The sequence below is a fragment of the Palaemon carinicauda genome, chromosome 43 (genome assembly GCF_036898095.1).
Source record: "Palaemon carinicauda isolate YSFRI2023 chromosome 43, ASM3689809v2, whole genome shotgun sequence".
Taxonomy (NCBI): domain Eukaryota; kingdom Metazoa; phylum Arthropoda; class Malacostraca; order Decapoda; family Palaemonidae; genus Palaemon; species Palaemon carinicauda.
The window spans coordinates 22,396,344-22,468,432 of NC_090767.1; the positions used below are offsets into that span (position 1 = coordinate 22,396,344).

Consider the following 72,089-nt stretch of genomic DNA (forward strand, 5'->3'; position numbering starts at 1 on the left):
CAAAGATATTCTTTGTACAACTACTGTCCGTTTAGCGGTTAGAAGATGGAGTTGGACATGAGACAACTCGATATCCCTCTGCAACCTAATTCAGTGTGGGCAAGGAAACTTCCTAGCAGTCATTCTGACCAAGCAGACTCAAAGAACCTTTCTCTCCCTCAGTTAGCCATCTAAATCTTGACCCTGGTGGGAATTGCAGACGAGGTGTCAGTCCGGGATGTCTTATGTCCAGAAGTTTCTGGAGTGCTGTTGCCTAGAATGGGGTAACCAGACACCTCCTTTAAAGGCCTCTCACATCCAGGGAATGCCCACGTGTTTTCCCCCCTACAGTCTAATGAGGATACTCAGTCTAGAAGGGCATTGACAGATCGGTCAATGACCCCAGTAGCTCTGCGGTGGCAGCAACCACAATAGCACCTAGACCCTCTATTCTTGCTTATAGAGATATCCAGAGAATTTTTCTCTCCCTTCCCGAGTTGCTCATACGACCTCATTCAGGGATTCACCACGATCAGTCATATCCTTATGACCTCTTACCTGGAGTATTCAATATCTCCTCTCTCAGAGAGACTTTTTGCAAGCAGTAACAAAACAAATGACTGGATACCCCTGTAGGTCATCGTTTGCCTCTCATCAGGTGAAGTGGTCTATCCGCTAAGGTTAAGGTCATGGAAGAGGCCTCGTGCCGCTCGATATCTCTCTCCCCGGGAAAGCGAAGCTTGCTATGCCTCGGGGAGGAAAGCCCCTTCATGGTCTTGACCGTAACTGAATGCTGCTTTCCTTCTCGCCTTGGCCTCAGCTATGAGTGCCAGCGAAGGACGTGGTCTCTTCTACGACATATTCCAGCCAGGGGATGGAGGTCTGGGAACACCACTTCATTCCTAAGTCTGTTGCCAAGCCTCTAACTCCGGAGGACCTAAGTTTGGCGTCCTTCCTGATTGAAAGTCTCCGTTCTTTATCCTTTGACCCAGAGCGTTTGTTAATATGTACTATAAGAGCACTGAGGCGTTATCTTGAAATCTACAGGAGAGAGCTCCATGTGAACAAGTTTTTCGTGAGCACGAGCAGGGTCAAGAGGAGGCTCAACAAGAATATGATCTCTTCTTGAATTCACCAGGTCACACATCGAGCCTTGAATCCAGATTCCCCTTCACAAAATCGTAGACCTAGAGCTCATGATGTTAGGGGTGTAAGTATGTCCCTAGCAATTAAAAAAAGAACTCTGTGGTGCTGGTACTTTAAGTGGGTGTTTGGAAGCGTCAGACGACCTTCACAGCCCACTACCTGCAAGACGTAACCCACAGTAACCTGAATTAATGCCTAGGTGTTGTGGTGGCTGCACATGTGGTTTGAGATACCTCAGCTCACTTGCAGGAAAAGTAGCAATCGGTTGAGGGCAGACGTTACCTGGGATTAGTCTGGGATGAATAGTAGAGTGACTGGTCTTTTCTTTCTTCATCTTCCCCACTCTTGGGGTAGAGCACATGTGGAACTTTGCAAGCTGGCCTCCTCTGTCTGCAGGTAAAACCATATCACTTGTGTAACCTGAAATATGTTACGTCCCCATCCTCCCAGCAAAGGGGAGTCAGGTAGTGGTTAGGTTAAGTAAGCAGAGTGTTCCACTCCAAGAATCTTTATCTGGTCAAGTCACAGCGCTTAGCCCTCACACGCTTACTGATTGGCCAGGCTGTCAGCTCTTGCTCATAGACGAGAGTTAACGAGGTGAGAGGGTGCCTCTATTAAGCTCATGCAAAGCACGGAGTCACACTTTGGGTCATGTTACCAGCCAGTTGGTTAGGACTTCCATCCACCTAGTGGTAAGTCTCATACATTATATAGGGAGTGAAAGGTTTGTAGGAGGAGTTGGAACAAATGACAAATTTGGAAATAGTTTTTATTTTTCCTAACCATACAAACCTTGTGCTATTAATTCATAATGGCTGGCCATCACCTATTCCCCTGTGAATCCTGCCTGTAATAAAAGATGACTTCATATCACCAGTGAGTGTGAGAGTCAGGTGGCTTGTCGACCCCCACCAACCGGCCCGCTAATTAGTGGCTTTGCTGAAATAATATTCTCATATAAAGAGCTCGAGGTTTGTTTGGTTAGGAAAAGTACAAATGATTTCCAAGTTTGTCATGTTAGTAAGTGCGGTTATTTTAGAATTTAGCGGATTATTGATCTATTATATTTAGTAGTGTGTTGAAGCTGACTGTTATACATATCTTCTACCCCTTTGTTATCCCTACATTAAGGGGTTGGTTGCCTGATGCGCCCTCTCCAATCCCTTAGATCAAAGGCATCCTCTTCCACCAAACCTCTTCTCTCCATATCATCCTTCACCTCATCTCGCCATCTAATTCTCTGCCTCCCTCTTGATCTTCTCCCAATAACAGGTTCCTGCCAAGCTCTCCTCACTCCCTCCCCACCATCCATCCTGAGCATGTGCCCACAACATCTGTCGTGACACTCTTATCATCTCTGTAATCTTGACTACACCTGCCATTCTTAGAATTTCATCATTTTCCAATCTTTCAAACAGTGATATTCCCATAAACAACCTCAGCATTCTCATCTCTGTTCTCTCAATCTTTGCTTCCTCTTTCGTCTTAAAGCCCAAGTTTCTGATCCATACATTAACACTGGTCTTATTACTGTGCTATAATAGATCTTGACTTTTACTTTGATGGGCATTTTCCTATCACCTACCATTCCTGCTACCTCCCTCCACTCTCCCCATGCTGCTTTTATCCTATTCTCGTCTTCAGCTTCACATCCTCCCTCCTGATTTATAGTAGATCCCAAGTATCTAAATTGCTCGACCCCTTTTATAACTGCTCCTCTACTTTCATGTATGGCTATCTTGTCTTTACCTTCCTTACTGCTAAGTATGTAGCCTATACTAAATGTGAGTGTATCTGGCATCGAAAAGTTTCTTTCGATTGATAGAGACTTCCTTTCGTTTATTTGCATTGTACAGGAGATCCGAGACATCCTAACGGATGACTATTGATAATCCTGGTGGTATTTTAGATCCTACAATGGAGACGGATGAACCACAGTCATCACTAATAAATTCTTATGCAAGTTGGGATAGGAATTTAATGATGTATTTTCATAGTGTGTTTTTTAAATTAAAGCAAAGAGAGTGCAGTTGAGAGATAGTATGAGATTACTGTATATGAAATTGCAATATGAAATCGTATTTTTTGTTAACAGGATAAATCGGCACAGACCAAAGTTCAGCCATGAACAAAAAGAGCAGTGCGTGTTCAAGTCAATATCACAAAAAAGCCCCTGCTAAGAAGTCCAAAGGTATGTGCTCTGATGAATGATAGTTATTATACGTTGTATTTTGGTTGTGGTAACAGGACAAAGATGAAAAAGATCCATTCTGGATGAACAATAAATGAGAAAGCATTCTTCATATGGTTCAAACTGATATGGTTCTAGAATTTCTGATAACTAATCCTCATTATCTGCTACATCTTCTTTGTTTACATCATCCAATTCTATTGGAAAAATCACTCAAATCTCTGCTGTGTTCCATTTTGGAACCCCTTTTCATGTGGTCAGCTGACTGTAAACAAACCGGTGGGCAGAGTCAAGATGTCTCCCTGTAATGTCACACATTGCTGTAACAACTTTTGCCAAAATTCATGAGTCTCATTGAGACCTGTGCCAGCTGGTGTAGTTAATTTCATCTACAAATAAAACTGCTGGCGTGTGATTATTAATTTATGGATCTGAGTGAATTATAATAATAGATATTGTTTATTCTTTCAGTATTGTTTTTTTGGGCTCAGGTCATGTCGTCCTGATGGAAGGTTCCTATAAGTAGCTTCTTAGGGATATTTGACTACAGTGATATATCCCAGAGAATTTACCTTTAGGTCTCCAGAATTCTAACTCCTGGCGCGAATATCCTTAAATTTTCTCCTAAGGATATCACATAAATCAGGGGACGTATATCTTGATACGACACATAGCAATCTTCCCCCCGAATAGCGTTTTTGCTTCGAGGGGGAAAAGTGGCAAAATTTGAAGGGGAGCCGATATCAAGGTTACCCTTCCTCCCTTCCTACTGCGAGTATCTAGATGGTGCTGTACGTCGCCGCCATGTTTATTCTTATAAGTGTAGCGGCATCGCACGGTGATTTTCCCTGTTATCTCTCGTTACGCTTGGAATTTTTGGATGTATGCAATCTCCAGCCTCTTCTGCCTCTGGAAAGTTGAGTATTGAATCTTTACAGTTTTAAATTTTAGCTCCTGCCTCACAGTGAAATTAGGCTTAAATTAAGCGATGGAGCTTCGCCTTCACCGGAGGCGCCATAGCCGCTGTCGTTCATAACGCATGTGTTATTTAGTTAGCCTGAACAACTTTCCCGGTTTTAATAGCACCAATATTTACGAAGCTATTCAATCTTTTTGCTAGGAAGTTATTTATATTATGCCGATTGTATGCTTAATAGTTTTGGCAATTTAGGTAACCGAACCTTGCTTACGCTAGGCTTCCTAGCCTATGCGTTCTAGTTTAGTGTCATGCATGATATAATAGACATTCCTAGTGTTATTAAAATTAAATATGAAGCTATTTAGGCAATTTGTACTTGTAAGATATTGATTGCATATATATTTTCCTCTTCCTCTGCGATCGTATACGAGAGGTTTTCGGCGATTAAGGTAGTCGAATCTCACCTGCCACTCGGCTACTAGACTAGTGGCTTTAGTATACTTTCATACATGTCCCGGTTTACCCTCGTCTTGCCAACGAGTAGACACTCCGGCTTGACTGGGCTAGTGTTTTCTGTCTCTTCCCTTGGCCGGCAGATAGCAGACTTTGGGTTTCGGTCAGAACCTCAGAGTATATAGTCTTTGTCGGCGGCCGGCCGGCAGGGTGAATAGTCATTCCCTGCCGGACTAGGCTGCCGGCATAGGAGGCTAGACCTCCCTAGTCCGCACTTGAAGTGGTTGTATGATGCCGCCACCTTCTCCCTGCGACCTAGAAGACTAGTCCTGTGCTCGCAGACCCTAGGCTGAAGAATAGACATTCTTCTGCCGCTTAGGATGGCGCCGGCACTGAAATTCAGTTTCTCCTATGTTGGGAGGGGGCGGCAATACTGCCGCCGTCCCCTTAACTATATTGGCAGACCTTAGGTTGAAGAATAGATATTCTTCTGCCGCCTAGGACGGCGCCGATATTGAAACAGAGTTTCTTCGGGGTGTGGTAGGACCGGCAACTCTGCCGGCTCCTCCCACACTTCATACAGGACCCTTTTCCCTATCCCCTCTGTCCTTTAGTGATGGCCTAGCCATCGCAACCCTTTGGCTGTCGTCCTACAATCTCACCGCTTGCCGGCGGGTTGTGGGGCCGGCCGAGGCTCCTACATAGCAGCTACTTAGTCGCTCAGCCTTCCCATATGGACGCAAGGTTCCGGGAAAGCTATGCCGGCTGCTGGTGGGAGACCTCTATACTGTAGAGTGTTCTTCAGTCCTCTCTTGGACTGCCATCCACATACCAGTGACCGGCAACGGTGTGTGTTTGAATGGAAGGTTGAATGATACATTCTCCCCCTTCCATTTGAACCCTCATACTGGAGGAAGGCAGTAAGATTAAGTTCTTACATCCTTAATTATTGGTGATACACAATTAATAAGGTAACCTTCACTCCATGCTTTCTCTCTCTCTATCGGCTAGTGCCGCCTGGTACTAACCTAGCAGGCAAATGCTAGCCGAGTTGGACCAGTGCAGCCGGTACTACCCCAGCCGGCGTGTCGTGCCGCCAGGTACTAGCCTAGCCGGCAAAACTACAGTATATGACTATACAGTAGCCAGGATATTTGCAGTATAAATCATACTGCAGAAAGAAAACTATAGTATATATTATACAGTAGTTATTTTCCAACATACCTTGTGGTATCCTTGCACAGTCTATTGTTGAGACCAATCATATATGAAAGGAAATAGATTTCTTTCAATATACTGATAGATGATCAGTTACTAATTACCCACATTATTAAAACCTTTGGGAAGTCAGTGTTAAGTTACACTTATCTATCCTTACAGGTTAGAGTTCTTCCATTGGGTTTCCTGAATAGGAAAACTCTAGGTTTTAATTATGGGGAAGGTTGCAGCAATTGGCTGGACAGGAAGCACAAGTATGTGTCTTTCCTAATTCCTTTCTAGCTTATCTACCCTGAGCTATATGCAGAAAATATTAATAATATTTCAGATAGTTTATCAGGTGAGATGAACTACCGCTTACTCATTTAGTTTTCCTCTCTTTACAGGAGGACCATCCCAAGTGCCGTCGAGTCTTTTGCGGCCATGAGGAGTGCAGGGCTCATTCTCTCTGCGCCATCTCCAAGGGATCTCTTAAGTACTGGGACCCCCAAGACTGCAGTGTTTGCAAGGCCTTGGTTACTGAGGCTTTTGATGACCCCAAGACAGCGGAGTCAAGGGATGAAGCAAGGAGTAAGCTGCGTAGATGGGTTTGTTGCTTTCAAAAGAATGCCACGGGACCTTACCTTTCGAGTGAACGGATGCGCGCTTTGCTGTTCCTTAAGGCGGGTGTGGAAGCTGTCATACCCCAGCCTCGACCGGAGATCCCTTGCGTCCAGATTACCGTAGATAAGGACGTCTCGGACGCGATGAAGGACATCTACCTAGATGAGAAGATGTCGGAGGTGTCTGAGGACACCGAGAAAGACCTTCTAGCGGAAGGTCTAGAAGAGGAGTCTACCTTGGCTCCTGAAGATGAGGAGGATGATGTCGAATCGGAGTCCGTTTCATCGGTGCTGGCCCCAGTACCCCTACCCTCTACGTCTTCTGCTCCTCCATCAGACGACATGAATAAGACATTGGCCAGTCTTATGGCTATGATGGAGGCTCTTCGTAAGCAGAACGAAGAAAGGGACACTGATCTGAGGAGAAGGAGGGACCATCTCGACACGTCCCGCGGGTCTCAGAGATGACTCAATGTGAAAGATCTTGCCTCTTATTCTGAGGTGAACCCTTGGAGGCATGCAGAATACATGCCCATTACCAATGGTAAGTTGTTCATGTCAGGAAAGCTGGGGGCTGTCCTCATAGAGGAAGTCAAATTTTGGCCTAGTTTTCAGTCTTACCCAGACTGCTTTGTCCGCCTGAAGGCGGAACCATCTTCCAAGGAGGAGACGGAACCGAAGGTCATAGTTCTTGACCATGGGAAGGCTCAGGCTATATTGTCAAGTAGCCTGAAAGAGAAGGGCTTCACTAATTCAAAAGTTTCAGCCCTTAGCAAGAAACACCCTACCTTTCTTGCTCCTGCCAATCTAGCCTTTCCCTTTACTGCAAAAGGATTTAAGGCAGTAGAGGCAGGCAAACCTTGCCCTACACTCGAGGAGTGTAGACCTTTATCCCTAGCCCTGCCTTCGGAGGATAAGGACTGTAAGGAAATCCACCTTACCTTCTCAGTTGGGAAGTTGGAGGCAGACATTGCTGGACGCCAGTTCAGCGAAAACCTCCCTAAACTGTCTGACTTCTCTTGCTTAGGGAGCAAGAGACAAAAGAAAGACTTGCCGCATCCCTGTCCCACCAGATTTGCTTGGAAAGAACGGCAAGCAATAGTAGAAACCTAGACATAATCATGGTCTTGGCCAAATCTCATTTGGCTACTCTGGTTAAGGACCTATATGGTTTTGTGAGAGCCAGATGAGCATGTAGGGAGTTCATGTTTGCTTCGGCTGCAGTAAAACACGAACCTAGGAAGCTGATAGCCTCCAATATCTGGGGAAAGGACCTCCTCCTGAGCGAAGTGGTAAAGGAAGTAGTAGACAAGGCCGACACGGAGAACAGAAATCTTTTCCAAAAGTGGGGCATGTCAGCGAAGAGGAAGTCTTCCCCGGATGAGGGTCCCTAACCTAAGAGGAAGACAAAAAGACCTAGGTTGCCCTCTTGGCCTGGCAGACAATAGCAGCAACAGCAGCAACAACTTCCCGCAGTTCCCATGACCGCGGTACCCCAGATGTGGCACAACCCCAACCAACTTACCAGATGGTGCCTCAGCAGCTGGTTGCCCACTCACCAGCATTTCAACCTGCGTATGAGAGGCAGACCACTACCTTTCGTCCTAAAGGTAGAGGGTCAAAAAGGGGTTCCTCTAGAAACCCCCCAAGAGGAAGAGGGGGTAAGGGAGGACGCGGTCAAGGAGGCAAGTCCTCCGGACAGTCGAAGCAATGAGATGCTTCTGGTAGGAGGAAGACTCCAACAATTTCAGGATCGTTGGACCTTCGATCCTTGGGTCCACAGCCTAATCAAGAATGGACTTGGATGGAGCTGGAGGACATCTCCACCATCATTTCCTCAATTCTTCCAACACTCCACCCCCGTCCCGGAAGAATACACCCGAGAACTTTTGAGCAAACGGGTGATAAGGAGGGCAAAGTCCATCAAATTCCAAGGAAAGCTGTTTTGTGTTCCCAAGAAGGACTCAGACAAACTCAGAGTCATTCTGGACTTGTCGCCACTCAACAAGTTCATAGAAAACAACAAGTTCAGGATGTTAACCCTTCAACACATAAGGACCCTACTGCCAAAAAGGGCGTACACAGTCTCGATAGACCTGGCAGATGCCTATTGGCACATTCCAATCAATCGCCAACTCTCCTCCTACCTAGGATTCAGGCTACAGAAGAAGAAATACGTCTTCAGAGCCATGCCCTTTGGACTAAATATAGCCCCAAGGATCTCTACAAAGCTTGCAGACGCAATTGTTCAACAACTACGCCTAGAAGGTGTCCAGGTAGTAGCCTACCTGGACGATTGGCTGGTGTGGGCAGCATCCGGGATGGAGTTCATGCAAGCATCCAAGAAAGTGATCCAATTCCTGGAACATCTTGGATTCAAGATCAACGTCAAAAAGTCTCGATTATCTCCAGCTCAAGAGTTTCAATGGCCAGGAATACATTGGAACTTAAAGTCACACAGTCTCTCCATTCCCCCAGGGAAAATAGGAGAGATAGCAGGATCTGTCAAGAGACTACTGAAATCCGACAGGATATCAAGACGTCAACAAGAGAGAGTACCGGGTTCTCTTCAGTTTGCATCAGTGACGGACCCAGTGCTAAGAGCACAGCTAAAAGATGCATCAGGAGTCTGGAGAAGATACGCATCAAACGTTCAAAGAGATCTAAGAAGACCGATACCGACTCGACTACGATCGCTTCTCAAGCCATGGTCGAAGGCCAAGAACCTGAAGAGGTCCGTACCCTTGCAACCACCTCTACCTTCAGTCATCATCCATACAGGACGCATCAGAGGAAGGATGGGGAGGTCACTCCCACCAACGGAAAGTCCAAGGGACTTGGTCTTCTCTATTCAAGACCTTCCACATCAACATTTTGGAAGCCATGGCAGTCTTTCTCACGCTGAAGAGGCTGTCCCCTCGCCATTCAGTCCACATAAGACTGATTCTGGACAGCGAGATGATAGTGAAGTGTTTGAATCGTCAAGGCTCGAGATCACCCCAAATCAACCAAGTGATGTTGGCCATCTTTCACCTGGTGGAAAAGAAGAGATGGCATTTATCAGCAGTTCACCTTCAAGGGTTCCGCAATGTGACAGCGGACGCTCTATCCAGGCTCACGCCGATAGAGTCAGAATGGTCCCTACACGCAGGATCATTCTCCTTCATCTTACATCAAGTCCCAGAACTGCAGATCGACCTCTTTGCGACGAGCGGCAACAAGAAACTACCTCGTTATGTGGCCCCTTACGAGGACCCTCTAGCGGAAGCGATGGACAACATGTCCGTTGACTTGAACAGATGGAACCGGATTTACCTGTTCCCTCCAACCAATCTCTTTATGAAGGTCCTCAACAAGCTGAGATCCTTTAGGGAAACGGCAGCTTTAGTGGCTCCAAAGTGGCCGAAGAGCAATTGGTTCCCTCTAGTACTAGAACTAAAGCTGAGGCTGGTCCCTCTGCCGGTCCCAGTACTGAGTCAACAAGTACAGAAGTCGACTGTCTTCGCTTCATCACAGAAAACCCAAAACCTTTATCTCATGATTTTCTCTCCTTAGCAGTAAAGAAAGGGTTTGGGATATCGAGAGACAGTATAGACTTCCTAGAAGAGTATAAGTCTAAGTCTACTAGAAGACAATACGAGTCATCTTGGAAGAAGTGGGTTGCTTTCGTCAAGAAAAAAGGACCAAAAGAAATCTCAACGGACTTCTGTTTATCCTTCTTCATACACCTTCATAAACAAGGTTTGGCAGCCAACACGATAACCACGTGTAAATCAGCCTTGACTAGACCTCTGCTATACGCCTTCCAAGTAGATTTGTCAAACGAAATCTTTAACAAGATCCCTAAGGCTTGTGCTAAACTTAGGCCTGCAGCCCCTCCGAAGCCTATCTCATGGTCCTTGGGTAAGGTCCTACACCTTGCTTCAACAGTGAACAATGAGAATTGCTCTCTGAAAGACTTAACCCAAAAAGTTATATTCTTGTTTGCTCTAGCCTCGGGGGCCAGAGTTAGTGAAATAGTGGCCCTTTCCAGAGATGAGGGCCATATTCAGTTCACAGAAGTGGGAGAACGGAATCTTTTTCGTGACCCAACATTTCTCGCCAAGAACGAGCTACCCACCAAAAGGTGGGGTCCCTGGAGAATCTGCCTTCTGAAGGAAGATATCTGGCTGTGCCCAGTGGAGTGTCTAAAGGTCTATCTTGGTAGAACTTCAGACTTCAAGGGAGGACAGCTCTTTAAAGGAGAAACCTCAGGGTCAAACCTATCCCTAAAACAACTAAGAGCGAAGATCACCTATTTTATTCGCAGAGCGGATCCTAACAGTACACCCGCTGGTCATGATCCAAGAAAAATGGCTTTGTCACTGAACTTTTTTCAGTACATGGACTTTGAGCGTCTCCGCTCATACACTGGATGGAAGTCATCCAGAATGTTTTTCAAACATTACGCGAAGCAAGTGCAAGAACTCAAGCGCTTTGTGGTGGCGGCATGTAGTGTACTAAAACCTGTCGTCTAGTGCTGCAATGAACAGTGAATTGATTGGGACTGTCAATGTAAGTGTGAAAGTATTGACACCTCACAGTGCAATACTTGGACATAAGTGTCACCAGGGTGACACCAAGGACTGTCTAGTTATTTAAGGTGAAGAAACATAGACATAGCACTTGTGCCGTGTGTTTTTACAGTGTGAAGAGACAATCAATATCTCAGAAATGCATATTAGAAAACTTAATAAATTTTCAGATTACAGTGGCTATAAAATATTTCCCTTTCAGGTGAAACAAACAATTTCTTGACTATGATTCTAGAACATGTTTCTTATTGCATTTATTAACATTATGTTATATATATTGATTTTGCTGGTTATTTATTATCTATAAATACTTGTTGTGTATTTGTGTCTTATTTCGCCCCAAAAATTGATTTTCAATAAAGATATGTCAGAGTATTATTTTCCTTTAATAAACTGCATATGCTTATACGAACAAAATATATAGCTAATACCTTTGTTCTTATACGAGTGCAAACTTTATCTGGTAACAATACAAGACCTGTATGTACTTGATGCTGGTAACACATACAGTGAGACCTGTATGTACTTGATGCTATGTTTGTTCATATGTTATATGCAAACCTTGAGACTCCTTTCCTATGTCTAGTATGACTCTTCCCTGCAGGGGGCAGGAAGCACTAACATGGTTTATGATTAGCAGTAATGACGTATAACGGTAACGTCTCATGTCTCTATGGTCTGGATGACCAAGGAATAACTGTCCCGAGGTTAAGGCACTTTTGGAAAATCCACAGATACAGTACTTTCTAAATAATTCTCTGGTAACCTTCCATCAGGACGACATGGCCTGAGCCCAAAAAACGGATTTTGAGCGAAGCGAAAAATCTATTTTTGGGTGAGATAGCCATGTCGTCCTGATGGACCCGCCCTCCTTTTCTATAGAAAAGGCCTTGGCAGGATCCCTCCTGAAACTGCTATATCTGTAGCACCATGCTCAACGCTACAAGGAATAAACATGGCGGCGACGTACAGCGCCATCTAGATATTCGCAGTAGGAAGGGAGGAAGGGTAACCTTGATATCGGCTCCCCTTCAAATTTTGCCACTTTTCCCCCTCGAAGCGAAAACGCTATTCGGGGTAAAGATTGCTATGTGTCGTATCAAGATATACGTCCCCTGATTTATGCGATATCCTTAAGAGAAAATTTAAGGATATTCGCGCCCGGAGTTAGAATTCTGGAGACCTAAAGGTAAATTCTCTGGGAATATCACTGTAGTCAAATATCCCTAGGAAGCTACTTATAGGAACCTTCCATCAGGACGACATGGCTATCTCATCCAAAAATAGATTTTTCGCTTCGCTCAAAATCCACTTAGGCATGATAGCCTATCTTTAAGGTTAAGCTGGAGATCATTATCAAAGGGGAAAATGGACATTCTGAGGAGTTGCCAGCACCATTGTATGGGTTTTCAGTACGAGAAGTTTTGGCAGAAGTTTTGGCTTTTAGGAGGCAAAAAAATAACATTCGTGCTTAGGAAGAGAAAGTTTTGTCTCATGATTTGGCGAGTTCAAATGCTGTTGCGCTTTTAAAAAAGTTGGTGTTTACCAAATAAAGACAAGTTACACAAAGCTTGTCTCAATTTTCTAGAAGAGCAATATGGATGAGGATCGACATTATTGGTGTTGAACTCCGAAAAGTTGCTGAGACCATAGCCAAGGAATTTGGCTTCACCAATTTCATGGTACTGGATGACTGGATGTAGAGGTTTCGCCATTGTTATGGCTTAGGTAATCATTGCAGTGGTGGGAAGTGATCCAGTGCCAGTGTAGGCATAGGTGAAGTTTCTCTTGATAAAATCTTATCCTTGTCATTTGTTACTGGTAAAAAGGTTATTATTGGTGACATATTTTTCTATACGTGGATACAAACCTTAACCTTTTTTTTTTTATAGGAATAGGATTTTAGCAAAGCTGGAAACTGGGCTGTTTAAATTTCCTAGTGGATAGGGCGAGAAGCCACTTTGACTTCAGCCACTGAATTGTGTTCTTGTAAAAAAAATTTTGCTTATCTCTTCAGATTGCTTGTGTATATACCTGTTTGTGGAAAACCTGTGAATAGACATGCAATCTTGCCCTCGAATTCCTGGATGACTGCAGGATTTTCATGAGTGGGTCCCCATTCTTCATGTCCCAGTGGCAGGAGTTCGGAAAGAAAAAAGAAATCTTAGCGAGATTCTTCCCCTTCTAGTTCTATAGCAAAGAAATCTGCTGATTCTCTTCCCTCATCTCTTGGAGCTTGGGCTCCTGGTTCTTCTCCATTGTCCTCCTTCGGGGGAGTACGGAGAAGGAAGCTCGGAGTGAGGTAGCGGTATCTGCTTCCCCTAGAGGAGCAGGTATCTCTTCTGCTCTTGGTCAACCCAATGAAACCTTTAAAGATGGCATTGCTAGTGATGACACCCTTAACACCTATGGCTATTGTTTGGCCAAGAAGGAATACTTTCCAAAGTTAGAATCCTGCGTGCCTTAGCTTTATGCAGAGCAAAGTCTCCATCACTGAAGCCTGCTTCGTCTGCTGCACCTGCAGAAGAAGCCTTTTGATCTGTCCATTCAGGATTGAATTCTTTGAGAGGAATAGCTGAAGTGCTATCCCCACTTCAGAGGCCCCTTCAGCTTCTAGGAAGCCCTTTACCAGCTTTACCTTTATCTTTGAACTATAACCGTCTTTACTAGACAGAAAGTCGAGTCTCTTGGACAAGTTCTTCCCTGTTCGCCAAAAATTTTCTCTGACAATGCACCAACCTACGAGAATGTGGTCCTCTGTGTGCCTCTCTGTGTGGACCTTTTGGACCTTAAGAAGAAGGGGTGAAGGCAGTTACATTCCTGGCCCACCAATCCATAATTCACAAACCAATGGACCAACTGGGCCCTGAAATGAAGAAATGCCATAGCCACAAAGTTCACGAGGCAAATTGGACAAAGGGAGGCATCGAGCATTAAGAAATCCCCCAATTACTTTTAATCTGGCCCCGTTCCCTCCGGAGGAAATCGAACCAAGGCTCTTCCTTTGAGCAGTCTCCGTCAGAAAAACAACAGAATCTTGCGGAACTAGATCGAGAACGAGTAATTTCCTAAGGGTATGCGATCCCATGGCAGAGCGAATTTGATATGGCTCTCAAGAAAACGGTTGTCAAGGAAAGTTCAACAATACTGTCAGCGTCTTCTTCCAGAAGGTCCACTAATTTCACCCAGCCATTTTGCGCCTGGTTCAGCCAACCTAGAAGGAGAAGAGGCAGGCAAGAGGCTAGGTTTCGTTAGGAAAGGCAGTGCCCCCTGCAACTACCATGAGGGGGGTGATGCCTCTCAAGCTGGTGGGTGAGGTGGCAGTACCACGGAGTAGAACACTGTATGATAGACATCCTCTGACATAGTTACCTCATCCTGTTCATCAGCTCTCACCCTCCCCTCATTCAGAACCCAATGACATTATCATCGTATTCTCAAGGGTGATAAAAAAGACTGCATCCAACAAGTGGAAGTCCAAAAGATGGTGAACAAAGATGCTCTTCGAGTAATCGTAGATGTTGTCTCCAGGTTATTCAGCGCCATTTTTTAGTCGAAATGTTGACAGGAGACTGGAGAACAATTAAAGACCTCTCTGCTTTAAATGAGTTTGTTCTCAAACCATTCAGAATGGAGAGAGTGAACACCATAAGAAATGCCATCAGGAAGGATGATTTTATACTCTTTCTAGATCTGAGATTCATATTTACAGATTACGGTATATCAATTGTCAAGGGAATTCCTCCAGTTCTCGCTAGGGGTTAAGGTCTTCCAGTTCCAAGTCCTGTGCTTTGGCCTGTCGACCACTCCTCAGATGTCCACTTTAGTGTACACTCTCGTCTCAGCTTGGGCACATGCCAACAGCCTCAGGCTACTGAGGTACCCTGGTGATTTGGTGATCCTATCATCCTCCAAGGGGCAAATCTTACAATACCGTGGCAGACTTCTCTTGGTTTACCAAGATCTGGGGATTATGCCTCAGCAGAAGGTGGTGTACCTAGGGATGAGAGTGGACACAATAATAGGGAAAGTCTTTCCTCCAACGGTCGAGAAGCCAGGCTCCGCCCTTTTTTACATCCCCAACAGCTTCCAGCTTGTCAGTGACAGCAACTTCTAGGCCACTTATCATTATTGGAGAAAATGTATTTCTTGTTTAATAGAGACCATTTTCATTCTGCTTCCTGATAATGTGTATAAAAGAAATAATAGGATTTGTTTTTTATTTTTAATGTATAGAAAATGGCTGTCAAGCATAAATATGTTGAATCTTGAAACGTTTGTAAATTACTTGTGTATTTAAAATGACTCCTCTTATTTCATATATCAAAGGAAGATCATTCTTTCAATGTTTTCTTGTTCTTTTAATGAAGTTGTTTCCTCTCATCTGGATATTGATTTTTGTTATAATTTTTTTATTATTTTTAGAAGATGCTGTGGACATAAATAATGAGCTAGAAGACGACAAAGCTCCGGATGCCATAGATCCAAATGCAGTACCCTAGATTGAACTCATACTTAAGCTAGAACCTGAGAGAGAGTTGTCTCCTAGAGAGGGTGATGCATATGCCGTTGGTAAAGGTTCAAATGCTAGCATGATCTGGTCTGAGGATGATGCTATTGATGTTAATGATGGAGACTCCATTCATATCAAGCAAGAGCCTGTGGAGGAGTATTACAAAATGGTTGAAGAAGAAACCTTGATGCAAAATGTTATTGGTGAGTACATATGTATTCTTTTAACCCTGGTTAGGTAATTTGGTTGCATATCTGTAACATGTTTTGCTTCAGTTGTGCGGATATTTTCAGCATTCTCGGCCTGTCAGCCAGTGATGCCGTTTTGTGTTTTTGTCGCAAAACGTTAAATGATATCTGCCATCTCTCTGTGGTAACTTTTTAACCTTGCTTTAAATTTTAGTAATTAAGCTTTGACAATGAAACCCAAATTACAGTAAATAAAATGAATATGGATTATGATTTGTTCCGACACAGATACAAACCTTCGCTATTTATAGGATATTACTTTCGGCAACGCTGAAAACCAGCCAAGACAATTTTAGTGAGGGATAATTACCCCATCCGCTAGTTAGCAGGAGGGGGTTGGGGGTAGACTAGCTACCCTGCTCACTCACACCTGTCAGTTGAGTAACCACTTTTACTTTTGGCTTGGTAGAGTGTAGACGTGCCGTCTCTCTCTCCCGTTAACAACCTGCCTTGACTTTATTGCTTTTCCTTTTTCTTTTGTGTGTGTCGATGTGTGTATGGTTTTTGTCCCGCTATGCGGACATGTCCTGGGATTGAGGGCCGGCGCTGCGGCACCTTTATGTCGTCCTTGGAGATAGACCCACATCTTTTAGGCCCGGCTTGCCGGGGAACTCAGTGTTCGCAGGACAACACCTGTTCCGAGTGTAGGGAGTGGCCTGCCTCCCAGTGGGAGAGGTTTGCGAGTAAGAAGAAGTCTAAACGCGAATCTTCACTTTCGGGGTCTTCCTCGAAATCGAAGAAATCACGGGCTTCTGCTTCCTCTACGCCCAAATCTCTGCCCGAAGCTAATCCTCGACGAGGCCCTTCCGGGGTACGGTCAAGCAGTAGCGCAGGGCTTGTGACTCCAGGTCAACCCTGGGGGATAGACGAGGATGATGGCTCCCCTAGTGAGTCGGCTCCTTCTCTTCCTCCAGGGAGCGCCTGTTCCTTGCCAGACCTTGGGTCTGGTTCCAACGCCGAGGAGTTAGCTAACCCACCAGGGGCGGTGGCAGGGCTCTCTCCAAGGCAAGCTTCCCCTTCGGGGGAACATATCTCTCGTTCGCGAGGGAAGGTGGCCTCTGTGCATCGGCAATCTCCTTACGCTTTAGGTTCTCCTCCAGGGGCGGAAAGAGAACCTTGTTATAAGCGTAGTTCTCCTTAGGACGAACTTTCCTCCCCTGCGGAGGATTTATCTGTTGACCTTAATCAGTCTCCCCCTCGGGCGGAGTCTGTTGTATGTTCCTCTCCGCTGGTTCGTAGAATGGAGGGGTGGGTAACCCCTCTCCACCCCGGGCGTTCTCCTCCTCGGGCTGTGAGGAGACGTCTTTTTAAACCTGCTGGTTCTTCTCACGTTGACCCTTCGGGGTCTCGTGACGATCACCCTTTGGGCTGGCGTGATCGTGAGTCTTCGGACTCTAGTCATGTTGATCCCGCAGGTTCTCATGACAGCAGGAGTCCTTTGGGTCTCCGTCGCGCTGAACCTTCGGGCTCTCGGGACTTGAAACCTTTGGGTTTCTGTTATGCTGAACCCTCGGGCTCTCGTAACGACGGTGACGTTGAACCTCCGGGTTCTCATACCGTCAGTCATGCTAATCCTTCGGGATCTGGTGACAGAGGAATCTCGATTCCTCATTACGCTGACCCTTCGGGGTCTCGTAACCTGAGTTACGCTGAACCCTTGGGCTCTCGTAACAATAGTCGCGTTAACACTTCGGTGTATCGTGACAGAGAAACTCCGGTTTCTCGTTGCGTTGCTCCTTCGAGTTTGCGCAACACAGTTCACGCTGAACTTTCGGGTTCTCGTGACCAGAGTCATTCTTTTTATGACAGATAGTTTTTAAACTCTCGTTGTGTTGATCGTTCGCGCTCACACAACACAAGCTATCGTGAACCTTCGGGTGAGCGTAGCAGTGAGTTCTCTCACCAACCTGAGAGCTCTTGCGCGCACGACCAAGTTGGGGCACACAATCAAGTTGGCGCGCACGGCCAAATTGGCGCGCGCAAACAAAATGGCGATCATGGCGCGCGGGTTCATCCTATGGCGCTCCATATGCACGAACTGCCTATTGCTCGCCATGCGTGCGAGCAACCTTATGCACGGCAGGTGCGCAAACAACCTCATGCGCTCCAGGAGCGCGGAAAATGTGCGCGCAATCGGGAGAGGCGCGCGCGAGCCCCCTTCCGCCTACCAATAGTTTGGCGCAAGAGCGCACGACCATCTTGGCGCTCACAATCAGTCTCTCGAGCCCCTTGCGTCGCAACAGAGACAACGGTCGCCTGTGCGACCGAGCCCAGATCCTATCCCTAAGGGTAGGCCTGTGCCGATCTTGCCTGTAGGGAAGCCTCCATCGGACAAGAGGGTTAGGGAACCTGCCTAGGTTCCTAAACCCAGGGAGCAGTCCTTTCCTAAGGACCTTCCCCATAGTTCCACAGGAGCCCGTGACCCCCTGTGGCTTAGCACCTTATTCAATGTAATGCGCCAATCATGAAGGGAGTCGTTCCCCGCTCCCAGTCCTTGGGTGATACACCTAGGATTCCCCTGTCGCCTCCTCTCTTCCCGGGGTCCTCTCCTCCCTCGGATCCTAGGAGGAGGTTGGAAGTTCCCGCACAGGCGGGTCCTTCAGGCAAGGGGAGACGATCATCCCCTCGCAAAAGACCTCTGGAGGAGATTAGGCATGAACCTCAGGGTAGCCCCCTGCAGTTCAAGATGCCACAGGCCAGGCTAAAGGGGGAAAGGAAAAAGATTCGTCCTTCGCCCCCCGAGGAGGATAGGGTTACTTCCTATGGAGACTCCTTCCGTCCTTTACCGGTCGAGACAGTGTCTAAGGAGGCACGACCTGCGACCGGGCGGGACTCACCCCGTACGGCAACGGACTTACATTCTACCCGTAAGCCGACGGAGTCCTCTAGGCCCTTGGGGACAGAGGACCTCCGGCCTCGTCGGAGGGAACCGAAGGATTGGTTCACCATCCCCAAATCCTCGGCCAGGCTTCCTTCCTCACTGCCTCCCAGGCAGCTGGAAGCGAGCACCTCCCGGTAGTCTCCCTATCCCCAGTCTATACAGTTGGTGACTTCGACCCACTCCGGGCTCCTATGGATGAGAGCTTAGACGTGGAAGGGCAGAGCGATCTCGAGGACGACGCTCTGCCAGCAGCCGCTAGCCCTAAGCATACAAAGGATGAGAGGAAGGAGTCGGAACATTCCTCCTGGCAGGTCCTAGCCTGCATCCATTCCATCAATGGACTTCAAGATCCATAGGCAGCCCCTCTAGATGGAAAAGGAACGGTCCTTGACCAGTTTTATGGCACTCAGAAACATCATAGGACCAGTGCAGCTTTGCCCTAGCCAAAGGCGTTGAAGAGTGCCAAGCAGAAGACGGTGTCCCAGGCAATTGGGTCCACCTCTTGTCTCCCCTCCAACTCGTCCTCCAAGCTCCTACCTCCTCCGTATGTGTTTCAGAGGAGGTACTACGAAATCCTCGGGGAATCTCTTCCAACGCTGCCTCTCGACCACTCTATAGCGGCACTCTCGAAGGCCACCCCCTTCGAGAAACTTATGGGACTTCCAGTCTCCTTTTCGGCCTCTGAAATCCTAAACCAGGAAAAGGTGGTGAAGTACGCCATGCAGGCTACTTCATGGCTGGATTTCTGGTTAGGATCCTTAGGACAACTGATGCGGTCTAAAGACCTGTTTCGGGAGTCCTCCAGGAAGTCTTTGGAGACTTTCCTATTGTCTGGCACTCGGGCCATCGAGTTCCTTTCCCATCAGGTAGTGAACCTTTGGGCCAACACTATCCTGAAGAGGAGAGATGCCGTCATAGGCAAGCTCTATAGACATCTCCCTCAGGCCAAAGTAACGAGTCTGAGAAATGCTCCTTTCGAGGGCAATTCTTTGTTCCATCCCGAGGACGTCGAGCGGGTGGCAGAGAGGTGGAGGAAGTCCAGTCAGGACTCCCTCATCCAAAAGGTCTTAACAGCTAGACCTTCCCCCTCTCAGCCACAGCGGAAAGCACAGCAAAACCCGCAGCCGAAAAGGGCTAAAGACCCAAAACAGCAGGGTAAAAAGGGTGCAAAGCAGGCCTTTCACAGCAAAAAGTCCTTCCGTGGAGGAAAGGGTAAGAAAGGATCTAGCCGAGGCCAGTCCCATTAAGACAGGCAATCCTCCCATTTGCCCACGTGTGGGGGGGATGGCTGCAAAGCCGCTGGCAGAGGTGGCTTTACCACGGGGCCGAACCCTGGACGGTCGAGGTGATTCGTTCAGGGTATCGTATCCCGTTCACGCTCTCTCTCCCTCCACTGACTCGAGTGCCGATTCCATTGAACTCCTGTATGAAGGGATCCACACAGGAGTTTGCCCTCAGGGCAGAAGTCCAGTCCGTGTTGGAGAAGGACGCTCTCCAGGAGGTCCTCGACGGGTCCCCAGGCTTCTACAGTCGACTCTATCTTGTGGAAAAGGCGTCTGGAGGCTGGAAACCAGTCATCGACCTCTCGGCCCTGAACAGGTTTGTCGAACAGACACCTTTCAGGATGGAGACGGCCGACACAGTCAGACAAGCGATAAGACCCCAGGACTTCATCTGCACTCTAGATCTGAAGGACGCATACTTCCAGATCCCAATTCATCCGTCTTCCAGGAAGTATCTGAGATTCATGTTCAATCGGAAGCATTACCAGTTCTGGGTGCTGTGTTTCGGTCTTTCCACAGCACCCCAGGTATTCACGAGAGTTTTCGCCCTAGTGTCATCTTGGGCTCACAGAGTCGGCATCCGTCTCCTAAGATACTTGGACGACTGGCTGATTCTGGCAGACTCGGAGGCGGCCCTTCTCCGCCACCGAGACGAACTTCTAAGGTTTTGCCAGGATCTGGGGATCGTGGTAAACTTCGAGAAGTCTCAACTGCTCCCCTCTCAAGAACTGGGATACCTAGGCATGCGATTAGACACCCTAAGGCACAAAGCGTTTCCATCAGACGAAAGGATCCAGAGACTGAGGGAGATGGCACAGGTCTTCCTCAGTCGGGAAGAGCTCCCGACGCAGTATTGGCTTCGCCTTCTCGGTCACCTCTCTTCCCTGACCCGACTGATCTCCAAAAGTCGATTCAGGATGAGATCCCTCCAGTGGCGACTGAAATCCCAGTGGAACCAACACTCCGATTCCCGGGATCACCTAGTCCGCATAGGGCTAGAGGAACAGTCGGACCTCAGGTGGTGGCTGGCGGAGCCAAACCTCTGTAAAGGGGTCGATCTTCTCATCTCTCCCCCGGAATTGATGCTTTTTTCGGATGCATCAAAAGAAGGGTGGGGCGCTCACGTGCTGCACCATTACATCTCCGGCCAATGGTCCGAATCAGAAAGGTACCAGCACATAAATCTCTTAGAGATGAGGACAGCCTTTCTGGCCCTCAAAGAGTTCCACCAGGTCCTGGCGGGGCACTCCATCGTGTTGATGAGCGACAACACCACGGTAGTAGCTTATCTAAGCAAGCAGGGCGGTACCTTTTCGCAGCAGCTGTGCCATCTTGCTGTAGAGATACTCAGATGGGCAGAGGACAACTTGGTGACTATCAGCTCGCTTCATTCCGGGCAAGCGGAATGTGCTAGCAGACAAGCTGAGCAAAGCGACTCAGATAGTTGGCACCAAGTGGTCTTTGAATCCTCTGATAGCCAACAAAGTCCTGACTTTGTGGGGTTCCCCGACGGTGGATCTGTTCGCAACGGCCCTGAATTTTAGGCTCCCGTTGTACTGCTCCCCAGTCCCGGATCCCCAAGCTCTTTGGCAAGATGCTTTCCAACAACGGTGGATAAACCTGGACGCTTACGCGTTTCCCCCTTTCTGTCTGAGAAAGGTCCTCAACCAGGTACGAGCAAGCAACAACTTGCAAATGACCCTCATAGCTCCGCTATGGCATCACGCAGAATGGTTCCCGGACCTTCTGCATCTCCTCACGGAGATCCCGAGGGAGCTTCCTCCACAACACGACATCCTCAAACAACCACATGCCAACATCTTCCACAAAACCGTAGCCTCGCTTCGACTTCACGCTAGCAGACTATCCAGCACCTCCTTACACAGAGAGGCTTTTCGCAACCGGTTGGGAAAAGAATGACTGGACACCTCAGGAGATCCACAGAGGCAGTCTACCAGGCGAAGTGGTCAGTTTTCTGCGGTTGGTGTTGTGGAAGGGGTATCTCTCCCCTCGATGCCTATGTTCCAACCATAGCGGAGTTTCTTGTATACCTTCAGGAAGAAAAGCTTCTCTCGGTCTCGGCAGTCAAAGGCTACCGCTCAGCCTTGAGTCTCGCCTTTAGACTGAAAGGAGTCGATATTTCCTCCTAGGAACTTTCTTTGCTCATACGCAGTTACGAGCCTACTTGTCCTCAGGTAGAGCTAAGACCTCCCCCTTGGAACGTGGTTCGGGTCCTCAGGTCTCTGAAGGGCTTCCCCTATGAACCACTACGCCAGGCCTCAGATCGCCACCTAACGTGGAAGACGGTGTTCCTGCTCGCTTTGGCTGCGGCCAAGAGAGTCAGCGAACTTCATGGTCTATCTGCTGATGTCTCCCACTCTAGGAGATGGGGGGAAGTAATCCTCAACTACGTCCCTGAGTTTGTAGCTAAGACTCAAAATCCGGGTGTACCGGACTCCAGGTTCGGCCCATTTCGGATAGAGAGAGTTCGTTTTGTAACCGAAGATCCAGACCAACTGTTACTATGTCCGGTAAGGAGTCTGAGGTGTTACTTAAAAAGAAGAGCAAAAGCTCGCCCCCGTGTACGAGCACTTTTTGTCAGCACGGGGAAGGTCAAGAGGAGGGTCACGAGGAATACTATTTCCTCCTGGATAAGGAAAGTAATCGAACGGCTCTATATCCAGATCCTCCTTTGTCCAACAGACCCAGAGCTCATGACGTCAGAGGCATTGCAACGTCTCTGGCGTTCAAGAAGAATTTTTCTGTGGCACAGGTATTGCAAGCGGGCATGTGGAAGCGTCAGACGACCTTCACAGTCCACTACCTGAAAGACGTAACCCACAGGAGCATGGAAACCTTCTCCATTGGTCCTGTGGTGGCCGCACAACAAGTGATCTAATGCCTCAGGCTCCTTGATGGACAAGTAGCAGAGGGTTGAGGGCTGAGGTTACCCGGGTTAGTCTAGGGTGAATGAAAAGAATGTCTGACTCACTTCTTTCTTTCTCCTTCTCCCCCTCTGGGGAAATAGCTCTGCAAGACCGAAGCATAGCTGACCTCACCCCTCTGCAGGTAAGAATCATTTCCCTTGTGCATCCTGAGTATGAATGAATACTTTGTTACGTCACCAATACCTCTTGAGGGAGGGTATTGGATATGTCTTAGAATCCTCGAGTTCCTACTTGGAGGCAAGCCACGAGTCTCTCTCACACAAGCTTCTGCAGGCCGCTATCAGTGAGTTACCTTGTAACTACTTTGATTTTAGTGAGGGTAGGGTTCCTACTAATTAGATCAAAATCAATTAGAAGGAACCCCGGGTCATGACCAAGGCCAGTTGGTAGAACTTCCTCCCTCCTAAGAGTAAGTCACCCTATAGATACCGAAGGTTTGTATCTGTGTCGGAACAAATAACAAATTTGGAAATAATTTGTATTTTTCCTAACATACAAACCTGGAGTTATTTATACAAACTGGCCTGCCACCCTGTCCCCCTGGAAGTCCTGCCAGAAAGCAAAAGTGGTTACTCAACTGACAGGTGTGAGTGAGCTGGATAGCTAGTCTACCCCAACCCCTTCCCGCTAACTAGCGGATGGGGTAATTATCCCTCACTAAAATTGTCTTGGCTGGTTTTCAGCGTTGCCGAAAGTAATATCCTATAAATAGCTCCAGCTTTGTATGTTTGGAAAAATACAAAATTATTTCCAAATTTGTTATATTTATTTATATTTAAAAGTGTGTATAAAACATTTTAGCTCAATTTCAGTGTACAACAGGAAAGGTATTGAAGCAAAACAGGTATTCCAGGATTTTCGTTTAGCAAAACGTACTCATTGTATTTCAGGTCGTAACTTTAAGATTAACCTTAGACTCTTCCAGATCCTGATATGGCAACACTCGTTCATTTTTCCTTTTCTCTTCCAGGTAGTCAACATTAGGTGTTGCAAGACGAAAGGTCAATGTAGACTTAAATACGTTGTGGTCAGTGATGGTGGCGGGGACAAGACCTGTTTCCTCATCAACACTGCGGACATGTTCCTTTTTGAATGTTGCAATGGTGAGGCATCTCTCTCTCTCTCTCTCTCTCTCTCTCTCTCTCTCTCTCTCTCTCTCTCTCTCTCTCTCTCTCTCTCTCTCTCTTTAGCCTTCTACCTGACTCCACTCTTGCTGCCTTTCTTCCACCTTAACTATCACTCTACTTACAATATTTTCTCCCAGTGGGACCTTGGCACTGAAGGGCTTTCCTGGCCCCAACACCCAACTCTTATGAATGAGGAATAAATTTTACAAGATATGTTTTTTTATATTTGTTGCCATATTATTATCATTATTATTATTATTATTATCTAAGACAAATAAAACTGTGTTTACATTTATGTAAGTAAATTATTGTAAAAATAAAATTTGTGAGTTTAAAAAGAAATTACAGAATAAGAATTTTTTTAATCGCTTGTTTCTCGAACTAATCGACCTTCGTCTCCCGCAGGTGTTTGACAACTGCGCCGTCACCATTATGATTTCGGTGGAACCGTATACGTTTGGACTTGAGATACAGCCGTCCAGGAGGATAAAGATAGACCGAGAACACTCAGTTACCCCAAGACGACGCCTTCTTGATCTATCTCTCCATGTTCTCGCCTACTTTCTTGCTTCGAAAATGTTAAGAAGGTGAGTGACGATCCTTGCTCTTCGTAGCTACTTAGTGTCATCTGTGTACTTTGTAGGGTACACTGTAAGCATTGCTAAATGGTTTTGACAGATTCTCTTTCTGTCACTTTTTAACTGTCTGCTTTATCTTCATTCCCAATTCCTACCCTTCATTGTTCTGTCCATCTTCTTCGATGTTTAAACATAGATACAAACTATATTCCTTTATAACTGGTGCCGGGGAAGACCCACTCGCATGTGGGTCCGCTCAACGCTCATTTTTGGCTTCGGCTGTTTTAATCAATTTGCTTTTTCTCATTCTAGATAAATGGGAAATACAAAAGAAGTTATTTACTGGGTAAGCCGAAAATGTGCGATATGTTTTTGTGTAAACCTGCTGTATTAATCTAGTCCTTCTTGTGACTTTTTTGTTTGTAAATCATGATTAAAAAAACACAAATGTAAAGGTAAACAGATCAACTTGAGACTATATAGATTCTTATACAGTTGATGAAGAAGTTTAAGAATTTTTTTATTTATGTCTTGAATTTATGTCTTAAATTTAATGTGTAAGACATCTATGTCTGAAAGGAAAGTTAATACACAGGGGTATATGTAACAGAAGACATCAGGTAATGGTTTGGGTGTATTATCTCAACACCTCCATAGAATACGAGCGCAGACGTCGGTCTCTAAGACAAAGCAGGGTCTATGGGTGATGTGGAAATTCAGTTTTTGAAAATGACATAATAGAGATGGCTGAACGGGTTAACTTCCAATGAATATCTAAATAATAATTATATATATTACAAGAAAAGGAATTCCAGTTTGTACAGATTTTCGTAGAAGAGACATCAACTATGTTTGAACAATTGACTGGGGAAGGAATACAAGAATGGTTTTAGAGGTATTTAGTGACACCATGACAGCCCCTTGAGGACCAGATTTTCAATTAAAGAGGAACAGAGATTTAGCATTTGAAGGGAATGACTCTCCCACAAGTCATGGACATTCTGACATTGAGATATCAGTTGACATTCCTGAGGTTTGATGAAACCTGTATTGAGAGAGAGATAGAAGAGCCATTATCTATGTGTCCCTTCCCCGATTGCCGTAATTTCATAAATTTTATTCTCGATTAGTTCACCAAACTTGTAACTGGTCTCCATAAGGCACTCGAAGAGTTAGAAGACCCAGGCCTACATGGCTTAGGAGTATGAAGTGTGAAGGAAGTGATGAATAGAGATGTAGTGATTTAAAAGCTCAAGATAGAGACGACTGGTGAAATCTAACCAAGGCCCTTTGCGTCAATAGGTGTTGGAGGAGACGATGATGTTGGATACATTTGGAACTAACAAGAATCAAGTCTGAGGACCAAGGAAACTATAGAAAAAAGGCTTGACCAGGAGTGGCAGGTCTAGATAGAATAAGGATGTGGTATTCACTGTCAAATATTGTTATTTTTACTAGCTAAGCTACAACCCTAGTTGGAAAAGCAAGATGCTATAAGCCCAGGGGCTCCAATGGGGAAAATAGCCCAATGAGGAAATCAAATAAGGAAGTAAGTAAACTAGATGTCTAAATATATATCTACTCTACTAAGACAGACTCATGTCAGTCTGTTCATTAAGAAATTTTCTGCAAGTTTGAAATTGAGTCTCAGTCTCCCTTGGCAGCTTTTTTTCCTTCCTGTAGAGATATGATTTGCAAATTGATACGTGAGGACCAAGTATTTACCAAATTCTAAAATCGATCAAGACAAAATTGATATGTTTTCCTTTATGAGATTCTACTGCTAGAGAGTTATTGGGTCCTTTGACTGACCAGACAGTACTACATTGGATCCCTCTCTTTAGTTATATCTTATTCTTTCCACATTCTCCTCTGTCCTCATGCACCTGACAACACTGAGATTACCAAACAATTCTTCACTCAAGGAGTTAACTACTGCAGTGGCTACTTTTCTCTTGGTAAGGGTAGAAGAGACTTTTTAGCTATGGTAAGCAGCTCTTCTAGAAGTTTTTATAGTTTATATATATATGTATGATTTAATCTAATGTTGCTGTTCTTGAAATATTTTATTTTTATTGTTTATTACCTCTCATGTAGTTTATTTATTTCCTTGTTTCCTTTCCTCACTGGGGTATTTTTCCTCCTTGGAGCTCTTGGGCTTATAGCATCTTGCTTTTTCAACTAGGGTTGTAGCTTAGTAACAATGATAATAATAATATAAAACAGATTTATTACCCCAAATGTTATTCTTAATATGGTCTGCATATCTTTCAAATCATTAGAATTCAATCTAAATTGTGGGCGTTGTATTCATGGTACAAAGAAATGAAGTGTACTTTGTAGTATAGTCTTCTGATTGTAGAAGTTAATGCTTATATACAGAAAGTTAATTCATTGTTTTAATATTCTTAGACTTAGAAATAGCTCACATATTAGATTTCAACTATGAAAATAAAACAAAAGGTTTTCCTGTTCGTCACAATTTGCAAACTAGACCATTGATCCGTCGACTTTACTCACTCCAAAATATGTAAAACAGAGTATAGAGGACTTTGGTTATTATGTAGGCTACAAAAACATAAATTAACACTTGGATACCTACAAGTTCATCTAAATATTAAGAGGAATACTCTGTTACACATGTATACGTATAGATTTTGTCTACACCTTGATATTAAAAGGAATACTTTTTTTAGAATGATTTATTGTTAATTTGTTCTCTTCAGTTATTTATTTCCTTATTTCCTTTCCTCACTGGGCTATTTTTCCCTATTGGAGCCCCTGGGCTTATAGCATCTTGCTTTTCCAATTAGGGTTGTAGCTTGGATAGTAATAATAATAATAATAATACACATGTATACGTATAGATTTTGTCTACACCTTGATATTAAAAGGAATACTCTGTTACACATGTATACGTATAGACTTTGTCTACACCTTGATATTAAAAGGAATACTCTGATACACATGTATACGTATAGTTTTTGTCTAAGTAATTAGTTGTGTTTGTGAGAAAATGTCACATTTAAATGATAGGATTTGCCCAGCGGTGTCCATCTCCTGATGGTGAATGAAGACGAAAATCGAAAGCAACGCAAACTTTAGAAAAGTGAATAACTATCAAGATTAATTCTTCCTAGAGTTTAGAATGATGCAGTTAGACTTTAATGAATAATGAAGATATTATTCAAAAGTTCAGTAATGTATAATTGCTTCTATTATCTCTATTGTCTCCAGATATTCTTAAAAACATGACTAAAATATTTAACTTTCTTTTTCAGATTATCGACATTAGTACGAAGTACAGGAGAAGACTTAACAACGTCACCGAAGATTTATCAGGGGTATAGACGAATCCATAAACGATTTTATCAAGAATCAAGAGAGCATCGATAATTACACCTTTTCTTAATTTCGTTTCAGTGAAGTCTTGGGTTTTTTATTTGAATAAGAATAGATGTATTTTAGGTCCAAATGAAAGAATTGAATAATGCAAAATGTAAGAAGAAAATTCTACTTTGCTAATTAACAATTGAGTTTATTCTAGAGGGCTTGTGAATATATACACATACTCGTAAGGTAGAATGTCTCGTGGAATTGTGGAAGATCTGAATGAGAGAATCTCTGAAATGTATGAAAGGTTTATGTAAAATTTATTTAATTCTTTTTTTCATATTTACATTCTATGAATATTGTTTGTTGAAATTTATTATTGATAGAAATGTACAGAGATGTCAGCGAGCTTACAGATTTTTATATATAAGGAATAATGGTTTTTTTTCTGTTAAGTACTGTAGTATATATTTGAAATTCAAAATATTTAGCATTGGTAAGATGTTGAAGTTTATTCAAAAGTAGATTTATAGTTGAATTAGTTATAACATCCAACTCAGAAGAAGGTTCAGGTCCGATTCAGCTTCTAGAGAAAAAAGCGTCTTAGGAATAGTTTCGCTTAATTCCGTCCGTTTTGTCGTTTCTAGAAAGTAAATGTTAATTTTCAATATTAAACTTACCCGATAATCATGTAGCTGTCAACTCCGTTGCCCGACAGAATTCTACGGGAGGGATACGCCAGCTATCACTATACTAGAAAGGGGTGTACTCACCAGCGCCACCTGTGGCCAGGTACTACAGTACTTGTTGTTGACGCCACCTCACTTTTTCCTCTGTCGTGCTTCCGGCAAGACATTCTGGGATACGCTTATGATCTTGGAGTATTTTCACGGCTTTTGGTGAAGTATTTCTCTCAGATTTCGGCTGTCGCTATACTGGAAAACTTCTATATTAGCTTAGATAGCTTTTATTTAGTTCTGATTTATGGTTAACGATCTTTTTGCTTGATTTGGAATCCCACTTGGCTAACTCTTTGATTCAAGATGTCTGACATTTCACAAGCCCCACCCCATAGACGATGTAGGTCTTGTAATAGGCGTATTCCGAAGGCCTCGGTAGATCCTCACACCGCCTGTTCTGACTGTAGGGAAAGACCCTGTCAGTTGGAAGATCGATGTGAGGAATGCGCCGGACTTTCGGAACTTGATTTTGTCCGTTTTCTTAAATATTCAACCAAGTTAGAGAGAGAGAGAGTTAGGAGGAGTTCTTCTCGCTCTTCACTTTTTTCCTCACCTCATGATCCCCTACCTTTTCCTCCCCCTGTAGTGGCTACCCCCGAACCTACTATTTGCCCTCAACCTGATATGTCTGTTGTTTTGCGTGCCATTCAGGCTTTAGGTGACAAAGTTGAATCGGTGGTTAGTGATCATAAGTCTCTTATGGCCGAAGTCAAGGAACTTAAGGTCAAGAGTGCAGTGGGAGGTAATAGTGCCAGTGCTGTGACAAGTGCTAGTGTCAGTGCAGTGCCAAGTGCTAGTGTCAGTGTCAGTGTGGTGCGTGAGGGTACTTCTGTGCGTGCCAGTCGTCCTCCCAGTCCGGGACCTCTTGCAAGCTCCCAAGCCCAGGGGAGAAGCAATGTCGAAGGGCAAAAGGGTTCGGCAGGCCTTGATCGGCGCACAGAAGTATCCTCGGTGGTTGCGGGCGTGTCTTCCAGAGACCGTCACTCCCACCCGCAGACGATTGAGCCCGTCTTTTACTCGTCTGCTGAAGAATTGTCAGGGAGAAAACGTTGGACTCAGGTCTCAAGACCTCTCGAACGCAAAGTCCAGACCTCAAGAACTCTACAACCTGGCTGCAGTCATTGGATCAGCTCTGACTCGCCGCAGTCATCAGTTGACTGCACTCCTCCTAAGAGGGGTAAGGTGCTGCCGCAACAGACCTCATCTTCTGTTAAGGCTTTGCCTCAGCAGACCTTAGTGTCTGCCGACCCCAAGTTGACTCTACTGCAGTCCATGCAGTCACAACTTGCGGTCTTAATGCGTGAGTGTCAGGCTGAGAAGGTTACACCTACTCCTGCGATCGCTCCGCCTAACCGCAGTCCAGTCTGCCAGGCGTACGATGTTGAGGCTCCTCAGGATACCTTACCACGTACTGAGTTGCCAGTTTCCAGCGGTGTGCAGCACCCTCCGCCTTCCTTAAGGCAACCTCAGCAATGGGAACAGGAAGCTTATGCCTTACTTCCTCTGCTTCCACTTGCGGTTCCACCAGCGAGGCTACACTCTCTTGAGGTACGACAACCTCTTCCATCCATGAGGCAGACACCTCAGCTCTCGCTGCAGCGACCTCAACCCTCCTCAAGGCGAGAGCCTCAACACCTTAGCCTTGCGCCTCAGGAACCTCAACTCGCGAGACAAGAACTGCGTTCTGCGCAGCCACTACCTCAACTCTCGCAGCTCACACCTCAGGAACCTCAACTCGTTCCTCAGGAACCTGCTACTGCGCATCCGCTACCCTTACAGCAAGCGCAACTCTTGAGTCAAGACACTCATGCCAGGAGTCAGCCTCCTCAACCCATGCGCCTACCTTCTGCTACTCCTTTTGATCAGCCTTTGCAGCCTGAACCTCAGGTTTTACCTCAGCAACAGAGACTTGAGGATGAAACCACTAGCGTTTTTGCTCCCGCTCGTGCAGATTCTGCTGTTCAGCATACCTTACCTCTCACTTCGCTACACTCTGGTGATGAGGTTTCTGATGAAGAGGCTGCGCACCTGGATCCCTCATCAGACGTGGAAGAATCCAAGTCTTCTCCTCCACCTATTGACTTTCGTAAGGTCCTGGCTCTTTTCAGAGAGGTATACCCGGACCATTTTGTCTCTGCTACCCCCCGCTCTCCGCCATCTGAGTTTTCGCTGGGCATGCAGCAAGTCAAGTCTACATATACTAAGCTCGTCTTTGCAAGGTCCTCTAAGAGAGCTTTAAGAATTTTAGGGGAGTGGTTGCAGTCTAAGCAGCAACTAGGGAAGACTTCCTTTATGTTCCCACCGACTAAGCTCACTTCTAAAGCGGGCGTATGGTATGCCACAGGAGAGGAACCAGGCTTGGGAGTACCTGCCTCTGCCCAGGCTGACTTCTCAAGTTTGGTCGACTCTCCTCGTAGAACAGCAATGAGGCGCTCTAAGGTTTGCTGGACCTTCTCCGATCTAGATCACTTCCTAAAGGGTGTGTTTCGTGCCTTTGAGATGTTCAATTTCCTAGACTGGTGCCTGGGGGCCCTTAGCAAGAAGACCTCCCCTGCGGACAAGGACTCAGCCATGCTCTTAATGTCCTGCATGGATAAAGCTATTAGGGATGGATCTGGCGAGCTTGCTTCAATGTTTGTGTCAGGAGTGCTTAAGAAAAGGGAGCAGCTTTGTACCTTCCTTTCTTCCAGCATCACACCTTGTCAAAGGTCTCAACTCCTTTTCGCTCCGCTCTCTTAGTTCTTGTTTCCCGAAGAGCTTGTCAAGGACTTTTCTGCGGCCCTGATTCAAAAGGACACCCATGATCTTGTGGCCTCTTCAGCTCGTAAGACTAAGGTTGCTCCCTCAGTCCCCAGGACTTATCGCACCCCAGTGGCTGATACTCCTGCTACGAGGTTTATTCCGCCCTTTCGTGGTAGAGCCCCCAGCCGAGGAAGCTCCCGTCCAGACTCTTCCAGGAGCAAGTCTAGGAAAGGTTCCAAGACTTCAAAAGGCAAACACTGACTCTCCTCCTCTCCAGACAGCAGTAGGAGCCAGACTCAAGTTCTTCTGGCAAGCCTGGGAAAAGAGAGGTGCAGACGCCCAGTCTGTCAGGTGGCTGAGGGAGGGTTACAGGATACCATTCTGCCGCAAACCCCCTCTGATCACTTCTCCCATCAACCTCTCTCCCAACTACAAGGAAAAGGACAAGAGGCTAGCGTTGCACCAGGAGGTGTCGCTCCTGTTACAGAAGAAGGCAGTGGTTATAGTCCGGGACCATCAATCCCCGGGCTTCTACAACCGTCTCTTTCTGGTGGCCAAGAAGACAGGAGGTTGGAGACCGGTGCTGGACGTCAGCGCGCTCAATGCTTATGTCACCAAGCAGACGTTCACTATGGAGACGACGAAGTCGGTCCTAGCAGCGGTCAGGCAGGAGGACTGGATGGTCTCGTTGGATCTGAAAGATGCTTACTTTCACGTTCCTATTCATCCAGACTCCCAACCTTTCCTGAGATTCGTTTTTGGAAAGGTTGTCTACCAATTCCAAGCCCTGTGTTTTGGCCTAAGCACAGCTCCTATGGTTTTTACGCTTCTGATGAGGAATATTGCAAAATTCCTCCACTTATCGGACATCAGAGCCTCCCTTTATTTAGACGACTGGCTGTTGAGAGCCTCCACGAGTCGTCGCTGTCTGGAGAGTCTCAACTGGACTTTGGACTTGACCAAGGAACTGGGTCTGTTAGTCAATTTAGAAAAGTCCCAGCTCATTCCCTCCCAATCCATTGTGTATCTGGGAATGGAGATTCGGAGTCAGGATTTTCGGGCTTTTCCATCGGCCCCAAGGATAAGCCAAGCCCTAGATTGCATCCTGAGCATGCTGAAGAGGAGCAGTTGCTCGGTGAGACAGTGGATGAGTCTCACAGGGACCCTTTCATCGTTGGCCCTGTTCGTCGAGCTAGGGAGACTCCACCTCCGCCCTCTCCAATTCCATCTAGCAGCTCATTGGGACAAGGGTTTGACGCTCGAAGCAGTCTCTATCCCGGTCACCAAAGAGATGAAGACCACTCTCTTGTGGTGGAAGACCAATCTCCTTCTCAGGGAGGGCCTATCGTTGGCGATTCAGACCCCCAATCTTCATCTCTTCTCAGATGCATCAGACTCGGGCTGGGGCGCGACCTTGAACGGACAGGAGTGCTCGGGAACGTGGAACGAGGAACAGGAAGCGCTCCACATCAACTGCAAGGAGCTACTGGCAGTTCATTTGGCCCTATTGAACTTCAAGTCCCTCCTGCTAGGCAAGGTGGTGGAGGTGAACTCCGACAACACCACAGCCTTGGCTTACATCTCCAAGCAGGGAGGGACCCATTCGAGGAGCCTATACGAGATAGCAAGGGACCTCCTCATTTGGTCAAGAAGTCTAAACCTCACCCTAGTTACGAGGTTCATTCAGGGCAACATGAACGTCTCAGCAGATCGCCTAAGCAGAAGGGATCAGGTCATCCCCACGGAATGGACCCTCCACAAGAGCGTGTGCAACAGACTTTGGACCTTGTGGGGTCAGCCGACAATAGATCTTTTTGCCACCTCCATGACCAAGAGGCTTCCTTTGTACTGTTCCCCAGTTCCAGACCCAGCAGCAGTTCATGTGGATGCTTTTCTGCTGAATTGGTCCCATCTCGACCTTTACGCATTCCCACCGTTCAAGATCATAAACAAAGTCCTTCAGAAGTTCATCTCGCACGAAGGGACACGGCTGACGCTGGTTGCTCCCCTTTGGCCTGCAAGAGAATGGTTCACAGAGGTACTACAATGGCTGGTCGACGTCCCCAGGACTCTCCCTCTAAGAGTGGACCTTCTACGTCAACCTCACGTAGACAGGTTGCACCCAAACCTCCACGCTCTTCGGCTGACTGCCTTCAGACTGTCGAAAGATTCGCTAGAGCTAGAGGCTTTTCGAAGGAGGCAGCCAGTGCGATTGCCAGAGCAAGGAGGGTATCCACTCGTAGAGTCTACCAATCCAAGTGGGAAGTCTTCCGGAGCTGGTGTAGAGCCAATGCAGTTTCCTATACCAATACCTCTGTAACCCAAATAGCTGACTTCCTATTACATCTAAGGAATGAAAGATCCCTTTCAGCTCCTACGATTAAAGGGTACAGGAGTATGTTGGCTTCAGTTCTCCGCCACAGAGGTTTGGACCTTTCTTCCAACAAGGACCTTCAAGACATCCTTAAGTCTTTTGAGACTTCTAAAGAACGTCGTCTACCCACTCCAGGCTGGAATCTAGACGTAGTCTTAAGGTTCCTTATGTCACCTAGGTTCGAACCTCTCCAGTCAGCTTCCTTCAAGGACCTTACCCTCAAGACTCTTTTTCTCGTCTGCCTTGCAACAGCTAAAAGAGTCAGTGAGGTTCATGCCTTCAGCAAGAACATTGGGTTCACATCCGAATCTGCAACATGTTCTTTACAGCTCTGATTCTTAGCTAAGAATGAACTTCCTTCACGTCCTTGGCCTAGATCGTTTGAAATTCCTAGCCTCTCCAACATGGTAGGTAACGAGCTAGAAAGAGTTCTTTGCCCTGTCAGAGCTCTGAAATATTATCTTAATAGGTCAAAACCTATTCGAGGACAGTCAGAAGCCTTATGGTGTGCAATCAAGAAACCTTCGAGGCCCATGTCCAAAAACGGGGTTTCGTATTATATAAGGCTTCTGATTAGAGAAGCCCATTCTCACTTGAAGGAGGAAGACCTTGCTTTGCTGAAGGTAAGGACCCACGAAGTGAGAGCCGTAGCCACTTCGATGGCCTTTAATAAAAACCGTTCTCTGCAGAGCATAATGGATGCAACTTATTGGAGGAGCAAGTCAGTGTTTGCATCATTTTATCTTAAAGATGTCCAGTCTCTTTACGAGAACTGCTACACCCTGGGACCATTCGTAGCAGCGAGTGCAGTAGTAGGTGAGGGCTCAGCCACTACATTCCCTTAATCCCATAACCTTTTTTAACCTTTCTCTTGAATGCTTTTATTGTTGTTTTTATGGTTGTTACGGTAGGCTAAGAAGCCTTCCGCATCCTTTTGATTTGGCGGGTGGTCAATTCATTCTTGAGAAGCGCCTGGGTTAGAGGTTGTGTAGAGGTCCTTTAGTAGGGGTTGCAGCCCTATATACTTTAGCACCTTAGAGTTGATTCAGCCTCCTAAGAGGAACGCTGCGCTCAGTAAGGAAGACGAACTTAATAAAGGCAGAGTAACGGTTCAAGTCGACTTCCTTACCAGGTACTTATTATTTCATTGTTATTTTGAGATAACTGATTATATGAAATACGGGATACTTAGCTATCCTTTAGTCTTGTTCACTGGTTTTTCACCCACCCCCCTGGGTGTGAATCAGCTACATGATTATCGGGTAAGTTTAATATTGAAAAATGTTATTTTCATTAGTAAAATAAATTTTTGAATATACTTACCCGATAATCATGATTTAATTGACCCGCCCTTCCTCCCCATAGAGAACCAGTGGACCGAGGAAAAAGTGAGGTGGCGTCAACAACAAGTACTGTAGTACCTGGCCACAGGTGGCGCTGGTGAGTACACCCCCTTCTAGTATAGTGATAGCTGGCGTATCCCTCCCGTAGAATTCTGTCGGGCAACGGAGTTGACAGCTACATGATTATCGGGTAAGTATATTCAAAAATTTATTTTACTAATGAAAATAACATTTTCTCATTACTCGCAAGAAGCGTTTTATCGTCACTTTTGTTTATACTCAGACTCTCCGTTTTAACTTTGAGACGTCAGTGAATTGCAAACGGTTATTCCTAAATTAGTTATGAAGAAATACATACATTCTTTCGTTTGATCTATTGAGCAGTTTTTTTCTCAAATTTTGTCTTTCAAAATAATAATAATAATGATTAAAATAATAGAAATATTCAAAATGATAATATAAATAAAGATATTTGAAATAATTAAAATGATAATAATGATAACTGAAATAATAGTAATAATTATTATTATAATTAGAATAATAATTTAAGGAATAATTTAAATGGTAATATCAATTTTTGTTTCAAATTAAAGTAATTGAAATAGTAGTTGAATAATTGGAATAATGATAATAATAATAATAATAATTAAAACAGCTAATATTATAATTGAAATAATGAAAATACATATAAAGAATTCAATATCAGATTTATTAAAGAAATAAAAGTAATATAACAACACCAGAAGCAAAACACTTGAAAATATTTTGTATGAGGAAAGAAAGTCTTAAGACGGGTCAAATATTCTTTTACAATTTTGATTAAGTTCACTTATTGTTTTACTTGCCGAGTTTAAAAGGACACCCTATTAGAGTTTATTTATTGTTTAAAACAGTGTATTCCTTTTTTAAAACAGTTTAGTTCTTGTTTAAAACAGTCTCAATTATTTTTTTTCCGTGGCAAGTATTTCAAAATCACTATTGTAGATGCTGTGTTAATTCTAGTACAACGTGAAAGGTTCAACATTCTTGGTATTACACACACGGTTATACATATCGACATCACAGTCCTGTAAAGAATACTCTGCCTGTATTGGCAGAATTCCATTGCATTTAATTATATTTATATTAATGGTGACTATTATAGTGGGTACATTAAGAGTATGTAATCCATTGTGGCTAATTTTCAAGCCAACTAGATCTCTATTGTCCTTTCTAAAAAGCTCGCTGGCATTCTCTGTACATTTGATGTATGATGCATTTTATTGTATTTCATTTTTAGATTTATTATTAGCAGACAGAACACATTTTGACAAAGCAGAGATTCTATTTTAAACTCACATTTGAATGTTTACCAATCCTGAAACCACATGACGATAGTGAGAAAATTCCAATTGAGAAAGGACTTAGACAGGGAGACCCCTTCTCGCCTAGATAATTCACATGATTTCTTAATTGAAAATAAGCAGCAAATACAGATCTGGGGGATTTCTATGTCATGAGAGAGAGAGAGAGAGAGAGAGAGAGAGTGTGTGTGTGTGTGTGTGTGTGGAGGCATAAGTAGTGGCCTGCAAGTGTTGGTACGCGTTAAAGACGTGATTTTCAATGTATAGGTCTTTCCGTACGTGCTGCTTAGCCGGGGTTAGTAAATCTGATTTCATGGGATAGACTCCCCTTGCGGTGTGTAGGTCTCTGAGTATGTGCTGCTTTGCCGGGGCTTGTAAGTGTGACGGCAGGAGGTAGACTCCCCCACAATGTAACGTAGGCTTTGTAGATCGCCAGAGGAGGTGAGAGACATGAAGAATTAGATAGGGACGACCAACCACCTCCTACCATTTCTGCCAATGAGAATTCCTTTATATATTCTTTCTCCAAGTCCATGTGACGAAGATTATTCTAGAATAAATCAAATGGAAAAGTGTAAAATACTGCACTTATTTAACAATTTCATAAAATCACAGAAGGTTAAATATTTAACCAAAATAATATAAAAGTTTTCTGAGGTTGAATGTTGACTTTCTCTTCCAGGGATTTCGCTGAGACATTTCAGAGAACAATGTAGAGTTGGGGGTATCATTATCATTATAGCAGACGATATCAAACAAAGTTATTCATTTTATGTTCTTAAGAAGATGAGTCTATGATGGAAGTCATTATTCAAGGCAGGATATAATTGTTATAAGATAGCATAACCAGAATGGCTAGTCAAATATTTAGGCTATTCAGTAGTCAGTCTTGAGTTGTGGGAATGGATAGTTGGATAGTCAAATACCATATGAGATAGGGCTAGTTGTTAGCTAGCCTTATGTTAGGGAATAGTTGAACCAGATGGATAGTCGAGTATTGTACGAGAGAGAAGTTTTGAAGTGTCAATATTAACTAATTTTATTCGAGATAACTTCAAGTGTTACAAATGTGTTCTGTCTGTTAATAATCATCGTAGGATTTTGTATTTATAAATATTCTGTATTTAATCCCATTACAGCAAATGAGCAAAATCTTTTGAATTCTGTTTAAAAGTCAAATTTTGGTCGGGATTTTCATAGCTGTGAGCACAAGTTTGACCTCGTAGATCAAGAGAGGACATTCTTCTTCTTCTTGTAGTAGGAAAAGGTGTTTGTTCACACTAAAGCCAAGACTGTTTCTGTGTCTGTTTCGTGAGATTAGGCTGAGAAAACCACAGGTCAAAGTGCTGGTGAAAAAGATAAAGCTTCAGAAATGTTATTCGATAGGTTTAAAAACTTATTTGTTTAATGAGAGACTGAAATTTAAACTTCATTAATTTTCCCAAAGCGGTACTGATATCAAATAGAGTAGTCTTTTAGTCTTGAATTTAATATATTTGCCTGATTAGTCTCTGAAATTTAATAATCATAGATCTGTTTGAATTTTTCTAAATATCAAGTGACCTTAAGTTAGTTTTGTGACATCTTAATTGTTCGAGCAATAGCCTGCGATACTTGGTCTCTTTCGCATGATATATTTAGTCACCCTTCAGGAGGTTAGGACATTGAAGTGATAGATTAAGTGGGATGATGTTTTATGTTCTATTTACTTTTGAATCAACATGTTTTTGCTGAGATCAGAAAAACATTTTTATGAACTTCAGCTTTAGACCAAAAAGGGAATCTGTAATGCAGTAGTTTTTCTATTTGATTTTATATTGTTAGATTACTACTTATCCGAATGTCGATTTTTCATTTGTTTTATTTATTTAGCAGTGTAGAGGATTTACAAAAGTATAGAATTTTAATAAGTTTATGATAAAATGTTTTTCAGGCAATTTATTTTTGACTAGGTAGCATTAGCTTATGTTGTGATCACTTGATTATTATTACAAGAATACAAACCCTTGTTTACTCCGTTTTTGCTTTTCTATGACCAGAGTTTTAAGGAATTATTGGGATTCTGGCAATATTGTTTGCTTGCCAATATCTCACCCACTTCAAGCGGAAGTAGCTATTGCCACAGTTTAATCCTGTCCTTTTTGCTTAACGCACTTGTCTGCTCAAACTGCCATTCAAATCTTTATGCTTGCATTTGTGTTTTTCTCTCTCAGATATGATGAATACAAATGCTTCAAAGTATGTATGAGAGCTGGACTTGGCCTTGAAGGTTCTCCTTGAAGCTCTTCCTTGGAGGTTGACATACATCTTTTAAGAAATGATGGTTATGATATAAAATCTTGTTATTAATGATGCCAATTTGATCTCCCTCCCGATTTCAGCGTTAAAGGAATTATCTGATGACGGGGCAATTTGTTACCCTGTCCTATACAGGCAGTTTGCCTTTTCCATCTGAGGACTTCTTCTGGAACCCTTCCAAGGACTTCTCCTGGACCCCTATTCCTCTTAAGGACTTCTCCTGGACGCCTATTCCTTTTAAGGACTTCTCCTGGACGCCTATTCCTCTTAAGGACTTCTCCTGGACGCCTATTCCTTTTAAGGACTTCTCCTGGACGCCTATTCCTCTTAAGGACTTCTCCTGGACGCCTATTCCTTTTAAGGACTTCTCCTGGACGCTGTTCCTTCCGAGGACTTCTCCTCGACGCCTGTTCCTTCCGAGTAATTCTCTTGGACACATGGTCCTTCCGAAGACTTCTTCTGGACGGCTGTTCCTTCCGGGGACTTCTCCTTGAGCCTGTTTTTACCCAACTTGTTTGTAAGAACAAGTCAAATCCTAGAGAGCACATCTAGAAACACTATCTCTTTACTACCGAGAAGTGCTCTGAGTTTTTTCATTGGGAGAAGTGTCAGCTAGAGCCCCTCCAAAGACCTTGATGTCCGTGATGTTGCTTTGACTCTAACATTCTGCAGGAATCACTAGTTATTTCGGGTGTTTAGGTAACTTACTTCACCGCACACTACCTGAAGGACTGCACCCACAGATCACTAGATACATTCTCATTGGGTCCAGTGGTGGCTGATAACAATGAATTTAGAAGCTCCTACTTCAACAGAGTGACTTCCGTATCGTCACGTCTTCAGTGGAGTGAAAGAAAAATTGATGGGATTTTCAATCTACTGACCTGTCCTCCCTTTGGAGTATAAGTATAGAAAACCACTTATGCAGGGGAGAACAAACTTAATATGTTTTTATACATATGAGAAATCTACATATAAATTGTTTATAACAGGATACTCACTCTTGTTCTCTTGCTTGAGAGTACACTCAGGCACACTGTTCTATTTGTTTCCTTATTCACTTTCTTCACTGGGCTATCTTCCTTGTTGGAGCCCTTGGGCTTATAGCATCTTGCTTTTCCAACTAGGGTTGTAGCTTAGCAAGCAAATAATAATAAGAATAACAGTGTTTGATGGTGGACTAATCTCTTAATTATATATGAGGCCTGACATCATGACCTTGGCTCTTTTTTCATGATAATCTTTTTTATCTGGGGGTAAAGGGTCGGACAGATGCCTTACATAGCACTAGGACATCCTCTCCCCTAAGGAAGATTTCCCCTATATAGGACGAGGGTCTGTATTTGCAAAGGAGCAAACGACAGAGTTCAAAAGATAATTTGTATTTTTCTTAACTGTTCCAACCTGAGTCATTTATATTTCCTGCCTCATCCACCTCGCAAGTCCCTGAAATTCTGTTCTTGGAAAAGCCACAACTGATTAAACACTTATAAATAACTCTGGTTTATATTGCTAGGAAAAATACAAATCATTTTCTAAGAATTTGTATTTTAAAACTATTTTATTATTGTGAATATTACGATGTTTATAAGGCTGTAACTGTCTAGGATTTTGCTCATTGCTGCAGTGCGAGTTTTGTATCAAAATGTTTTTGTGACTTAATTTGATTATTGTTAAAGAGAACTTTTACGTTGAAGTCAGTTTGTTTTGTTTAAAATCTGTCATTTCTTTTGGTATAAGACTGGGTTTCAACATTCTAAGACTGAGAATTATTTCTTATGGACATATCAACGAAGGGAAAGAACTAGCAACGGCAACTAAAGAAAATGGGTAGATATGAGACTAGCGGGACTAAAAAGACCCTGAAGAATATAAACTTTATTCTTTATATGTTGAACTCATTAAGATGATGCAATGATTTCTATTATGGTTCTCCTACAAGTTAGCAAAGAAAGCTATATTCCAGTTTGGCCTTAGTGAAGCAAGTTAGATACATTTAATAAATTGTTATATTGATTAGAATGTAGCTATAGCGTACAATCCTTTTCTCAGTGGGGATACCTCAACGTGGTGAAAGGGTTTGTGTATCGCCATGATCAAAGTTTTACTATTCAGGGCCACCCATACTAGGTTGGTTTGCTGGGAGCGATCAGACTAAAGTCTCCCACCATCACCAATCCGCAGTGGCCAGCGTGGCGATGGAAATGGCCAAACCCCAGACATGACTAAGGACATGTCTGAGGCTTTTGTCCTGCAGTGGACTAGAAAGGGCTAGAGTTTTTTTTGTATGTAAATGTATTAGTAATGGTTTGCTAGTTAATGTGTATGAAGGTAGATGTATAATGTTGCATTTGTATTCCAAGTTCTGAAAATATGTTTACAGTAGTAGTTAATTCTTATAGAACAAAAGCAAGATAAAACAATTATAAATGAATTAATTAGATTGAAATATTATTAATTATAATATTTCTAGGCTCATTACTAAAGCATAAACATAAAACTAATTAGTAAGATTTGAAATTCAGTCAAATGTCTTAGTCCCGCCTAACACGATTCCAGTCTTATGCCAAACGAAATACCATTTTGTAACTGACATTGCCATTGTATCGAGTCTAAAGTCTGAGTTCTCTTCCAGATGTAGATGTAGATGATTTGGAAAGAAATAAAGGCCAGTGGCCGCACCTCAAGGGGCTGATCTCACGGAACGCGCAAGGCAATGCTAAAGACGTCCCTCCCTGCTTGCCAGAGGCCTTTCAGTCGTCAGACTGTGCCGGAGTTACTCCCGTTGCTATTGTGGTATGTGTCTTTTATCTCTGAATTGGAAAATTGATTATCTAACAACTGTTTTTGTTATTGGGATAATGTATTCGCTATGTCGTCTTCCATTTGGTTAATATTAACTGAAATTGGTTGTCTCGATTTAGGTAAGAAAGTTAAGTTATAGCTTGAGATTAAGCTGTTGAAGTTTCTATCCTTTATATAAAGCTTACTTAGATATATAATTCTAAAAGGTGTCTTTTTGAATGTCACTGAAATAAAGTTAATCTAAAACTTAAAAAGGATTTGAGGAAAATCTTGAGTCACAATTGTAATTTGACTGACTGTCAGACTTTCAAATTCCACTAATAACAATGCAAAGTTGGTTTATGAAGTTATGACTTGTTAAATAAGTTTATTTATATTTTGTAGACTTTCATCGATCAAAGACCATCTATAACAATGCTAATTAGTATTCCTTTTAATGAAAAAACAGTCATTAATTCCAAAGTTACATAATGATGGTCTGAAGAAATACGATACGTGGAAAGTATGATAAAAACGCAAGTACAGTATTTGTGTCCTTTATCATGGGACAGAAGGTGTCTTCCTTATCAGATATCGTCTAGAGATGATTTCAGTTTTGCCGTATCTTCTAATTCCTGTAGTGATGTGTAAAGTAGATTCTAAGTCCAGGTTTTATGAACATAGTCTTCTGAAAGCAAAAGAATTGGCTGTGGGTTTTCCACATTACTTTTAGTATTAAAATACTTGGATAAACTTTATATATTCTGCTATTAAGTGATTTACCAGAATAATAGTGTGTTTCAAATGTGACTTTATTTGTCAGGCAATTGGCTGTGTATTTATAATTAAATAGATTGATTACATATGAATATTTGTCTACTTTTTATGAGAAATATCTGTTTATTAAATTTGAATAGAAACACTTAGTGTACGCCTAATTAAACGTAAGAATTTTGGAATGTAGAATCACTTTCAGGTGAAAACAAAATAGTTAACTAATTCATTTAAATTATACCATTACATCTGAAGCAACGGAAAACGCAAAGAATGTGAATTTAAATTTGCTAATTCTCAGACATTTTTAATTTACAATTGCGACTTGTCCCACGAAGGACATGGAAGAGTTTTGCACATTTTTCATTACATTTAGGTTTTTGAAAACTTCCGAGAGAGAAGACCGGCATCACCCTATACATGTCCGATACATCGCACGCGTTGTTCCTCTGTGGGCGATCGAGTAAGGGAAAGTGAACAAGCATCTCTGTTGCATCAGTTCATCTTGAGTTGATGCAACAACCTTTTGTAATATGAAGTTATCTGTACGAATATTTTGATTCCATGCTAATCTGTATCGAAAGGCGAAGTGAATGGTCTTCCTGATTCTGAGTAGACTCGTTGGTTTTCGTTCGATTAAGCGAAGCAGAAGTTATAGTCTTGGGAAGAAGCGTTGAGGTTCAATATGACGATGTCTGTGTCGTGTATTGGAGTCTTTCTATAGATGGGGATTGATTTTATAAGTTGCTAATGTGTAGTGTGAGGGCTTTTCTAAAGCAAGGTTGTGTTTCTTCTTGAATATGTTCCCGGGAAGTTTTGATTTCTAAGTAGTCTGCTTTGGTCATAGGTTTTTTATGCTCTTGTAAATCTACATGTAATATGGAGAGAATATAATCTTCAATATTTCTTTTTTACCTGGTAGTCATCAATGGAGATTTTTGTGTTGCCAAGTTTACTAAGATTGGAAAACAGAGTCTGGTGCTTTGGGAAATCGAATTGTTCCGTCGTTCTGCCAAAGGATAAAACGTGACGTACTTTGGAATTCGTATATTACGCTAATAATGTTCAAGCTGTTTCTCTTGTTCTCAAGCCATGAACAATTAGAACACAAGAGGTTGACATAGAACAGAAATCTATAGAAAATAATTATCAAACAAGAATTTTATGTTCTTAAAACTCAAAATTTTTTTAATGAGTTGGAAAAGAACTCAGTTTTCTTATCAGATTGAGGTAGATAAGAGATTGATAAGTTCATAATAAGGTTTCTTTTTATTTGGTCACTGTCAGTCAGTTTCCATTCTGTCAGTTTATCATGCAAGTTATAAGCCTCCAAAGAGTGAGCTGGCATGACAGATACCTATCGTATTATGATTGTTAAATAGTTTATCAATATATGTCGTCATGTTGCTTTACTATTCATAATGTACTCACTTAGGACTTGCACAAGAATATTTTTTGTAAAACAAAAGAGAGACAGAAGAAAAGCAATGATAGGCTCAAGGCAGAAGAATGTTGTTAGTATTGAGACTGAACGCTAGGTTATCTGATTGCTGAATTAATCGTAAAATTGGATAGAGAGTATTCGGACCTGACGAGAAGAGGCGAGAAACAATTGAATGGTAAACTTAGCATAGAATCCTCAAGATAAAAGCCATTGGAAATGGTAAAGAATATCAGAAACATTCTTCTTTAGATTAGGGTAAGAATTCCGACAGAAATTGCTCTAGACATTAGACTAATTATTCTAAGATGTTGACCGACAATCAGGATTCGAAATATATCAACCCTGATGATTTACTAAGAGAGCTTAAGAAGGTTGTCCTACCATCTATTTATAGAGGCTGTTAGGAAGGATTAGTACCGTATAGTTCAGATTCATTTAGATCTACCTTTTAAAAGACTCAAAACTTAAGAAATGTTTTAGTATGACATGAAAGTAATATATAGTTTATTCATGAATCATTGTATTATATAATGGCTTTAGCATAATGGTATTGGATTCCAAAGTATGTCAGTGTTTTTCTTATTGAAATGAGGGATATATTTAGAACGTACAGGATTGTGTAAATTGTTCATTGTTGTGTACGGTGTCTGTCGGGAAGTTTAGTGTGATGATGCTCAACTTCCTCTTCTTCTTCTTCAGAGAGGTTCCTTGGTGATAAATTGAGAATCAAAACTCAGATGAGAGGGTAATATTTGGAGACTATAATGTATGCTGTACTCTATTTCTACTATCAGCCCATGTTAAGGAATTTTGTATTATCTTCTGGCTTTTACAAGTTTTCTTGTGCTTCAGAATCTAAAGCTCGTAAGACAATGTTTCCAGTCCTTATTTCCAAGAATATTTCCTTAATTTCACAACTTGTGAAATGGTTTTCACGTGTTTTACTTTCCACTGACAACATGGCGTTTTCTTGCCTACATTGTTTTCCTAAATCTGTTCACTTTTTCAAAGGATTTAGTCATAAATTTACAAAGTATTTGTATCTCTCCGAGGTGATCTTCACCCTGTTGTTAATGGATCTATATTTTTAATTTACTTTGGATTTGTTCCGGTTAAGAGAATCGGCTTTTTGCTGAATCATCCCTTCTTTCTAACTGATTCGAAAGATTTGCTTGATTAATTTCATTTGCTTATTTTTCTTAGACTTATTCCTCTCTCATCTGGGAGACTTATTTCGGGTTCTCCTTCCTAAAAATTCTTTCTTCTCTAAAGGTTTCCTTTTGTCCAACCTTCTTATTGTAATGGATTTATTTTGTGGTTATTCCTCATAAATCCGTAATGGATTATATTCTATTTTATGAAAAAAAATTTGGATGCCTCTTGTATTGATAAATCCCTTCTAAATTTCTCTCTTGCAGATCTCAAGAATTTACATTATGTTTCTATCAGGAAAATGACCAATTTTTACAATAAAGTATTTTAATATTATCTTTAGATATTTTTACATTTTCTATATCCATATCTTGTATGTCACACTGTTTTAAACTCTTCAAGTGTCGGACGTTTTTTCTCATATCTTTGGAAGATGTCCTTCGTTTCACGTGTCAGTGCGGTTAACATTGCCCTACTCTTGTGTGGGACACGAGCTCTTGCATTGGCAGCCCGTATGAAGAGTTACTGTACGTAAAGTCGGCAAGATGTTGCCAGAGTTCTTCAATCTAGAATGAGGGACGAAAACAATGCCGAGTGCCAGTGAGAGAATGCTTTTTTACGTGTCCTCTTTAAAGTTTTCGTCTCTTTAATTGCCTCGTTTGTTTTCTGAGCGAAAGTCAAAACGTAACTCGCTTGCTAACTGATCACCTGTATCTTCGGCCACTTGCCAGCCATTTTATTTCTTGATGTCTGGTCCCCTTCTACAATAAGGGAATTGATTATTGTTAAATCTAATTTCTCCCTGAGGAAGATCTCACCTCTTATGGCAGAAGTGTCCCTCCTTATTCCTGACAAGTTCCTGAGTTTGTCTTATTCTGTAAGTTTTTTTGCTATCAGTCTATATCACAAAAGGTGTTATCCACTTGTGATGAATCAAAGCAAAATGCCTTTCAATATATCTTGCATTTTCTTCTGCTTGGTTTGTAAATGACTTGGTATTTTTAATACTTGGTCTAGTCCAAAACTTCTGTCTTGCCCAGAAATTCGTTTTGCTTCCTGTCCATATCGCAAAAGGTGTTATCCACTTGTGTTGACTCAAAGTAAAACGGCTGTCAGCTTTCCTTGTATTTCCTTAAGATTTATTTATAAGCAGCTCAGTATTTCAAGTATTTGTTTTATGAAAAGCTCTTCTCTACTTTGGTTTTTACTTGGACCTAACTGGTTTCCACTATCAAGTCAAGACTGCCTTTAGTCAGAATTGAATCTTGAGGTTAATCCTGTCTTTGTATGCAGTCAGAAAGTAATAAACACAAGATTTTCTTATAGAAATATGTTCTATATTGCTCCTTTTCAGTCATGGGTTTTGACAAATGTATTGGAGGCTTTGTCCTTGGTATGTCCTCTCAGGATGCAGTCTTTGGTGCTTTGACTGCATTGGGAAAGTGTCAGGTCACCTTAGAGGGTATTTTGCTGGTTTTCTCCCCCTTCAATTGCGGGTTTTTCGATGGATTTATTATATCCTAGTTTTGCAGAGTTAATTCATAGCTGCTTACAGTACATCAGATTGAAATCCTTGTGTGTTTTCAGTGATGGTCTAGAAATGGATATTTTATGCTTCTGTATCACTTGGTCAATATTGGAAGAGTCTCTGCCATGCTATGCTTTTGTCTTACAAGACAACTTATCTTATAGCTCCAATGTCAAACCCACAGAAGGATGTTGTCCTTTGCCTCTCCTGAGGTCTTGACCTGAGCAGTGAGGGCCCAGTGGGAACCCTCGTACGATGTGTTATACTGTTTGTAGTGTTGTCCTAAATGGGAATTCAGGGTTGGTGGCTATTCCCCATTTTTGTTAGTTATCTCCAACTTTCGCCCTTGCTCCGTTCAGGGTTACCCAGTCCTTCCTGGTGAGGGTTGTTTCGCTGGACAGGCCTTTGTTTGGGCTGGGCAACACCTCATTGGATGGCCATTGGTCGCTTCCCGCCACTTCTCTAGCCTGTGAGCAGCTGATCGTTTTCGTTCTTGTCCATCCACTGTTGCAAAGCTTTTGGGGGATTTCAGTCTTCACCTTCTTCCTGGTGATTGGACACTGGATGCCTGGGGTCATTGATTTGTTTATTCTTTTCAGTTTTTGCTAGCATTTCTTGTCAAGTGGTAGGATACTGGCTGTTTTATGTAAAGGTCGTAAAGGGGTTGATTTTACGGTGCCAGTAATAATCCGACAGGATTTACTTAGCTCTGGGTCTACCTTATGCGCATGGCGTGATCTTGGCCCACACTTATGCTCAGTACTCCACAGTAGAGTAACAGAGTGGCAGGGCTTTTTGTCTCAGAGTCTCAGGGTTTGTTCTTGTAGCTGGTGTTGGCGAATGTTCTGAGGAGGCTGTTCCTAGTTGCTACTTAATGTTTGCTATTGTTTGTTTGCTCTTTAAAGGAGAGCGTTCTGTCAAGGGTGACACCTAAGAAGACTGGGTAGGTGTGATTGTCCAGTTCTTTCTCAACCCATTTGATCTTTAGCTATCAATTTGCTTCCATACAGGTTAGACTTTAGTCTTACTGTAAATGATGAAAAAGACCTTCTATTCAGTCCTGCTAATAAGGTTGACTGTGATGTTAACTGCTACATTACTTGCAGTCAGGTTTTTCAATTCTTGGTATCTGTGTATACCAGAGAATAAAGTCTGCTTTAACCTTTTTTGTCAGCTTGGGGTCTTGGTGTTTGTGCCTTGAAAAAACATTTTTGTGTTTGTGCAGTGGATAAGGCATGTTGGCTATTCCAAAATTATGCTGTTTACTTTGTTTTCTGTGAATATGCTATTTATTTTCACTTCCATAAATATAGTATTTGTTCGGTTTCAAATTGTTGATAAATCATTTCTCCATTGTTCTGGTGTTTATTAATTCAGTTGTGGGTTGGCGAAATTGTCTATAGCCATCCAGTTTCCAGTAAAATAGAAAGAAACGAGACTGGTGCAACAGGACGTTGATCACCATTGTAGGGTTGGTGATAATATTGATAACTTTTGTTGATGTTCTACTTTTGCCAAGAGGAACCTATCACCGTATCTTGTTTGCAAGAGTACAGTGAAGCTATTTTCATAGTGAACAAGGTTTTAGAATGGTGGCCATCATCATCTTCATCTCCTCCTATGCCTATTGACGTAAAGGGCCTCGGTTAGATTTTGCCAGTCGTGTCTATGTTCAGCTTTTAATTCAATACTTCAAAACGCATTCTTGTCCGTCTCTACCATCGCATAGTAGTTCGCTTGCTTTGAATCGTTTGACGTTGTCGTTTGTCAAATCGGTCAGTGCAGGCTTCAAGCTTTATGGCAAGTGCTTGTCTTTTGTCCTTTGTTGCTTGTGAGTCTGTTTCCTTGCTTGTTCTGCATGATAAGTCTGTAGTACACAACTATTGTCTTGCTTGTTGAATGAAGTGATGTACTGTGGAGCATCTGGTCCCCTATTTCTTCTCCATGCATCTTGTATATCTTCATTAGGTTCTGTCAAGGGTGACACTTAGACTCCTCTTAATCAACCTATAAAATTAACGTTAACTTTGAAGTCAGATCTTTCAGTTCTTAGCATTCCTTTATGCCTGAGAATCCAATCTGCTTTGACCTCTCTCTCAGGTTTATTGTCTGTTTGTGCCCTGAATAAAGTATGCATTTATTCATACTATATTCATACACTCCCTGGCATGAAAAAGCTATTCAGTTTCTTTGCTTTGAATATGCTATTCATTTCATGTTCCCTGGATAAGTTATTCAATTTCTACGGCTTGAGTATGATAGTAATTTTTTGTTCCCTGAAAATGCTATTCGCTGTCTCGTTAATTTGAGGTCCTTCTGTCTTCCTTCTCGATTAAAGACTCTGCCATTATTTTGTTCCTTTGCTACCAGCTGTGTATTTATGTGCGGCCATTCTGTTTCTCGTAAAATGAAAAGAAGAGAGAGACTGTTGTCACCTCTGGTCAGTTGATCAACTGTTTCAGTTGGCATTGGTGAATCATACACCATTGATACCTTTTTTTCTTCTCTTTACATTTAACAAAATAAACTTATTGCTCTGTCTCATTTGGGGAAGTACTGTTTATAGTTATTTGCTAATTGAAATCCTTTCTAATGTCATATGAGCTTTGATTGGATGAGGTTTTAGAAGGATGTCCTACTGTGTATAGTAGCTTGCTTCCTTTGAGTCTTTTTGAGTAATCATCTGTCAAATTTTTTTGTGAAGACGTCAAGCTTTTTATTAAGTGACAAGTTCCCCTCATTTTCCTTTGGATTTGCCGACAGTTGTCCTCACAACCTTGCTCTATGTCTAGCAAGTCTGGTTGGAGGTTCGTTGCCCAATACCCAGACACCTTTGTGTGTGCTAGATCTGGGGCACACTGAAGTTGTCTTGCTTGTTGAATAAAACCATATATCGCATATTAATTGAACCTCTTTTGTTTTTTCTCTACATTTTATATTTCCCCATTTTACCCTGGTGCAATTTGGCCCAAACTCCTAAATCCAGATCTCATTGGTGCAAGACTGAAGCTTGTTCTTACACCAAGATAGGAGTAAAGGATTTTTCAATCTTGTTATATTCTCGTTGCTTCTACAATGTTAACATCAAATTGATTTGGATGATCTCTGCCTATTTCATCTTCTAGTGGAGACAGGGACTTTGGCATTTCCTCATGAATACAAATGACTTGGAGATGACTTAGAAAAGGACTTAGGATATTACCTTATTGAGAGCCTGAATAGAAATCTGTTATTGAGTCTTGGCGCAATTATTACCAATTGATTAGTCATGTTCGTGGGACTTTATCATCCTCTGGTTTATGTCCTCACCCAAATTGGTTGCTGTTCCTTTTGCACCGTTGGTAATATTTTGTCTGTTTAATGAAGTTTGATGAATATTGTAGAAATAGTAGATGATTTGCTTCATTCCTAGAAAGTTTACTCGCACAGATAGAGGATTTTGTCTTGAAATTTGTCCTCCTTGTTTGGAATTAGCTGTTGTGTCAGTCAGTTTAGATGAAGGTAAAGATATTAAAATTAATACGATATTAAGGACAACCAGATTTCAGACGGCCATTTGTAACCAGACACAATTAGAAGGGAACGTTTCAAATAAATCTCACCTTTTGATTAACAGAACAAGCAGGAAATAACTTTATTATGTACAGATAGTTTGATATTACGTAAAGGTCAGGCAGTAATTTGCCCGCCCAGGAAGGTATCCGACTGGTGTCTTATGGTATTGAAGGCTACCTTAGTACCTTAAGCACGTCTCTCGGAGCCTTGCCTGGGCGAGCACGCTGCCTGTGCTATCTCGTCTGTTCGGGGGAATGCAACGCAAGTTCGATCCGGCGTCTCGCTGGGGTGAATTTAGCGGATGTCGGGGCAGTACCCCGGACGGATGTCGCCCCCTTTTCCAAAGTCTTTCGCCCATCAGAGAAGCATCGCGTGTAAACGGTGTCTATCGGACGTGTGTTTGGTCTTTGCTGCTTTCTCGGAAGTTTACAAAACCTGGTTTAATAAAATGTGCTCGAAACGAAGACTTGTGCGTTCGTTGGCGACTCGTTACATTTAAGTAAATTATAAACATCTGATCATTAATGAAGATTCATTCATATTTTTCAGTTGTTTTTCATTATTCTTCTGATGCTATGGTATGAATAATGTAGAATTCAGGTTAACTATTGTGTAATTCAATTGAATAAATACTTCATTTCACTATTTAATCATTTGACTAAGCACACACTAAGTATTTCATATTCAGGAGGAATTAAAACAGGTACATTTCATGAAAAGTAGTGAAACAAATAATTTCTTTGTAATCAAAATATTTGATTTATAAATACATGGAAAAAATGTGTTTGAAGTTTGAAGTCACATTTATAATACATTCTTAGTTTGGTGAATTAAATTTTAATTGGAATTTATTATTTATACAATTATTTATATGAAAGGAATGTGCAACTTATGGCCAATTCTAATGCTTTTTTTAATATTCTATATTCTTAAACTGGACTTATTTTCTATGATATTGCATTACAGAAATTAGAAAAGACAACAAAACTGAAATGACACCCCAAGTGTCTTATAGAGAGTACACCTTCCGATCACATGGTATAGGTACACGGATACTCATCTTGTGTAAACATACTTTCTGCCAACAGTATTCCATCTGACCGTGATGTAAGATGGAATTAGTTTGACTTTGTTTTTTAAAAGGAATATGAAATTGCTTTGTTAAAGAGTGTTTGGCTTTGAATGGGTAAAAAAAATATAAATTTAATATCTTGTCATGATTTTATAAAGCAATTTTGCTTGAGTTTATTAAATGGAATTTTTGAAAATCAGTCTTTTAACCAAACTATAAATGTGACTTTATAATTTTCCCAACTAATTCTGGTTCAAGATTACCTCTTTCATTGGGACATTTTAAATCACCTTTAAGAATTGCATTTAAGGATTTATATAAAGGATAAAATATGGCAGTTTCATCTCAAGATATAATAAAACTTCTTACTAACTTTGAGAAAACCAATTTCACTTTAACCAAAAATGGAAGACCTCTTAGTGGCAATTCTCCCATTAACCAAGGCAGTTGCCAGATACTCAATTTCCCATTCAGATAAAAGGCACACGACACAATAGTCTCAGTAGTTACTCCAGCATCGTCTGCCTACTGTACGGATTCTCTGACCTGCAGGGCACCAAGGGAAGGTAGCCAAGTGCCTGCAATGCAGTTCCGTGAGGTCAGCCCCTATTTTGGGGGGGACACTAATGTATATGAAAAAAATAAAATTTAAAAAAATATTTTTTTATTTTTGTACTTTGATTAAATAAAAGTAAACTTTATTAGTCATTGTTTTAATTACATATTCTTACATAGTAATAATATATTTCATACATCATGATGCATAATTAAGTAAAAGGCATAAAATATTAACCCAAAATATATCTTAAATGAATCATGGTGTGATTTCATAAATGTATTTTGTAATTTGAGTTTAAATGTTCCTGTATTGTTTTAAATATACCACATCATTTTGAGGAGTACTGTCGTCATTTAGGTCGATTGTTGGACACTCGTAAGTGAATTGAATTCTCCAAGTCGTTTGAGAAATACACTACTGTATAATACAGTTGTATAGCTTACAGAGGTACTGTATTAATGATATATCATACTATATTTCCTTCTGTTTTTCTTTAATTTGTAAATGTCGAAAACATTGTTATAGCTTAAAGAGAATAAGCAGGAGGAGATGTATAGGTTCATATCAGTAATACAGGACCTCTCACATCTATACAGCTGTTGTATTATACAGTAGTGTATTTATAAAATGCCTCAGAGAAGTTAAACCACTTACTAATGACTAACACTCGACCAAAATGACGACAGTCCTCCTCAAAATGATATGGTATATTCATCACAATCCAGGAATATTTAAATGTTACAAAAATACATTTTTATGAACATAAAACCATTAATATTTAATACTTTAATGGAAAATCATATTAAATTATAATTTCAAATTACAGTTTTGTGAAATTGAAAATTAATGCAAAATCATATTTTGAGAATCTATAATTTGATTCCTTGCAACAATATAATAAATTAGTTACTCAAAAAAAGAAATTATTTCAATGAAAATTATGAATATTAAGATAAATTTAAATGTTACAAAAAACTAATTATTTTATTGAAAATTTTGAATTAGTTGCTCAAAAAACAAGAAATTATTTCAATGAAAATTATAAATATTAAGATAAATGTCTGAAAAACAAAGATTTTTTTATCAAATTGAAAAATATGAATAAAAGTTGCAAAGTAAAATCTTCAGTTGTTCATTACGTTTGAAACAGAAAAATTTAGAAAATACAATACATTTCTTCAATTTGATGAAAGTGACAAATAGCTAAAAATTCAGTTGAAATGGACAACCTTTGTGGACTTGTCTGTCTCCTATCCTTCACTGGCTTAGTTGTCCAAAACTCAAGATATTATACAAAAAATGCTCATTTAAAATAACTGACTTTAAAAACATGAAATTCTTCTTAACCTTGATCTACATTGTTATTAAAATCTCCAATTAAATATTCAATTCCTGTCTACATACATTCATCAGTCCAGTTAAATATATTCAAATTTGTACAAATTATGACAAACAATTTAATAAACAAAATATCTTGTGAAACATTTAATTATAAGCAGTTTCCACTTAACAGATCTTTTAAGAAAATCAATCATTTATTTATTTCCTTTCCTCACTGTGCTATTTTTCCCTATTGGAGCCCTTGGGCTTATAGCATCTTGCTTTTCCAACTAGGGTTGTAGCTTGGCTAGTAATAATAATAATATAATCAATGGAACATCTTTGTTTATATATTCTGAAAGTTGAATTTCATGGGATGTGTATCCTTCCAGAAGGCTAAATTCACAGCCAGACCTTTGCTCAGACGGTATATATAACATTTAAAATGCTTCCAGAGCTCAAATTACTGGCCGTTCTTTCCTTAAACCTCTACAATGTTTGCGCTTACAAAAGGGTAAATATAGAAGCTACAAAACCAATCGAAATTAAGTTTTACCACAATTTTCTATGATACTTCTGTAATTTCTTTAAACTAACATACCTTGGTAATGTATTTTACTAAATATCAAGTTATTTAGAATATTTTAACTCAAACTTTAGAATATATTACTATCATTATTACATGGACAAAAGTCATGGTATGACAATGGAACAATCTCCAATAGATTTAGTAGATTTGAGAACAAAGCTCTCAGAAGGATATTGGGAGTGAAATGGCAGGACAGGATTAGAAAAGAAACTATAAGAGAGATTACTAGAGTGCCATATGTGGATGAGATCATGGCGAGGGGTAGATGGAGATGGTTTGGGCATGCTCTTCGCACTCCAAAAGAGAGATTAGTTCACCAAATGTTCAGCTGGGCTCCACGAGGCACTTAGAAGAGTTGGAAGACCCAGGCCTACATAGATGAGGGCTATGAAGCATGTAAGAGATGATGAATGGAGAAGTATTGATTTAAAAGCTCAAGATAGAGACGGCTGGCGAAATCTAACAGGCGTAGGAGGAGATGATGATGAAGATGAATTCAAGCTTGAAGTTACCAACAACTTGAAGTCCAGACAGAATAAGGAACTTGTAAACCAGAATGTTTTAAAAGAGGTTTTTAAGATGAGGAAATTATAACTTACGAGAAAAATCACTTTGGAAATAGGAACCAAATTTGGAAAACAGAAGACTATAAAAAATATATTAGAAATTTTCCTGCTAAATAAAAGCATAGAGATGTAATATTAATCTGTTTTTTTACTTATATTTTCAAAAATTTTAAAGGATTGACTCTACAGTCTACTTAAAATGGTCAAATAACATGTTAGTCATTCTTATTTTCTAGTTTCAAAATGCAATTTTATCTATAATTTTTCATATGATATTGAAAATTTTCAAATGACTAGTTTGTAATTATTCAAAAAAATGATTTTAAAGTAATTTTCTATTAAAAATTAGTATATCTCACAGATAATATCTCAATATGAGAGAGAGAGAGAGAGAGAGAGAGAGAGAGAGAGAGAGAGAGAGAGAGAGAGAGAGAGAGATATGCTTACCATAGCTGAAGTCTTCTACCCTTACGAAGAGGAAAGTAGCCACTGAACAATTACAGTGCAGAAGTTAACCCCTTTGAGTAATGAAGAATTGTTTGGTAATTTCAGTGTTGTCAAGTGTATGAGAACAGAGGAGAATGTGGAAAGAATAGGCCAGACTATACATCTTTAAAACCTGCAAAGTTTTGCTAACGCTAAAACCTTTTTTACGTCCTCATATTCAACAGCATTCAAATTATTAGTTGCTTGGATTAACCTGTACAAAACATATGGTATCTATCAAAAATCTCTCCAAGTATTACCTGAAATAGATAGGACAGAAATATGCATATTTCTGGCAATAGCTGTGGAGGTTAAAAGTTTTTTTATACTGATAAGTTTAACTACCCTGACCAAAACTATAAGTTATACACTGAAAGATAGAAATTTACAATTTCCACATATTTTGATCATAATAAAGAACCAAATACTAAGTTACTATCATAATTTAAATATATTGTTAGAGTCACTTCTCAAGTCCAAATATCTCTCAAGATTTTCTCCTACTCAAAAGACAAAATTAAATTGAGATGAAGTACAATAAAAAGCCAAGAAATAAGACACTCAAGATGATTCACAATCATTGTGCCATCGTCTTTTGTGCTACAGTAATATACAGAAGTAAGAAGTTCAGGAAATATGAGATCTTGTTACCAAGAAACCAGACAGAACATTGAGAATAGTGAAACACTAAAGATATCTACCTAAGGAAGGGGTCAAACAGTTACAAAAAATAACCTTTTTTTTTAAGTCTTACAAAAACCGAGACACTAAATGGTGACCGATTCAACAATACCTATACATATCTTGAACTTAGTCTATTTAAGAAAGGTGTTGGGTGCTGGGAGACCATTTGCCAACAGAGCACAGCTGGGGAAAACCTTTCAGTTAAACTGTGAAGTCAAAGCTAGAAGAGGATGGACAGAAAGTGCAAAACCATGAACGGCAGCCAAGATTGGTTTCATATCAAGTAGGGTCTGCGAACTGAATACTCTTTGCTTAACAAACGCAAACTTCCGCATCTCATAAAGTCAAGGTCTTAAACCCAAATATGGAAGAGAACAAGAAAACATAAGACTGAATTCTTTTAACCGAGGACCCAGTTCTACGACGGAAAATATTCATTCTTTTGAAATATATATTAAAATCTAAACTGAATTAACTTTAAATACTTATTTGTAATTCATGGGTTATTCAACTATAAATGAAGATCTTTGCCAAATTAAGATACAAAGAATTTATTTCATAAAGATACAGTATTTCCAAACTGTTCCCACAGAAAGATGGTACAGGTAAATGGCCTGATAGTGGAAGCTGTGTCCTTATTCTTCCCAAAGGAATTGTAAAGAGAAATCATAGCCCCTGTGAGAGAGATCTGGGTAGGAACTTACATGGATACCAAGAAAGTATTGAAATCATTTCAGTTTAATAATTAGGTTTATTTCAATGAACCTTCATGGAATTCATGCATTGAATACTGAAATGCTCTAGTAGGTTTAACATAAACCTAATACAGTATATAAAAATAATATTTTCAAAAGTAATCTCAACTTTAACTCAAGTTTGGTATTAACCAAATCTTGTCTGAACAAAGATAGCAACTGACAAGAGAGAAGATAACCAGACTACGTCTAAGAAAATGTCCATACCTAATTTGATAGACATATGCCACTTACAACTTAAATAACTCGCCACCTTAAACCTGTCAACTAGTACCTACATACATATACCAAGGAACTTCCCCCCATTTTGGAGGGTAGCCGACATCAAACAAATGAAACATAAAAGGGGACGTCTCCTCTCTATGTTCCTCCCAGCCTGACAAGGGACTCAACCGAGTTTGGCTGGCACTGCTAGGGTGCCACAGAAAACTTAAAAAGAATATCAACCACTTTAAAATCTCCGCTGATACTAATAATTCTATTATTACTACCATAGCTAAGGAGAGTAAAAGACCAAGGGCTCCAATAGGGAAAATAACCCAGTGAGGAAAGGAAATTAGTTTAAAGAAAGAATATTGTGCCCTAGTGTCCCTTCAAGCAAGAGAACTCTAACCCAAGACAGTGGAAGACCATAGTACAGAGGCTTATCGATTAGCAAATACAGATGGCTAATACCACTCTGCTGTTTTGATAACTATTACAGAGTATAAATCTGAGGTTAAACTTCAAGTAGGAGCTGATCTTCTATAATGAGATTTCACACTTGATTCTGATAGAAAACTTTCATCAAAACATTAATCATGACTTACACTACTACAGTTTGTAAGCCTTCTAAAGGTTAAAATAGGAGAGCATTTTCAAAAATAAATCTTTGCAAGTTTAAATACGACACAAAACAGAATTTTAAAAGGACCTTTGATATCTTGACCTTATTGGTTTGAGTTTCAATGCTCTAACTGGAATGAAAGTTCTTAAAGGTTATTCCTCAAAACTACGTTCAAGGGAGGAATGAGAAGAGTATGGGATAACCTCTTCACTCAACAGACTTTTTCTCTCTAGCAATAGACTCTAGTATCAATACTAGAATCTTAATTAAACATGTATGTAATGGTAGAGACATAAAAACGAGAGGAAAACTATCCGTTAAGGAAGATAATATGATGGATGCGGGACTACCATGTGGGAGAAGTTTAGGTAGACAAAAACTGCGATGGATTGACAGAGTGAAGAGATACTTGAGGGAGTTGGGACTGAGTGAGGAAGATGCACTGGATAGAAGGAAATGGAAGAAGAGTGTATTGAGGAACCATTATAGTATCCCCAAATAGGAATAAGCTTGTAGAGAAAGTAGAGAAAGGACTTGCTCATTCTTCTGTCTGTAGCTTAAACAAAATTTCACCAGACACTGAGGAAACTTTATCCAGAGGATCAAACCAACAGCTCAAGTACCTTAGTACAACATCCTGATTTAATCTAATTCGATTTGAAAGTAGAAGTTTTTTCAATAATAAAGGACCTTGCAACATCTGATCACACAGTAACAAAATCTATTGCAAAACTGAGGTCAAAATAAATGCAACCATAATTTGACTAGAGAAAAACCTCTCTTTATAACCTATAAAAATTTCTTAAACTGATTTCAATACTTTAAATCTTTCAACTTTTAAACTAAGAAAAACATGTACAGTAAGCCGTTGATGTTAAGACAAGTCTTTCTAGCTGCTATAATGGAAAAATATTGTTTTGAAAAAGTCCCATGTGGAAATTGTATTGTCTGAGAGGATTTCCAATCGAGTAACAGAAATGGTTTCCTCACTAAATGAGTCCCAGATATGTAAAACTCTGACAGGGGGCAAACTGGCTCTATAAGAACAACACTTGCATTCACATCCCCAGACTTGATAAGGTGAAAACACTCAATCTTGAAAATCTTACGAGGGAAACTTTATTGAAATTGCAAACTTGTCGACCACTGATAAACTTTAACTCTCCTCAAGCAGACACACCCCTTAGAACAAGAAAAGCATTCGGTTAATAATTCCACTAAGACATCAATTTCCCAGAATGAAACGAGGGAAAAATGTCCATCTCTTGTTCAAAACAAAAGTTCTAGTTTGGGGAAATATTTCTTAACCTTGTGGCCCCATTTCTCAATACTGTTTGTTGCCAAAGGCGTCATGTCGTCAAGAGTGTGTAGCAATGACGTTTTCTTTCACTAGATAACCAGACAGAACTGGTGCCTTGAACACAAAGTAACTAAGCAATTTTTGAGCGTTTGCAACTCTACAATCGAGCAATTATCGATAGATGATCTATCTCTAGAGTAGCTCCCCATTTTACCAGACAGATTCAGAAACGTAGGACTTCCTCACTGAAGTAGATCCTGAAGAAAATCCCTCGAATCTAGAAGATGCAATTGATTTCTGATGGACAGAATGATAGGAACTGATTTTGGCTCTATAAGATCTGTCCCGTCCTGTTTAAGATGAAATTGAATGGGCAGTATTCTGAGTTGAGCAAATAGGAATTTACTTCTCCTAAGAAGACATAGATAGCAGCAGTAGGGGATTCAGCATTATGAAGCTTCATCTGTGGTGGATAATGTGGGAGGGTAGGGGGCTGTGCCACCCTAGCAGCACCAGTCGAATTCGGTTGAGTCCCTTGTCAGGGTGGGAGGAACGTAGAGAGTAGAGGTCCCCTTTTGTTTCATTTGTTTGATGTCAGCTACCCCCCAAAATTGGGGGAAGTGCCTTGGTATATGGATGTATGTAAGAAGACATTTCTGGGAACACTTATCTACTTATGGTGGGGGAATTTCTCGAAAGCTTTTTGATCATAAGTAGAAAGTTCTGAATTCTTCTCTCCCACAGAAAGTCATGGAAAGACACCAAGGCAATTCTCATTCCTAAATATGACAAATTCGAATATAATTTGTATTTTTCCTAACCATACAAACCTTAGCTATTTACAAAGGGTATTACTTTCAGCGCAGCTGAAATGACGAGCCAATAGTTTTTAACGAGGGTTAATTACCCCCGCGCTAGTTAGCGGGGGGTGGGGAAGGGTAGCTTGCTACCCCTCCCCCCTCCACACACCGGTGACTTGCTTCACTTCACTTAGAGGTAGGACTTGACTTGGGGGTCAGGGATGGCGGGCACATATGTGTAAATAGCTAAGGTTTGTATGGTTAGGAAAAATACAAATTATTTTCGAATTTGTCATTTGTTCCGTAAACGAAATACAAACCACGTTATTTACAAAGGGTGACTTACCCCTTAGGAAGGGTGGAAAGTCCCCAGCCTTACTGACTTCAGCTTGCCCGGGGGCTCGATCCCTCAGTGAGCAGCACTAGAGTGAGGGAGCCCCTGTACCTCACAGGTTCCTAGCATCGCTAGGAACGAGTGGCCTACATAAGCAGTGTGAGGAGGAGAGTGTGACTCGTCCTATGAAGTTAACCTTGAGACCTTCAGATAGGAATTCTAGGATAGGACGTTCCCCATACCACCTCGTCAGGGTATGGGAGACGCAACAGTATTAAGCTTAATACTAGGAGCACAAAGAAGCATGGGTTACCTGCAGAGGTCGAGGTCAGCTATGCGAGGACCAGGATGTTGCTTCCCCAAGAGAGGGGAGAATGAAGAAAGAAGTAAGGGTCAGACATACTCTTTCATTCACGCAGACTAAGACCGGGTAACAACGCCCTCAACCTACTGCTACTTGTCCAAAAAGGAGCCTGAGGTTAGACCAGCTGTTGTGCAGCCACCACAGGGCCGATAGAGAACGTATCGAGGCTCCTGTGGGTCACGTCTTGCAGGTAGTGGGCTGTGAAGGTCGTTTGCCGCTTCCAGACCCCAGCTTGAAGTACCTGCGTCACAGAGAAGTTTCTCTTGAAGGCCAGGGATGTAGCAATACCCCTGACATCGTGGGCCTGAGGGCGACGTGACGGAGGAGGGTCAGGATTCAGGGCATGGTCGATAACCCTTCGAATCCAAGCTGAGACGGTGTTCCTGGTGACCCTCCTCTTTGTCCTGCCTGTGCTCACAAACAAAGCTCGCACATGAGGACGGACTGCAGCCGTTCTCTTCAAGTAGTACCTCAGACACCTCACTGGGCATAGTAGCAGCTGGTCTGGGTCGTTTGTTACAGAACGGAGACTCGCGATCCTGAAAGTTGAATCGAGGATCCGGCACTCCAGGATTCTGAGTCTTGGCCACAAACTCAGGGACGAACCTGAACGTTACCTCCCCCCATCCCCTTGAATGGGCGATGTCGTACGAGAGACCATGAAGTTCACTAACTCGCTTGGCCGAGGCCAAGGCGAGTAGGAAAGCCGTCTTCCAAGACAGGTGGCGATCGGAGGCCTGGCGTAATGGCTCGAAGGGAGGTCTCTTGAGAGACCTGAGGACTCGAACCACGTTCCAAGGAGGGGGTCTCACTTCCGACTGGGGGCAGGTAAGCTCATAGGTACGTATGAGTAAAGAGAGTTCTAGCGACGAAGAAATATCCACGCCCTTCAATCTGAAGGCCAAGCTTAAGGCTGAGCGATAGCCTTTCACCGCCGAGACAGAAAGGCGCATTTCTTCTCGCAGATACACGAGGAAGTCCGCTATTGCTGGAATAGTGGCATCGAGTGGAGAGATACCCCTTCCACGACACCAACCACAAAAGACTCTCCACTTCGCTTGGTAGACTCCCTCAGAGGACCTTCGCAGGTGCCGAGACATTCTCTCCGCATCCTGTTGCGAAAAGCCTCTCTCCGCGAGGAGACGCTGGATAGTCTCCAGGCGTGAAGCCGAAGCGAGGCTACGGCCCTGTGAGGGACACTGGAGTGGGGTTGTCTGAGAAGCTCGTGTCGTGGAGGAAGCTCCCTTGGCAGTTCCGTCAGGAATTGCAGAAGGTCCGGAAACCATTCCGCGTGATGCCATAGCGGAGCTACTAGAGTCATGGAACAGTTGACCGATAGTCTGGTCCTGTTGAGCACCCTTCTCATCAGACAGAATGGTGGGAAGGCGTACACGTCGATGTTGTCCCACCGTTGCTGGAAAGCATCTTGCCAGAGTGCCTTGGGGTCCAGGACTGGTGAGCAGTACAGGGGCAGCTTGAAGTTCAAGGCTGTCGCGAACAAGTCCACCGTCGGGGAACCCCACAAAGTCAGGACTTTGTTGGCTATCTGAGGATCCAAAGACCACTCGGTACTCACTATCTGCGAAGCCCTGCTCAGACTGTCGGCGAGCACATTCCTCTTGCCAGGAATGAAGCGAGCTGATAGTGTTATCGAGTGGGTTTCGGTCCACCTCAGAGTCTCTACTGCAAGATGGGATAGCTGTTGCAAAAAAGTGCCTCCCTGCTTGTTGATATAAGCCACTACCGTGGTGTTGTCGCTCATCACCACCACGGAGTGACCCGCCAGGGACCGTTTGAACTGCTGAAGAGCCAGAAAGACGGCCTTCAATTCTAGCAGGTTGATGTGTAGGCACTTTTCTGATTCTGACCAAAGGCCTGAGGCCCTTTGGTTCAGAACGTGCGTCCCCCACCCTTCTTTTGACGCGTCCGAAAACAGAGTCAATTCCGGGGGGAGGACGAGAAGACTCACTCCCTTCCGCAGGTTCTCGTCGGCCAGCCACCACCGCAAGTCCGTCTGTTCCAGAGACCTCATTGGGATCAGAATGTCCGGGGAATCGGATCCTTGATTCCACCAGGACTTGAGCCGCCATTGAAGGGATCTCATCCTGAGGGGGCTGTTTGGAACCAGACGGGCCAGGGAGGATAGGTGGCCTAAGAGACGCAACCACGATTGGGCGGAGAGTTCTTTTCGCCTGAGGAAAGGCTCCGCCACCCTCCTCAGCCTTGCTATCCGGTCGTCTGATGGAAAGGCTTTGTGGAGATTGGTGTCTATTAGCATGCCTAGATAAACCAGTCGTTGGGACGGCTGCAGAGAGGACTTCTCGAGGTTTACCACGATCCCCAGATCCTGGCAAAGATCCAGAAGCCTGTCTCGGTGCCGAAGAAGGGTTGACTCCGAGTCTGCTAGGATCAGCCAATCGTCTAGGTAACGAAGGAGACGAATGCCGTTCCTGTGCGCCCAAGATGAAATCAGGGTGAACACTCTGGTGAACACCTGAGGAGCTGTGGAGAGACCGAAACACAGCACCTTGAACTGGTAGATCTTGTTGTCTAGGCCGAATCTCAGGTACTTCCTGGAAGACGGATGGATTGGGATCTGGAAGTACGCGTCCTTTAGATCCAGTGTACACATGAAGTCTTGTGGTCTCACCGCAAGTCTGACCGTGTCTGCTGTCTCCATGCTGAACCGGGTTTGTTTGACAAACCTGTTCAGAGCTGAGAGATCGATGACGGGTCTCCAGCCTCCAGTAGCCTTCTTTACAAGAAAGAGTCGACTGAAGAAGCCTGGAGAGCCGTCCACGACCTCCTGGAGAGCACCCCTCTCTAACATGGTCTCGACTTCGGCCAGAAGGGCCAGCCCCTTTGCCGATCCCATGGCATAGGAGCTCAACGACACTGGATTCGCTGTCAGGGGAGGTTGAGATGACGTGAACGGGACGCGATAACCTTGACCGATCACTGAGACCGTCCAAGCATCGGCCCCGTGTTGCTGCCACCTGCGGACGCAACGCTGAAGGCATCCCCCCACAGGTTGACACGCAGGGGGACTGCCACCCCTAGGGCTTGCGGCCGCGGCCACCACCCCTAGGAGTCTTGCCTCCCCTGGAGGACTTACCGCCCCTCTTGACCTTGGCTGGAAAGGGCTGGGGATTAGACACCACTTTCTTAGCTGCCGGTGCTTGTTTGGGAGCCTTACGAGGCTGATGCTGCTGTTGTGGCGGGGCTGGTGGCTTATAGGGCCAAGTTGTAAGGGCCCTGTGGAGGAGGGAGTCCGTGCTGGATTTCCTCCACCTCTCAGCCGTTCGCTCCAAGTCTTGAGGCTCAAACAGGCTCTCCCCCAGAAGGGAAGCATGTCGGAGCCTACACACATCTACGGCGGGGACCTTCGGATGGAATCTCTCGGACACAGCATCGCGACGCTTCAACACCGAGTTGGCCCACAGGGTGGTAACCTGGCGCGCCAAAAACTCGATGGAGCGGGTGCAAGAGAGCAAGAAGGTCTCTAGGGCCTTCCTATTGGTCTCCTTGGAAAAGTCCTCCGATCGCAATAGGATGCCCAGAGATCCTAGCCAGAAGTCCAGCCACGAAGTGGCCTGCATGGCACACTTAGCGACCTTCTCGTGGTTAAGGATCTCTGCCGCCGAGAACGACACCTGCCGGGCAGAGTGTTTCTCCAGGGGAACTCCCTTCGCCAGCTCCTCCACAGAGTGATGGAGAGGAAGAGCGAGGTTGTGCTCACCCAGGATCTCGAAATACCTCCTCTGCTGAAGGCGAGGAGGAAGGATAAGCTTGTTCCCGGCAGTGGAACGACTGGAGGAGGCAAGAAGTGCGAGCTGAGCGTTGGCCCTAGCTCTGGCACTCTTCAGCCCCCGAGACCAGGGCAGAGCTGCACTGGTCTTAGGGGCCTTCCGAACGTCAAACACTTCATCCAGAATCGTGTCTTTGCCTTCACGGGGGGCGATGACTGGATCCGTAAGTCTGTTAAGTGTCCTTATCAGGCTTAGGACCTGCCAGAAGGCATGTTCGGACTCTTGATGTTCTCCTCCCTGCGGGCTGGCAGCTAAGTCTCCTGCCCCAGGAATCTCTTCCTGGGGTGATACGTGGACATTCCCCTGGGTAGTCGTGGGTTCCTGACGAATCCTTGCAGAGGATTTAGGGACGGTCTTGGAATCCTTGGGTTCCCTCCTGGGAGGGATACAGGATCCCAACAACGAGGTTCGAGGGGCCCCTTCCTCACAAGACGATTCTCCTGCCTGAAGCGAAGTCTCCCCCCCTGGTGCTGAGGGGAAGACTACCGCCCCACTGGACTCACCTGAGGAAAGAAAGGCCTCGTCCATGGGAGAAGGAGAGAGTACTCGTGCAGGAGAAGGGACCTTCGAGACCGACCTCTTGGGAACCAACTTCGCCCTTGGGGAAGTCACCACGAAGTCCACTCCTCTCTTTCTCTTCAGCGTAGGAGAGACAGCTGCTGGTTTGTTACCCTGGCCGGCGAGTGCTGGTTTCATAACCCTCACTAACGCCCGTGCCAGCGGACCAAACCAAGTCTGCTGCTCCAAGGACACAGAGTCCAAAATCCTCGCTAAAGAGAAAGGGATCGGGCGATCCTTTGGAGTGGACACGACGGTACCTGCCTGAAAAGAAGGTGGGGAAGAATGCTGTACTGACCTGTCTTCGTACTGACCTGTCTTCGTCCTGCACTACCAACCTGTGCTTGGATGGAGGTGATCCCGAGTGCCGTCTAGGAGCACGCGTCCCTGCTGCTACCACCTGCTGTGGAATTCGCCGCGAACGATGGTCGCGCGAGGGCGAATGGTCGCGCGAGGGCGAATGGTCGCGCGAGGGCGAATGGTCGCCCGAAGGCGAATGATCGCACGGGCGAGCGGTCGCACAGGCGAGCGGTCGCGCGGGCGCGCAGGCGAGTGGGCGCGAGGGTGGGCAGGTAAATGAACACGTGTCCGAGGCGACGAATGCAAGCGTTGGCGCGACGGCGAGGGATCGTGCTGCCGCGTAGGTGAGGAAGATCGCTGGCGATGTAGATCCACAGGCGATCGATGACGAGCTGGTGAGTGCAGTCGCTCAAGTTGGCGATGGCGCGATGTGGTATGTCGACGCACTGGTGTGCGATGGTGAGCAGCATGCGCAGGTGAATGACCGCGTAATGGTAAGCGATGGTGAGCAGCATGCGCAGGTGAATGATCGCGTGATAGGGTGCGATGGTGATCAGTATCCGCAGGAGGGCGATCGTTCAGGGTTGTGCGATGAGGAGCAGCATGCGTAAGCGGGCGATCGTTCAAGGTTGTGCGATGGCGAGCAGCATGCGCAGGTGAATGATCGCGTGATGGGGTGCGATGGTGATCAGCATCCGCAGGAGGGCGATCGTTCAGGGTTGTGCGATGAGGAGCAGCATGCGTAAGCGGGCGATCGTGCAGGGTCGTGCGATGGCGAGCAGCATGCGCAGGAGGGCGATCGTGCAATGGCGAGCGATGGCGAGCGGCATGTGCAGGCGGGCGATCGCGCGATGGCGAGCTAGAAGCTGGCGAACCATGTTCCTTCAGGAGCGTTGGCGAACGTCGGCGCGCTAGTTGTCGCTGTTGAATAGGCAATACTAAGATCGCCTGTGCGCGCTGGCAAGCAGGTGAACGCTGGCGAGGAGGTAAACGCTGGCGCGTAGGTGATCGCTGGCGAGCAGAAGGTCGACGCGTGTCCTGTGAGAGGACAGGTGGTGCGGCGCGTTCACGAGCAAGAACGGGAAGATCGCTGGCGCGTTGGCGAATATGTGTTTCTGACACACGCGCAGCAGGATGTTGCGTAGCCACAGGACCAGGCAGATGGTGAGCAGGGAGTTCAGCAGGAACTAAAGGGTGGTCAGAGACCGCAGGGCGATGGTCCTCAAATGAGCGCTGACGCTCGGAAGAGAGCTGACGAGCAGGAGAGCGCTGGCGAGGGGGGCGAACATCAGGAGAGAGCCGACGAGCAGGAGAGTCTTGGCGAGCAGGAGAGCGCTGGCGAGCAGGAGATCGCTGGCGAACAGGTGAGCGCTGGCGAGCAGGAGAGCGCTGGCGAGCAGGAGAGCGCTTGTGCGCTAGCACTGCTCGCGTAAGGGAAGAATCCCTTAGCCCCGAAGGGACCGTTGCCCGTCGGGTGACGAGTTCTCCAGAAGGCGAAGATCCGGCAGGAGATGGTGAGCGGTCTGCAGAGAGGTTCAAGGAGGGCGGAGCAGTAGGTTGAGGCTGACGAGGAGAGTCCCCCCCGGAGGACGAAGACCCAAAAAGGCGCCTCTTAGTCCCCCTGTAAGGGGAAGGGAGGCCCTTGTGGCGTAGAGCAGTGGTTCTCAAACTGGGGGTCGCGACCCCCCTGGGGGTCGCCAAATGCTTTTGGGGGGGTCGCGAGATGATGTTAAGAAAATATAAATATAAGTAAACAAAAAATAGTATTATGGTCAACTTTAGTTTTAAGGCTAAATCATAATAATTCTGCTAAAATATTTCAAATCAATAATAAACCAAATGTTTATATTTTAGTACAACAAATATATATATATATATATATATATATATATATATATATATATATATATATATATATATATATATATATATATATATATATATATATATATATATATATATATATATATATATATATATTTTGTCATTTACCGTAACTAGTTACGAATTGTTACGCATCTTTAAGAATAACACCGAAAAGAGAGCCGGGTGGGACAATAGTAACACCATGGGCCTTTGCAAAAACTAAACTAAATACTACACACTAGTGATTCCCCCACTGCTGCGCTGGGACTAAGTTTCTATGCAGTAGTGTCATTGATTTTAAGCTAGCATTATTAGTTTTGGAAGGTATGATTTATCAAACATAAACGTCTTTTTTTTGCTATTTTTGACAGTTCTGAGCAAGGGTGTATATCCGTCAGTCCGCGTGATTCTCATACGAGTAGGATATTCCCTCGCTAATAGCATACTAGTTTTGCCGTAACTTACTCATATTTTGTCATTTTATTTTTCCCCTTTAAGCAAACGAGTCTGTTAACTATAAAAAACGAAGCAAAATTATTAAAGCTGATGGACTTTCATGTATGGGTAAATGAATACATAATATTTAAATAAAACAAACTAAACATATAAAGAAATACAATAGTAATTATGAAATAATAAACGAATAAATTTAAGATATACAAAAGGGAAAATAAGTAAATAGCTGAATAGTTAAATAGATAAATAAATGAATTAACGCATTTATAGATAAATGCAAACAAAAATGAATGAAAAAATAAGTAATTAAATGAATATATAAAATGTAAAAAATTAATGGATAAGTAAATAAACTGATTGATTGATAAATAGATTAGTTAATGAATAAATAAATCAACTGATGAAATCAGTAACTGATTAGTTGATAAGCAAATAAAAAAAACAATAAATATAATATATTTATATATCTAGCCACTGATAGTGTTAAACTATTATTCATAATTTTTTTCCACGCATTACATTTTATTATGCAATGTACTTGCAATAGTTCCAATATTTTACCTACATTTCCTAGAAACATCGTACAAAACCGAGATGTCACCTCCCCATCTCACTGTCAATTTACACTCGTACACGTTCAGTACCTGTCCGTTTTCCAGTCCTGAGCTCCGTTGGCGCACAGTGAATGAGCGTGACCAGTTGCCAGATGCTTAATAACAATGCATCACCAATTTACAGTAAAATTTTGACTTTTGCTTGATACTCAGGGTCTCAGATTACGTGATGCTTAAAACTAAATGTCAGTATACATACTTTCAAATTTATCTGGTATTTAAATAACAATTAATTGATATTTTATCTATCTGATTATCAATATGGCATTTACTATCAGCAGTCCAAGACGGCACATGAGTCGAGTTAGTCAACGGTGAGTCTTTCCTCAGTCACAGCTGCCTCGTGTGTGTTTAGGGACAATTTTTGATAGCAAGCTATATACATATTAAGCAACATGGAGCGATGGATAATTCGTAGGACTGCAAACAAGGAAGGAACATCAGATACTGACAACAGTGTCTCAGAAACAACTGATGAGATTCCTTCCGAACTACCATCTACCAGTTCTACTTCAAATATAGATAAAAGGCAAGACAAACGTAAGGGTAAGACCTCCCAGTATGACCAATCATCCAAACCCAAACTTCGGAAATATCAAGCAGAATTTATAAAATTCGGATTCACTAGTTTTACCATTGATAAGATGCAGTACCCCCAATGTGTTATGTGCTCAGAAGTACTTGCAAATGAAAGCTTAAAGCCTGTGAAAATGAAAAGGCATTTGCAAAGCAAGCATCCTTCTCATGCTGATAAACCAATAGAATTTTTCCGTCGAAAGGAGGGAGAGTTGCAGGGTCAAAAACAAGTGCTAGCTCAGAAAACCACCACCTCTGCCAAAGCTCAGATGGCATCATTTGAGGTAGCATACCTAATTGCACAGTCCAAGCAGCCACATACCATTGGGGAAACCCTCATGAAACCTGGTGCAGTGACTATGAGTCGGATTATGCATGGTAATAAGATGGCCCGTGAGCTGGAAACAGTCCCGCTGTCTAACGACACCATTACTCGACGAATTAATGACATTTCAAATGACATTAAGTGTCAGCTGATTGAGAGGGTTAAGGGAAAGAAGTATGCTTTGCAGCTAGATGAGTCGACAGACATATCAAATTCTGCACAATTACTTGCATTCATTAGATACAGTTTTGGTGGAAAACTTCAAGAAGACATGTTTTTTTGCACTGTACTAGAGGGGACCTGTACAGGTAGTGACATTTTCACAAAGCTAGACACCAAAATACAAAAGGAGGGCTTGTCTTGGGACCAGTGTGTTGGTGTGTGCACAGACGGTGCTGGGGCAATGTTGGGTAAGAGGAAAGGACTTAAAGCAAAAGTTTTACAAGTGGCACCTCACATAAATTTTACACATTGTATTATTCACAGGGAAGCTCTTGCTAGCAAAGCACTCAATCCAGAGTTAAGCAGTGTTCTTCAAACTGCGATTAAAATAGTAAATTACATCAAAACACGTCCCATAAATGCCAGGCTGTTCTCCACACTCTGCAATGAGATGGGCTCGGAGCATGAAGCACTGTTGTTCCACACAGAAGTCAGGTGGCTGTCCCGAGGCAAAGTTCTCAGCCGCTTGTACGAACTACGAGATGAGGTGCGCCTGTTCCTGATCAAATCTGAGTCCCAACTTGCTGACTATCTGACTGACCCTGACTGGTTAGCAAGTCTAGCATATTTGTCTTGTATATTCGAAAGACTTAATCTGCTGAATTTATCACTACAAGGCCCAAACACGAACATCTTGATTCTTTCTGACAAAATTGATGCATTTACAAGGAAGCTGGAACGAAGGGCTGTGCGAGTTGATGGGGGCAGTGTTGAAATGTTTCCTGAGGTGGAAGAATTTATGGCGGAGAATGAATCAAGCGTCGATAACGTGAAGGTAATGATCACGACTCACCTACAAGGTCTTGTGGACCACTTCAAGAAATACTTCCCAAAAGAGACAACCCCACAACAATATGACTGGATACGGCAACCATTCACTGCTACAGGGGATCACTTATCATCCGACATGGAGGATGAGCTGCTGGAGCTCTCCAGTGATCGGACTTTACAGGCATCGTTTGGCTCAACCACACTGGATGAGTTCTGGATTTCAATTGCAAGGGAATATCCACGATTATCCATGGCAGCAATGGATGTATTACTTCCTTTTGGATCAACCTATTTATGTGAAAAGACTTTTTCGGCACTGACTTATATAAAAAACAAATACCGATCAAGACTCAGGGTGGATGATGATCTCCGAGTTGCCATCTCTGGTATCAAACCCAGGATGGAGTTACTGTGCTCAAAAAAGCAGGCCCATGTATCTCACTAATTGATGTTAGTTATTCATGATAAACTTAGGCCTGTGTAAATACTGTTTTCACTGTGGAATAGGGATATAATTAACTAATCACTGCTAGTGGAGCCCCATAGTTGGGCCTAAATATTGATCATTGTCATTAAACTTCCATGAATATTGTACTTTTATTTGAACAGTTACTAAATAAGTAATTATTTCACAAGAAATTCATACAGTTCTTCTAAAGCCAAAAAAAAAGAAAAAAAATATTATCTCAGACATAATTTCCAAAATTTTCCAAAATATTGATTTTGAAACCAAAAGGGTATGAAATAGCTTTGAGTCTACTGGATGTTTGTGTGGGTATACTGTCTCATATGAGAATTATAGATCATTAGCTGATTTTAGGTTTCAGCAAATTTGTAATATCAGCACCCAAGTCAAACGCTATAATTATTTTGTTAATCATTTTAAGCCCAGCCTGAATATCTAAATTTTGGTATAAAGATACCAGTAATTTTTTCTTTATTGTGCTAAAGTTTACAAACACTGACATAATTTATGCTATCTGCAGTAGCTTTCTTCAACAAAGGTATAATTCTAATTTCATACTTATTTTTTTCTCTTGAAGCAGTTAGCAAAGTGTGAGTGCCTGTACGGATTTAACATTAATTCTATAAATTTAAATAGACTGTATTGCTTTGCCTATTTTGTCTTTAAAGATTGTGATTTTTTCTACAAGTAATAAATTAGTTAACTCTATAATGCGTATATTTTTTGCATTTATCTTATCATGTTTGTTGTTATTATGTTCTTATGATTCGGGGCATAGGCATGTACTGTGTGTGTGTGTGTGTGTGTGTGTGTGTGTGTGTGTGTGTGTGTCAGAAGCACTTCGGGGAAAGGCGAGGGTCACATGCCTCTAGCAATATCGTTTGGGGGGTCGCGGGCTGAAAAGTTTGAGAACCACTGGCGTAGAGGGCGGTGAGCCTTACGGCGGAGGCGGCCTCGGGGGAGATCGTCGGGACCATCGGTCCTCCGAAGGGGAGTCTCCGTCAAAACACTTCCCTCAGAAGGAAGCTGAGCAGCAGTCGAGACCGAAGGACTCACTTCCCCCTTCGAAGGATGTACGGAAGGAGGAGGAGAGCCTTGAGCACCATCACCAGCAACAGCACCTGCGGCGGAAGGCCCAGCCACGTCGGAGGCCTCTGTCACCACGACGTCGACAATAGACAGAGGGTCTACCTCTGCTACCACCGGCGACTGCTTAACAGCGGCCCCCAACGAGACAAGGTCAATAAGAGCGACCCTGGAGGGCAAGCCCTTAAGCCCCAGGGACAACCAAATCTGTAAAAGATCATCACTGGATAAGGCATTATAACCTCCCCCGGAGGAGGAGGGGGAACCGCCTCGCTATGGGAGGCGACGCCCTCTCCCCCCACCGAAGGTAGGGAAACAGAACAAGGGCCTGCGCTCCCACTCGGACGACTCTCCTTAGGAGGCGGCCGAGGGGGAGCTTCGGAGGAGGTTTGGGCGGCGGAAGAAGAGTCCCGAGAACCTTCCTCCTTCAAGGCTAACCCCGGAGGAGAACGGTCTCTCTTGGACTTCTTCTTACGCCGACGGCCAAACCTCTCCCACTGGGAGGCAGACCACTCCCTGCACTCACGGCACATGTTATCCTGGTCACACCGTCGGCCCCGACATTGAGGGCAGAGGGTGTGTGGATCCGTATTAACGTCCGACATGAAAGTCCCACAAGGACGGCCGGCAACTCCAGGGCATGTACGCATAGTAAAGAAAAAAAAAACTGAAGGTCAACTTCCAACCAACACACACGCTGAAAAGAAAAAGCAGAAAATTAAAGGCTGTCACGAAGGCGATGAGCAGACACGTCTGATCACCGCCGAGCCAAAAGTGAAGAGAAGCAAGTCACCGGTGTGTGGAGGGGGGAGGGGTAGCAAGCTACCCTTCCCCACCCCCCCGCTAACTAGCGCGGGGGTAATTAACCCTCGTTAAAAACTATTGGCTCGTCATTTCAGCTGCGCTAAAAGTAATACCCTTTGTAAATAGCGTGGTTTGTATTTCGGTTACGGAACAAAAACTGATTAAGACAGAATCAGACAAGACTTCTTGAAATGACCAACATCTAGACTTTATAACACGTTCAAAAGAAGCTACAGGTTTTAAAGAAGGACTTCTCAATTATCTTTGAGAACTAGACAATTGTCTCAAAGAATTCTATCCACTGAGGATTTAACCACTTGGATTGGATTATAGAATTTAGGGCTCATGGAAAGCACCAGGGCATCAAAGGCCATTCAACTATAAGAGACAAATTAATCAACTTGCACCATTTGGTATCATTTCAACATGACAAATTCGTAGATAATTTGTATTCTTCCCAACTATACAAACCACGCTATTTAATAGGGGCGACTCACCCATTAAGAACGCA

The 72,089-nt window shown here is 42.9% G+C and overlaps 1 long non-coding RNA gene across 1 annotated transcript; it reads left to right on the plus strand.

Moving 5' to 3' along the window:
- The first annotated feature begins 3,215 nt into the window (after nucleotides 1-3,215).
- LOC137633472 (uncharacterized) lies at nucleotides 3,216-28,397 on the plus strand. The gene is made up of 5 exons (XR_011042251.1): nucleotides 3,216-3,316; nucleotides 15,508-15,798; nucleotides 23,926-24,058; nucleotides 24,488-24,669; nucleotides 27,942-28,397. It is a non-coding gene; the product is annotated as an uncharacterized lncRNA (long non-coding RNA).
- The last annotated feature ends 43,692 nt before the right edge of the window (nucleotides 28,398-72,089 follow it).